The sequence below is a fragment of the Chionomys nivalis genome, chromosome X (assembly GCF_950005125.1).
Source record: "Chionomys nivalis chromosome X, mChiNiv1.1, whole genome shotgun sequence".
Lineage (NCBI taxonomy): Eukaryota > Metazoa > Chordata > Mammalia > Rodentia > Cricetidae > Chionomys > Chionomys nivalis.
The window spans coordinates 72,473,449-72,544,721 of record NC_080112.1 but is presented as its reverse complement, the minus strand read 5'-3'; the positions used below and the strand labels follow the sequence as shown (position 1 = coordinate 72,544,721).

Below are 71,273 nucleotides of genomic sequence, written 5' to 3'. Positions count from 1 at the left end.
AATAAAAGCCGTTCTCGGTTGCTTGAATTACACACAGTGCAAAAGACGCTACTGGATGCTAAATGAAACACATCTGCTCCAAAAGGCACTTAGTGTGACTTATGGATGCCTTGAAAAGCAGACTGATGTTCCTTATTAAAGAGAAATATTAGCTCAAGCACTCTTCTAGACTGAAAGGCACTGGCTTTTTAATTGACCCAGGTTAGGCCACAGGAGGAATGTTACTATTCATTCATTTCATTCATTCATTCATTTCATTCATTCATTCATTCATTCATTCATTCATTCATTCATTCATCTGTTCTACAAACATTTGCACATAATTCTCAGACCTTCCTCGTTTGGCTCCTGAGACGTGAAAGAAAGAAACCAATAAATAGGCACACCTTCCCCGGAACTGCTGAACTGTGGGAACTGCTTCTTAGGTAGTGGCATGACTCTGAAGTCCCCACCTTCATCTCTGGCCACTACATGAACAGGAAGCTGGGTTTTGTAGTAAGCCTGCTCCTAGAGTTGCTACCCTTCGGCTCAAAGAAAGGCTTCAATATTCTAGCTCGTGACTTATTTAATCTATGACTGTGACCACTACTGGTCAGGAGGGATGACAGTCACCTAGCTCCGCAACTTCTGTCTCCTTAGTATTATCCCTGGGGGAAACAACCCATTCTTGAGCTGCAGCAGGCTTTGAAATACATTTGCAAAGTTTGTCTGTCTTCAGCCTTTCCCTCTTAAACATGCCAAGGCATAGAACTGCCTGAATAGGTCTCTTTCATAGAATCAGATCGCATATAGTAATTTAAAAAATGTTCTCCTTACTGCAAAAAAAAAAAAAAAAAACTACTCAAGGGGCTTGCTATGGTAAATAATGCCAGTGGATGAAAATAACCTAAAATTTTAACGTTCTTGCATAAAATTTGAGAATAAGAGAATTGGAAACAATCAGAAAATTGGAGGAAAGACTATCAAAAACTTGAAAAAATGCCTTCTTTAAGAAGGGTTGACTGTGCTTTGACCTCTTCTATTTTTTTTCACTCATAGAGGGTGGGACAGGAGGCAGAGTGAAGGAAAAGGTCAAGCCTATGTCCGCAGAGCAGCTTACCTTTGTTCTCAATCGGTCTTGAACATCACTGCGGTCTGGAACTAAATTGGGACCGCCTTTTCTTTACTTGAATGCAGTTCCAATAACTAAAAGGTATTGAGAAAGTTTGCTAAATGTTTCCAAAAATATATTTTCATCTAAATGGCTATCAGCTAAGCCTTGAGTTAGATAGGAATGAGATACATTAATTTAATCAATGTGACCTCTATCCAAGTTGCCTTGAAACTGAAGTCACAATTTGCTATACAGGGGGGCTTATTCATTATAACCCCTACATACTCTTAAAGTATCTAAACTGTACTTTGCTTGGCAAGCCAATGTTGACATCCACAAATGGAGAAGGAAACAGAAAAAGGAAAGAGTAGGCGGAGCCAGGTTAAAGAGGTCTGGGAGTTCAACTTCTTTTTCTTCTTTAAATTTTCTTTAAAACTAGGTTGGGCCAACAGACACAGCTGAAGTGCTACTGAGGTCAGTTTTTAACTTGTGGGATTGGCCGCACCCGGTAACATCCCTTTGTATGGGTAGGAATGGGGGCTACAATTCTGGAAAGTGCACAGGAAAAAGTAACTAAAAGCCTTCCTTCCACAGTTTCTGCCATCAGTACGACTACCGATTAAACAACCGTAAGAGCACTTTATCATCATCTGCTTTGGTCTCATAAATGAACTTTGTAAACAAATCTAAAGACAGTGGCGTCATCTCCCCAACCAACTGCGAACGAACTCTATACCGAAGCACGTGGAAGACACTTGGACTTGTGGAATGCAGAACTTCTTTGTTTGACTCTTGGGTGTTTTAAGACTAGAAAAATGCTGCTTAGCATGCATGACCACCATAAGGCAATCTAAAATCATCTCTATGTCACAATGAGTCAGGGTGGGTGGATGGGAGGGTGGGAGGGTGGGTGGATGGGTGGATGGGTGGATGGATGGATTGGTGGGCGGGCGGGTGAGGGGAGCTTTATGTCAAATAAAATGTTTTGTTTTGAAAACATTGTGCTTGTATATGACAGCTTCTTCCCTTTAAATTTTGATAGTTGTATTTTATGTATATGAGAGCTTTGCACGTCTAGACATCCAGTGTGGGAGTTATGCCCTTGGAGGCCACAAGAGGGTGCTGTATCCCAAGGAACTGGACTTAAGAGTTGCCACCTTGTGAGTAGTAGGACTATAACCTGGTTTCTCCAGAAGAGCTGAACCATCTTTTCACGACCACCACTCCTGCCCCCCACGTTTTCATGTAGCCAAGTCTAGATAGCCTCCAAGTCCGAAGTAGCCAGAAAAATCTCCCTAGCATTACAGGTTTGCCCCACCAAGCCTGTTTTCCAAGTCAGTTTTTAACTTAATGACCTTGGTTTTAGTCCCCTACACAATGGGTCTCACTGTGTAGCCCCAGATACCTGGCTGGCCTGGAATCCGTGTAAACCATGCTGGCCTCAAATCCACAGAGATCCACCTGCCAGCACCCCAGGCCTGCACCACCAGCCCTAGCCAGTTTTTTTTTTTCTCTTTAATCACCCTGTTTGGTGGGTGATTTGAGGTCCCATTTCTTTAATTGTTCGAGGGAAGAATACTAAAGACAGAAATCCAATAAAATTGAGAAGTAAAACACTATTGAGGCTAAGGAGTAGGTGGGGGGAAGAAAGAATATTGGTAAATTGTGGAAATGGGATGGCCTGCTGCTGGAGGGGGAGGCTGAGTAGAGGAAAGGGTCCTAAATGATGAAGTTGCCTCATACAAGAGGAGGTAAATCCTAAGTTTGTACTGTAAGTAATTTAGAGTTAGACATGACTGTCCCTAGCCATAGCTAACCTGTAGAAGTGCTCCAAGAAAATAGAGCTTTTCATTTCCATCCAATGGGCCAGAGGCAACAATGTTTAACCTGTTCGCCTGGTTCCTAATATTAGGAGCCAATGGAAACACAAACCTTGTCTCCGATCTGATGGGGAAGACAGGTAGACAGGTACTGCAAAGGAGCCTAGCTGAGGAGGGTGCAAAAGTCTGTGGTACCAGTGCAGTGCGGTATCGCTGGTACCACAGCACCATGTTTTGGGGAGGACTGTGGATAGACTTTGCAACTTTGGGCTAGAAAAGCCACTGAGTACTGAGAGCTCAGTAGTCTGTTCTTTTTTTTTTTAATTCCATATTAATTTACTTAGGAATAGTATTTTGTAAGATGAGCATAGCATTTAGAGTCATTGAATTTAAATCAACTATGATGGCAAAAAGTGAAAGTCAAAATATAAAACAATCTGACTTTTCTGACAAATTAATGAGTATCATATGCTTTAACCACTTTGAGATACACAAATATGAACAAACACCATAAATTTCAGAAACTCTTTAAAAAATGTAGTAATGTAATGGGTCTAAATCTGATTTTTTTTTGTAAGAATCCCAGTAGCAAGTCCAATGGTGTTAACAAGAAATTTCCAACATAAAAAAAAAAAATAGTGATACACATCAATGAATGCTTGATTTTAGCATGTAGCTATTTAAGGCCATTTAACCATAATATCATTAGTTTATAAAATACATTTATTAGTTACAAAGAATATTCTTTCAAGAAAACTGATGAATATAGTGGCTAATAGGAACTTGGAAGATAACAATGCCAAGAGCATTGCAGAAGATGGGGGCCTGGCTTGTGACATTTCACAGACAATATTAAAGACTCTGTCAGGGCCGTCTGCTGTTTTGAATTAAGATCCCGTGGTTCTGGTTAGCTGGGGCTGAAGAGTCAACTGTGATTAACCACCAGAACTACTAATCTGGAACCTTTACGTTCTGTTCAGCTGGAGCTAAAATTAGTGGTGATTAAGAAGAGATCAGGGCTGGAGAGATGGCTCAGAGGTTAAGAGCACTGACTGTTCTTCCAGAGGTCCTGAGTTCAATTCCCAGCAACCACATGGTGGCTCACAGCCATCTACAATGAGATCTGGCGCCCTCTTCTGGCATGCAAGCATACATGGAAGGAATGTTGTATACATAATAAATAAATCTTTAAAAAAAAAAAAGAAGAGATCAGTATCACTGAGGTGAAATCTTAGAAGTGTTTCCTGGGAGCACAGGAGCACAAGGAAACTGTTCTAGAGGCGGCCAAGCTGTACCTCATGCTGGCAGCTGGACTTGGTAATGTGTAGGAGTCACCCAGGTGGTACTGGTTTTGAAGGCATGACGGGGTCATAGAGAGCAGCTGAGACTTGGCACTGTGAGAGGCCAGGAAAGGCTATTGGTGGAGGTGCGGGACGGAAGGGGTCATGCAAAGAAGTTGAGGGTTAGTGCCATGAGGAGAGCCTATGGGAAGCTATTGATCAAAGTGTAGCCCACTTGCAGCAGACAGACAATCCCAGCATTTTGGAGATGCCAGTACTATGGGATGATCACCCAGAACAGCAACAGTAGTGGAGTGGAGTCAGCCCGAGCCTATAAGACAAGCTGTGTGTGCTGGAGAGGGTGGAACTGAAGAAGTGACCATAGCTCTTTGCAGGAGTCTAGGAGGTTATGAGTGAATCCCAGATAACTAGACATTGAGTTATTTATACTGTTGGAGTTTGACTTTGCTTGGTTCAAATTGTGACGGTGCCCTGGTTCTTCCCTCTTGAAAAAGGTATTTAATTTTGAATTTCTTAAAGGAGCCCGCCGTTGAAAAGACACTTTTAAAAGGGATTGAATTTTTAAAAAAGAATTTTATTAAGTGTAGTGTTCTGCCTGAATGTCCACCTGCCGGGCAGAAGAGGGCGCCAGATCTCACTACTAAAAGAGATTGGATTTTTTTTAAAGAATTTTATTAAGGGTAGTGTTCTGCCTGCATGTACATCTGCCTGCCAGAAGAGGGCGCGAGATCTCATTACAGATGGTTGTAAGCACCGTGTGGTTGCTGGGAATTGAACTCAGGACCTCTGAAAGAGCAGCCAGTGCTCTTAACCACTGAGCCATCTCTCCAGCCCGAGATTGGATGTTTTAAGAGACTGAAATTTCAATGTGTCTGAGTTCATAAAGACTGGAACTTTTAAAATTATTTATCGCCAGGCAGTGGTGGTGCAAGCCTTTAATCCCAGCACTTGGGAGGCAGAGGCAGGCGGATCTCTGGGAGTTCGAGGCCAGCCTGGTCTACAAGAACTAGTTCCAGGACAGGCTCTACAGCTACAGAGAAACCCTGTCTCAAAAAAAAACAAAAAAAGAAAAAAAAGAAAAAAAATTATTTATGATTTTAATGTGAGATCTTGTGGGGGAAGAAGAAAAGAAGAGTTATAGCTTAATTAGTGGTCAGTTGTACTGGCTGGTTTTGTGTACTAACTTGATATAAGCTAGAATCATCAGAAAGGAAGGAGTCTCAGTTGAGGAAATATCTCAATGAGATCCAGCTATTAGGCATTTTCTCAATTAGTGATCAATGAGAAAGGGCCCAGCCCATGGTGAGTGGTGCCATCCCTAGGTTGGTGGTCCTGGGTTCTATAAGAAACCAGGCTGATCAAGTTGTGGGAAGCAAGCCAGTAAGTAACACTTCTCCATCCATGGCCTCTGCATCAGCTCCTGCCTCCTGGTTCCCTGTTCTATTTGAGTTCCTGTCCTTATTTGCTTCAATAATGAACAGCAAGGTTGAAGTATAAGCCAAATAAACCCTTTCCTCCCCAGCTTGCTTTTTGGTCTCGGCGTTTTGTCACAGCAATAGAAACCCTAATTAATAAAAGATGAAAGAGGGCCGGAGAGATGGCTCAGTGGTTAAGAGCATTGCCTGCTCTTCCAAAGGTCCTGAGTTCAGTTCCCGGCAACGACATGGTGGCTCACAACCATCTGTAATGAGGTCTGGTGCCCTCTTGTGGCTACAGACACACGGACGGACAGACAGAATATTGTATAAATAATAAATAAATATTTAAAAAAAATAAAAGATGAAAAATTGTCTGTTGGGGGAGCTATTCCAGGTGCATGAACTGGCTTTTTGGAGCCTATTCCCTATGGATACCTTGCTCAGCCTTCATATGAGTGGGGAGGGGCTTGGTCCTGTCTCAAGTTGGTAAGCCAGACCTTGTTGACTCCCCAAAGGAAGGCCTTAGACCCTCTGAGGAGTAGATGGGGGGGATGGAAAGTGGGGGAGAAGGGGCGGTGGGAAAAGAGGAGGGAGAGGGAACTGGGGGTTGGTATGTAAAATAAATTTTTTAATTAAAAAAGAAAAAACCCTAATTAAGACAGTGTTACATTAAATCTTTTTTTAATATTTACTTATTTATTATGGACACACTATTCTGTTTGCATATGTCTGTAGGCCAGAAGAGGACACCAGACCTCATTACAGATGGTTGTGAGCCACCATGTGGTTGCTGGGAATCAAACTCGGGTCCTTTGGAAGAGCACGCAATGCTCTTAACCACTGAGCCATCTCTCCAGCCCCCTGTTACGTTAAATCTTAACATCTTTGAAAAAAAGAGGCCATGAGGCCCTATCACTTACTACTGGCAACTAATGGATTGGGGGGTGAGATACCCAAATGTAGACACTGATGATCCCACCAGATTCTGATTGCTCCAAACTCAAGGTCAAATGTCTTTTCTTTTTTCCTTTAAATTTCTTCTTTGGTTAACTTTGCTTGCTTGCTTTATTTATTTATTTATATTTTAGATACGAGTGCTCTGCAGATATACCTACGTGCCAGAAGAGGGCACCAGATCATCATTATAGATGTTTGTGAGCTGCGCTGTGGTTGTTGGGAATTGAACTCAAGCCCTCTTAACCCCTGAGCCTTCTCTCCAGCCCCACATATATGTCTTAAACTGTGAAACACTAAACTAAACAAAAACAAGTAAATGCAAGAGAGATTTTGTAAGGAATAAGGGGATTGACCAGGGTAGGAGGGAAATCAAGGGTAGGGAGAGTAAGCAGAAAGAATTATATATGCCTAAGAAATTGTCAAAGAACAAAAATTTATAATAAAAATCCTAGCCAGGCGGTGGCGGCGCACACCTTTAACCCCAGCACTTGGGAGGCATAAGCAGGCGGAATCGAGGCCAGCCTGGTCTACAAACCGAGTTCCAGGACAGTCAGAGCTGTTGCAGAGTAACCCTGCCTTGAAAAAACTAAAATAAATAAACAAAAATAAAAAATCCTATTCAAAATATCTTCCCCAATTCATGCTCTCCAGTAGCAGAAAATCTATATAAAACCCATAAAGGATTTCAGAGTAATAAAACGTTTGAGTTAATGGTCTCAAAAGAAATAGGATAGAACTCATCATCATTGGATTTTCCAGGAGGTTAAGCGGGAGAAGAATAATTTGAGTACCACTTTGTGTGGTGGTGGGTTCAGACAGAAAATACGGGTTAGAGGCTTTTTCATCAGATACATAACATCTGTGAAAACAAAGTTGAAAGTGGCAAATATTATTAGTGCTAAGAGCTTCACTAAGAACTTTGGTTAAAGAAGAATCATTCATGCTTGGACTGGTGAGGCACACCCTTAATTCCAGGAGTTCAAGATTACTCTGGCCTACATATTGAGTTCCAGGTCAGTCAGGGGTACACAGTGAGACCCTGTCTTAAACAAACAGAAGTACATTCACACTTTTCCTACTGGTGGTGAAATCCAGTATTAAAAGCAGCAACTACTGTCACAGGAAATCTTGCAAATGAAATCAGTATAAGGCTGCGATTAAAAAAAAAAAAGACTCATTTATTATGTATACTACAGTGTTCCATCTGTATGTATGCCTGCAGGCCAGAAGAGGGCGCCAGATCTCAAGAAAGAAGGTTGTTGAAAACCTGTTGGTTCTCACAACCAAATCGGCACTGAAGTCAATGCCTGCCAGTTACTCTGGGTTCTTTTTGTTTGTTTGCTCATTTTTTGAGCAGGATTTCTTTTCATAGGCCTGGCTGTCCTGGAACTTCCTCTGTAGACCAGGCTGACCTTGAATTCACAGAGATCTGACTGCCTCTGCATCCAGAGTGCTGGGTTCATGATGTGTGCCACCACCACCTGGCTACTCTGGATTTTCTATGTATAATCTCTCCAATTAACATCACCTATTTTTTTCTATAATTCCATTTACCTTGGACTTCTCTTTCAGCTTTATTCTAGTTTCTCGGGTTTTCATATTTATTAGTCAATTTACACTTTAACTATACACACTTTTGTTAAATGTCATTTGTGTTTATCACTTCATGAAAAAGAAGTAGCACAAACGATAAACTATTTTGTACATGGAACTAATAGTGTTTTGTTATTTGCTATGAATACTGCCTAGGTTGCCACGTGTGTGGATTTAAATAGAAAGTTCTTATGTTTACTATTTATTGAGAAGTCCACGTGTCCTCTAGCCAAGTTGACGAGGAACTGATTATACAGCCCAGGGTGGTCTTCAATTTGCTGCAATACTCCTGTCTCTGCTTTTACAGTGCTTCCATTGCAAGTGTGAGCCACCACGCCAAACTATAATCACCATTTTAAAGGAGCTCGGAGAGCATGTCCTGTTCTCACAGAGGCCCTAGGTTTGGTTCCTAGCACCGTACATAACTCCAATTTCAGGGAATCCCATGAACCCTCTTCTGACACTGGTAGGCAACAGGCACACACAGTGCACAGACATACACACAAGCAGAACACCCATACAGATAATATCTAAAAATATTTTTAAAAATTAAAGTAGACCTATAGAGTGTAATTCCATGTGGATTTCAATAGAAGGCCCTGCTTCCATTGCCCTGCATACTAAATAGCTGTTGAATGCGCAGAAAAGGCTATCTAATTGCTTCAGGCATGCCTATACCAGTACATGCGAACACATTTCCAACTGTATTTGAGCAATTTAGTTACATCAAACCACTCACCAGACTGTCTGAGATAATTTCTCTACAAGAGTGGAAGAGAGAAACCATTCAAATTTGACCGCATTTGGCCATAAAGTCAATAAATAGCCTTTAATATCAGCATTCTCAATTAGAGGGCAGAGGCAGGCAGATCTTTGTGAGTTTGAGGTCATTTAGTGAGACCTTGTCTCAAAAATCAATCAAACAACAACAAAACTGAAACGAATCCCCCCTAAACACCATCAAAAGCCAAAGTGATCCATTAATTTCCCTCCTTTCTAAACTGGATTGATTCATTCCTTAGCACTATTGTTGGAGACCTTGTCTCAAAAATCAATCAAACAACAACAAAACTGAAACGAATCCCCCCTAAACACCATCAAAAGCCAAAGTGATCATTAATTTCCCTCCTTTCTAAACTGGATTGATTCATTCCTTAGCACTATTGTTGGCTCGTCTGCAGACACTGCATATAGACTCGGAGGGATTTGACATGCCCGTCTCAATAACTGGAGTAGGATTCTGCACTTACAAACCACTGAAATTTTTTTTGTCTTTCCCACCCCCTACCCCAGACCTACTCCCTGCCCCAGCACTCAGATTATTTGTGAATTTCAATTATTTGAGAGATCAGCTCATTGTGTATCCTTTGAAATAAACAGAATGCATTACCAAAATTTTAGGTCTCAACTTCAGGGCCTTTCTTGGTTAGCAGAGAATTAGTTATTAGTTCTCAGTTGCTTCACATGCTGCCAGCAACTTTTCAACTTACCGAATCCATGCTTCGGTTTGGTTAAGAGAGCTCTCACCCCATTCCTTGTTTTTCATGACTAATCCAAAGCCATACAATGAGACAACCCCATTAAATTAGAGGTAGGAACACACTGTTTTCAGTGTGATCACACGGCAGGAAACTTTAACAATATATTCACTAACTAGAGAAGCAAGGACCTTACATGGAAAAGACACTTGTTATGACATAACATTGCTGAATTTAACTCACGGCTGGATCTGGGCTGCATCCTGCACTTCGGCCATCTTTCATTTACCCTATGGCATGGCACATCTTAGTTATCTGCCAGGCATCAAACTCTTGTCCACGCTATCCCAGTCACCTCTGCTCGATCTGGGAGATACTTTAGTTTTATAAACTCTCCTGAGTACGCGGCAGGTGTTTTAGGCACCTGTCGAGGTATGAGGTGGACTTAACTATGTCTTCAGATGCAGGGTGGGAAGTTTTAGCTATCTCTCCAGGTAGCAGATGCTCATTTTAAATTTCTCTCTAGGTACCGGGAAGGATTCTTACCTATGTCTCCAAGTTTTCCAGCAGATATCTTACACCCGAGTCCCAGCACAGAGCAGACATGATAGGTATGTCTCCAAGCTTTCCAGTAGGCATGTTTCCTACACCCCAAGTCCCAGCACAGAGCAGACATGGTAGGTATGTCTCCAAGCTTTCCGGCAGAACTTGTTTACTACACCCCAAGTCTCAGCACAGAGCAGGTATTTCCGGCAGACATATTTACTACAGCAAGTCCCAGCACAAAGCAGGTATTTCCGGCAGACATTTTACTATACCAAGTCCCAGCACAGAGCAGGTATTTCCGGCGGACATCTTCTGAACCCCAAGTCCCAGTAAACAGCAGCCATTTTGGGTATGGATCGAAGTTTTCCTGCAGACATATTACCCCTTACTGGGGGCCCACTGCTTGTTTATTTCCTGGCCGCCCAAACTACAGAAACAATCACACATCATTATCTATTCATTGTAATGCTGTTTGGCCAATAGTTTACAATCTCCCAAGTTCGAGTACAGAGCAGACATGATAGGTATGTCTCCAAGTTTTCTGACAGACATATTCACTACTACACCCCAAATCCCAGCACAGAGCAGGAATTTCCGGCAAACAAATTCACTACTACACCCCAAATCCCAGTACAGAGTCGGCTATCCGGCAGACATATTCACTACTACACCCCAAGACTCAGCACGGAGCAAGTATTTCCGGCAGACATATTTACTGCACCAAGTCCCAGCACAAAGCAGGTATTTCCGGCAGACATTTTCCTGAACCCCAAGTCCCAGCAAACAGCAGCCATTTTGGGTATGGCTCTACGTTTTCCGGCAGACATATTACCCCCTATTGGGGCCCGCTGCTTGTTTGTTTCCTGGCGCATATTACCCCCTACTGGGGCCCGCTGCTTGTTTGTTTCCTGGCCGCCCAAACTACAGAAACAATCTATTCATTGTAATGCTGTTTGGCCAATAGTTTACAATCCCCCAAGTTCGAGTACAGAGCAGACATGATAGGTACCTCTCCAAGTTTTTCTGGCAGAGATATTCACTACTACATCCCAAATCCCAGCACACGGCAGACATGATAGGTATGTCTCCAAGTTTTTCTGGCAGGCATAATTATTACACAAGTCCCAGTACAGAGCAGACATATAACCCGTGCCTCCAAGCTTTCCAGCAGACCTCTTACACCCCAAGCCTGAGTACTGGACCAGCATCTAACATAACCTATGACTCCATGTTTCCCGGTAGACATTTTAGCGTGTCTCCAGGTCTCAAGCTGGTATCTTAACTAGTATCTTTCTTTTCATGCTCTGAGCTGAACCTTAGTTACCTGCCAGGGATTTAAGTCACCTCTACACTATCCCTTAGGCATTTTGTCACCTCTGCTCTATCGGTAGACATATTAACTTCTCAGGGTACAAGACCGGTATTTTATCCATCGCTTCGGGTACAGGGCCGGCATTAACTATGTCTGCAGGTCTCAGGGAAGGCATTTATTTAATGTATCTCTCAGGGCATGGGCATTTCACCTGCCTCTCAGGGTAGCGATCGGGCGTTTTAATTTCCCTCTCCGTTTCCCGTCCAGGCATTTTAACTTTGTCCCCAGGTTCTGGGCAGGCCGTGTAGCCACCTGTACGAGTACCGGCCAAGGTTTTAACTATCTCTCTGGCATATGGGACACGCACTAGCCACCTCTCCATTTCCCAGGTAGATATTTGAACTTTGTTACCAGGTCTTGTGTACAGATAAAATAGTTTAGTAATTGTTTAAGGTCCCAAGAAGACATTTTACCTCCCTCAGCAGGTAGCCATTTCGTTGCTCTCATAGGCGGCTGAGCCATTTTGCCTCTACCTCGCCCGCACCTCACTCACCACTGCGTTCTGACCGTCCTTCTGGCCTCTTCCGTCACGCCCTCGCTGCAGCTGCCGCCCGGGAGTGGGTGTGGGTCCAGCAAGGACTATTGGGTTCGAGAAGCCAAGAAACGTGGTACGTTGGGTTCCAGAAGCAAGAACAACACGGAAAGAGAGGGAAGCAGAGAGCAATTTTGTGGAGCTCAGGAAATGCCCAGAGCGCCAGGAAAGTGGCGATCGGGTCTTGCTGAGACCATGTGGAGCTTGGAGCATCTCTGCTGATCTTGTAGAAAATAAATACCAGGGACCAGGGACCAGGGACCAGGGACAGGAGCAGCAATGACAGGGTTGATATCTGGCGCCAGCTGTCTGTGTGAGGGAGTGCAGGGAGGGACTTAAAGCTCCTGAGGCTGGAGTCCTGCAGAGAGGGCGTGGTCAGCGAGCAGGGAAAGAGGACAGGGGACCCCTGAAAGGGGAGGGGAAAAAGGAGGAGCAGAGTGTGGGGCAGGAAGGAGAGCAAATGGGTCAGTGCTGCTCCAGATGGTTGAGGGGCAAGCAGGTAGCAACTTGCCTGATCATGTGGCCCTGAGCCTGGAGACTGAGAACGCAGGGTGCAGCTCCAACACAGCCTCACTTCTACTATGGCTATCGACCTGCATGTTTTCTTTGTGGCAGAGAACCTGTACCCCACCCATTTCTGTCCCTGACCCCTCGCCTTCTCCTGTCCTTTCTCTTCAGCCATTTCTAACATGGGAAACAGAACTTACCACTAAGTGTGGAGGAAAATTAATGGATGGACATACCTATTTCCCTAGTTGACAGGAGACTTAATCTACTAGTGAAAATTTCCTTAAACTGTGCACCTTCAAATCGCAAGAAAAGACTATAACCGCCAATATCAAAACAAACTGCCTCAAATGTCAATTTTCTTTTAAAATTTTATTTCTTTTATGTGTGTGGATGCTGCAGTTGCTTGTATTTCTGTGCACCACTTGCATGCAGGGACCATGGAGGCCTGATGAGAGCATCAGATCCCCTGGAACTGGAGTTACAGGTGATTGTGAGCAGCTACGTGGGTGTTTGGGTATCTAACCTGGGTCCTCTACAAAAGCAGCCAATGAGTGCTCATAACCACTGTGCTATCTCTATAGCCCCAGTGTGAATTTTCAATGGGCAAAGCTTTGTTGGCATATGATACGAATTTCTTTTTCTTTTTTTTTTTTTTTTTTTTGGTTTTTCGAGACAGGGTTTCTCTGTGGCTTTGGAGCCTGTCCTGGAACTAGCTCTTGTAGACCAGGCTGGTCTCGAACTCACAGAGATCTGCCTGCCTCTGCCTCCCGAGTGCTGGGATTAAAGGCGTGCGCCACCATTGCCCGGCTACGAATTTCATAAAGGGTGAAAATTTTTACCAGGAAATAGAATGTAGAGGGGGTTGGAGAGATGGTTCAGGACTGACCGCTCTTCCGAAGGACCAGGGTTCAATCCCAGCACCAACATGGCAGCTCACAACTGTAATTCCAATATCTGACACCTTCACAGAGACAGACATACATGCAGGCAAAACACCAATGCATATAAAATAAAATAGATAGGACGTAGCATTGTTGAAGCCCATGCAGGGGGAGGGGGTATGCTGAGTGCAAAAGGCAGGTTCTTTAAATAAAATGAATACAGAAGGGGCTGGAGAGATGGCTCAGTGGTTAAGAGCATTGCCTGCTCTTCCAAAGGTCCTGAGTTCAATTCCCAGCAACCACATGGTGGCTCACAACCATCTGTAGTGAGGTCTGGTGGCCTCTTCTGGTCTTCAGGCATATATATAGATGGGATATTGAATATTGTATACACAATAAATAAATAAATATTTTTTTTAAAAAAATGAATACAGAAATCTCCAAGAACATGATATTTTGTCAAAAAGTGTCCTGCACCGTCCAAACAGGTCTGAAATATTAAACTTCACATTCTAGAGTATTGAATAAAAGCTAGAAAGGAGACTGAAACACTTTATTTTTTTTAATGTATCTATTTTGTTTTGTTTTTCAAGACAGGGTTTCTCAGTAGCTATGCAGTCAGTCCTGGAACTGGCTCTGTAGATCAGACTGGCCTCGAACTCACAAAGATCTGCCTGCTTCTGCCTACTGGGGTTTAAGGCGTGCACCACCACAAACCCAGCCACTCTTATGTTCTTTGTACCATCTTTGTACTCAAACAAATGTTGGAAAATGGCTTCTTTCCCAGAAGCCATCAGTTCACAGAAGCAGAAATTCAACAAGCAAGCATGGACACCCACACTAAGCTGCATCCAAGCTAATCACCTACCTTCCCCAACAATATTGAAGTAGCTCCATGTTCTTAGTGAGGCAGGAGGATCTGCTTGGGTTCGAGGACAGCCTGGACTGAGTAAATTTCAGGACAGCTGTATTAGGGTTTCTATTGCTGTGACAAAACACCCTGACCAGAAAGCAAGCTGGGGAGGAAAGGGTTTATTTGGCTTATACTTCAACTTTGCTGCTCATCATGAAGGATGTCAGGACAGGAACGGAAACTAGGGATCCCTAAAACAAGCTAGCCGGTACGACTAGCCATATTGTGAGCTCTGGGTTTGATTGAGAATCTGCCTCAGTGAATAAGGTGGAAAAACAGTCAAGGATGATCCCCGACATCAAGTTTGGGCCTTCGCCAGCATGCACGCCCACATGCATTTGCACCTACGCTTGTGTGTGTGTCCACACACACACAAAATATGCATGTGCAAATGCACACGAGAAAAGAAAAATAGGAAATAACTTTAAAAATTTAAAAACACATAAAAGGCCAGCGACATGGTTCAGCAGGTAAAAGCATTGTCCTGCAAGCCTGGAAAGCTGAGTTCAATCCCTAGAGCTCATATAAATGTCAAAGGAGAGAGCCATCTCCACAAACTGTCATCTGTCCTCCACGAGCACGCCGTGACATGAAAACTCACACAGGCTGCATGTGTGCACAAGCAACAACAATAAGTAAAATGTTAGCCTTTTTTTTTAAAAAATCAAAATTTTACATTTATGTTTGAATCAAAATGTCTGGAAGGATATTAGCAAAATGCCAACAGCTCTGCCATTGAGAAGTGGAATTTAGGAGCATTCTCTCTGTTTTTAGCTATCAAAAATCAAACCCTGGGTTCCATGCATGACAGGCAACCACTCTGCCACTGAGCTAGACCCTCAGGCTACCTTTTCTTTATATTTTTCTGTGGTCTTAGTCTCCCTACAATGAACAGCTGTTTTGTCATTAGAAGACAAAGTTAAGGTTAATGTTCATAAGAAAGAAAAACACACAGAAAGATGACATTTTTATCGGCTTGGCATATATTTCCCCGACAAAACAGGAGGCAACCCAAGAGTGGAGAGTAGGGGGGATGACATGAAGAATGTGAACAAGGCAGGAACGAGCTGTTTAAGAGAGCGAGGTGATTAAGAGCATGCAGGGCCTAGTCGTGAGTGATCCTCATTAACCTTCCCAGTCACGGAAATGTCTGCAACAACTGTAGATCTGCACAGGTTAAAGTGCGGCTATGAATATTTGGATTCCCGCAGGGGTTGGAAGGGAAGCTGGAGCCGTGACTGGGGAGTTGGAGGCATTTGCAAAATAGCCATCGTGATAGTAATTCAGGAATTTAGGTGGGTAAGAAAGCAAGTGAAGACGGAAAGAGAATGGTGTAAGGAGAGAGTGTGTGGGAGGGGTTAAAGAATTGGAGGCTTCACAGGGTGTCAAAGAATTGCAGCGGGGTTGCTTGAGCAAGTGAGCTGGGAAGCTAGGTGAGTTGTAGACGCAGACCCATTTGAATTAGTGATTGCTGAAGCCTAAATTCTGGCAACTTCTGTTGTCTGGCTGCATGAGTAGATTGCAGAGATTGAAGCTCCCTTCTTCCTGGCCCAGCACTGTCATTCGTGCACTTTCACTGTTTGTCTAGAGGGCAAATGCACTGTGCATTGCACAACACTCCAGGCCGTTTCCACTTTGTAACTGACACATAATTATATGCACTTATGAGGTATAATGTAATCATTCAATGCGTAATGACCAAATCAGGGTAATTGGCACTTCCAGCTGCTCAAACAACTGCCATATCTCTTTTGTTTTAGACAGGGCCTCACTCAGGCTAGCCTTAAACTAGCAATCCTCCTGCCATTGTCTCCTGATGCTAAGATGTTAGATGTGTGCCACCATGCCTACAATTCTCTCTCTCTCTCTCTCTCTCTCTCTCTCTCTCTCTCTCTCTCTCTCTCCCCCTCTCTCTCTCCCCCCCCTCCCTCTCTCTCTTCCCTCTCCCTCTCTCGCCCCCTCAGTTTTCAGAGATAGAGATTGAATCACAGGGTATTGGCATGTTAGGCAAGTGTTCTACCACTTGAGCCACTCCTAGACCAATGCCACTATTAATTTGAATTCGTTTTAACAGACACAAAAAAGCATTAAAACATGCATATTAATTGAGTGCCATGTGGTTATATACTACATATGATAAATATAACTATTTGATACTGTAAATAAGTCTCAGATATAGACCCAAAGGGTAATGTAGTTGATAGATTGGTGTCATAGCACGTACAAAGACCTGGGTTTGATTCCTAGAACCACATAGCACATGCCTATAATCCTAGTACTCAGGAAGATGGACGTGAAAGGCTCAGTTCAAAGTCATCCCTAGCTACCCATAAAGCAAGAGCAAGGGCAGCCTGTGTAAAAAATAAGTACTAAAAAGAAAAAGGAACATTGGAAAGAGAGAACAGCAGAAAGAATATATAAGCCAGTTAGCGGGAGAGATGCTGTAAGATACTACTGTCTTCTAGACATGACCCAGAGCAACTATGTTTACCTCAGAAGATCAAGCCAGTAAGGTCAATCTACATTGGCATACACTACCACACCCAGCTAAATCTTAAAAAAAAGAAAAGATAGTACATATACATAACAAAATTTCATTCAGGTGTAAAAGAAAAATGAAATCATTACATCTGCAAGAAAATGGATGCAGCTAGAAATCATGAATTGAGAAAAAGGCAGACTCAGAAAGACAAACATTGCTTGCATGCTGTCTCTCATACACTGAACCTAAAATTATCCTGGAACTAGCTCTTGTAGTCCCGGCTGGCCTTGAACTCAGAGATCCCCTCCACCCCCCACCTCTGCCTCCCTGAGTGCTGGGGTTAAAGGCACCGCCCAACTACTTTTTCTTTTTAGTAAGTGAGGATAAGGATCTTTTCTTGTATTGGTCATTTCTTTTCTGGAAATGGCTTATCTAGTACTCATATTTATCTCTCCATACATAAAGGAAATTATTCAACTTCTGCTGCATTTTTCCCTTTTTATCCTGGAACAACTTTAGTTCCACAAGGCTTCTATTACATATGACCCGTGTTGATGACTTAAATCTGTCACCCTGATCTAGGCTCTAGTTCAAGTTATTGGCTATTTTTACCTATGTGAAACTAAACCCACATGCATATTTAAAAAGTCACCAGACCTGTGACTGAATTTCCTTCTGGCCTCAGTCTTTTGAACTTATGTGACTAAGGCACACTTGCCAAAATCCTGTTTTTTCATCGGTAAAACACAATTATATCCACTTTGTAGGCTTAATAACAAAATGAGATTTATGCAGAACTGGCATAAATACTCCATAAAAGGTAGCATTATCTCCCTGCCCTGGCTTCCCAACTACACTGAAAATTCACCCTAAGTCTTGTGACTCTCTATCCCTTCCTTACACACAGGCACCCCATCCACAAGGGAAGTTCCCAGTTCCCTGGGGTGTACGAAGACATGCACGCATGCATAACTACGTGCATGCTACTTCCAGTTCCACTGCAACCGCAGTCAGGCCAAAGACTCTGTTTTCTCCTAATCTGATTGTTTCCCAGCTCACTGGCAATCACACCCTCCCTTCAGTCTACTTCTCAAGCCCTCAGGTCAAATGTGGTCCTTTGTGCTTCCACACTCGCCGGGCTGGGCGTAGTCCAATGGGTTCCTCACTAGATGGGGAGTTCCTTGAGATCAGAGTCTCACTGTTTGTGTCACCAGCCCCCAGCACAGGGTCTACAATTTTACGTATTTGTTGAGTAAGTGAATAAACGCATACTTTTTATTTAATCTGAGTGGAGTTTTAAGCACTGATCTCCTACTGTTCTATGGCAAGCAGTTCCCTTGCATATATGAACCTTAAGAAAGACCCTCTAGTGCCCACAGCTCCTATGAGCTGTGTTGCCCAGGTAGTGACTGGAGTCTGAGACTGATCCCACTGAAAGATGTGCAGTTGAAGACACTGGTCTGACTGTATAAGCCAGCCAGTGTTGAGACCAGAGTCCACCCCAACCCCAGAGAACATTGTGGCCACTAGAGAAAAAGACAGGACACTTCCTGGAGTCTCTCCAGCCTTAAAGTCAAGCTGTATATCACCTCTAATAAGCAAAGAACAGGACAGTTTTCTCAAAGTTTTCTTTTAATAACATTTTTTCCAAAGCCAGGAAACAACTACAGAGACGATTTCAAAGTAGACAAGTAAACAAAAAGTAAAGGAGAAACAGTATAGACACATCCACTGTTCCACAATAAATAGAGCTCTATTTAGTATTCCCTACTTGTATCACAGGAGAGGCCCAGCTCTCTGTGGGGTCAAGAGTGCTCCCCATGATTGTGTAAAGGGTCTAGACAGCACTCAGGTATGATTAGGTCAAATGGTGTGAACACAGGAAGCGGTGAGATCAAGGTCTACAGTTCGGGTCCTTGGTCTGGGTAGGGTTTGACGATTCTTAACTTCTTCCACACTGTGCTGGATCCCATAGCCAAAGTAGATAGCAAATCCTAGTAAGGAAAGACAACTGTAAGGTTGGGAAATGTAACCTGGAATGGTTTAATAGGTCTCCAACTGGAGATCAAGAGAGAAAGGAGCCGGTGTAGGACGGAAAAGCAGACACCTACCAACCAACATCCAGATCCCAAATCGGGCCCAAGTGCCAGCTGTCATTTGCATCATCAGGTAAACATTCACAAAGATGCTCACCAGTGGGGGCAGAGGCAGACCAGGCACCTGCAAAACAAGATAGATCTTCACATACAACACAAGGGTTCTTACCTAACTGGGGGCAGAGCAGGCCGAGTTCAACCCCTACTCTTCTCCTCATGGCCTGGATCCCAGCGGCTACTCATTTGCCACACATATTATTAGACTCCCCACATCCAGAACTTAAGAAATGGAACCAGAAAGGAGAAACTAGAGAGCATCAGCAACGAGTCTAGCCTAAGTAGTTCTAACACCTACCTTCTTGTGTCCAATTAAAGAATATAAGATACAAGCCCTAATTGTCCCAAGATGGATTGGTGGGGGGAAGAGACATCATTTACCTTAAAGTGAAGTGGGGTGTTGCTCTGTGGCTGTCTCCGGATAACTCCAGCAATTCCAAGAATGAGCCCCAGGATCAGCACAACCACTGTGACCCACACTGGGTCTCCAGAACTAAGTGGAGTTGTCCACCATGTCAGCACCAGGCAAAGAACAGTCAGTAGTAGAGCTTCAAAAGTCAAGTTGAGAGGCATCAGAACCAACTCTTGTGTAATATGCAAAGATGCTAAGGCCTCCATTCCCAGAAGGGTTACCCTCTTGCTTGACCTCTCTCTCACAGAATGCCACCACATAATGTCCACCCTGTCATGCTGGGCTCTCCAAACTTTCCCAAAGAATAAAACCACTGCTTGGGACTGGTGACATGGCTCGGCAGTTAAGAGCACTTGTTGCTCTTCCAGAAGACCTTGGTTTGGTTCCCAGTACAATTTGGCAACTCACAACTGGTTATAAGTCCAGTTCCAGGAGATCAGATTCCTTCTTCTGATCTATGTAGGTACCAGGCATGCACACAGCACACACACACTCATGCAGGCGAAATGCTCAAACACATAAAAGTAAAGAAATAGACAACAAACAAACCAACAAAAGAAAGGGAAAGAAGAACCCACTGCTCACCAAGCACTGAGGAGCAAACATAGACAACTCGGCCAGAAAGGGGGATGGGGATGGAGCTGACTGGACAAAACAGGGTCTGGACAGTCAGCTTCTCTGCTTCAAGTGTCTTCTCCTCCTGCAATTCCACTTCCTCCTCACCATTCTTCATTTCCTGGTCAGGCTGATATCTGTGGCAAAAGCAAGAACCAATTTTAAGAGCGTCTCCTAACAGTTCTCCGTATTTTTTCCAGGTGGCTTCTTTATGGCCATTGAAGGTAGAAGCTTGGGCTGGGGAGATGACTCAGCCTGTAAAGGGGCTGGAGGGATGGCTTGGCAGTTAGTTAAAGGTGTTTACTTCCCCTGCAGAGGACCTAAGTTTAGTCACTCTCATTGGGCAGATCAAGACCACCTATAGCTCTAGCTCCAAGGGATTCAATGTCCTCTTCTGGCCCCCAAGGACCAGATAGACAGACAGACACACACAGAGAATTTATTTTTAAATATTCAAGTGTCTGCCACACAAGCGTGATTATTGGACTTGAATTCAGATAGCCAGGACTCATTTAAAACCCAGGTGTCCTGTAACCCCAGCGCAAGGGGGTTGGAGCTAGGATTCCTGGAATTCCCATTAGTCAACCAACTTTGCCAACCAGTGAGCTCCAGGTTCAAGGAGAGACTCCATCTAAAAAAATACAGTGGAGAGGGCTGTAGAGGGCTGTGGACAGACACCTAACTCTGACTCATACACACACACACACACATACACACACACACACACACACTTACATACACGGGCGTGGGGGTGGGAGAGAAGCTCTTTTGGACAGGACAAGATACCCACATTACTCAAGGAGAGTCAGGATGACAGAAGGCAGAGAAGGAATGAGCACCTCAGCCTTACCCAGAAACACAAACGCAAGTCTTACCTGAGAATGAGAACACAGATGGAAACCAGGGAGTAAGCGAGCAGAGTCCCAATCGACATGAGGTCCACAAGATCAGCGAGCTCGAAGAGGAAGGCCATGAATGCTAAAATGGGCAGGCAGAAAGTGGTGAGAAGGAAGTAAAAGGAGCTGGTGAAACAACAAAAAGGGGTGTTTCTGTTTTGTTACCTGCGATAACACCAGATACCACAGTGGCCACAATGGGGGTGCGTGTGCCACTGTGTACCCTAGCAAGGACACGGAACAGGAGGCCAAGAACCTATAAGATTTACCCTAGGGCCCAGTAGCCCTGAAATGTAACGTTTCTGCTTCCTGGCCTGCAGCTCCTGGTTAATCAAAAGGAACTCACCTGAGGACAACTCTGAGAGCCCTTTCTCACACCCAATATCCATATCCCTTTCAGTGTGCGCCTGGAGGGCTTCAAAGAGACATGGCTACCCACCGCCTGGAAGAGAGGGACTGACCTCGCTGCAGGTTAAAAGTGGGCACTGCCTCGATCCTATGGGATGGAGCGCTGTGGATTCTGAGCCTCTTCCCCTGCAAGAAAACACATGGCACAATGTTCTGAACCAGGGGAGTAGGCTCACTCCCCTACCACCCCCAGTCTGTATGATCACACACTGCATCCAAGGTGAGCCAGGAGGGTGTGACTGACCGGTGGTCGCAATACAGTCAAAACCAACAAAGGCATAGAAACAGGTAGCAGCGCCACGGAGCATCCCTTCCACGCCAAAAGGCATAAAACCTCCAGAGCCCATAGCCTCGCAGCTAGAGTGCAAGAGGAACAGAAACGGTTAGTTTGTTCAGCTAAGCCTGTACCTTTTCTCTAAGGCCCAGCTGCTTGTTGTCTCCCACTCCCATTCTGGATCCCCCCTCCTCCATGAGGGTCCCAGCTTTGTGGCTCTCTAACCTACAAGTGTCATTGGGTCCACCCATGGTCAAGCAATAGTCCTCTTTTGTGAGCCTCCAGTTCTTCGGGTCTCCCATAAGGAAGCCAGAGATGAAGACAAACCCGAGAACCAAGAGGTTGGCCCCTGTGAACACTTTGGTAACCAGGGCTGATTCACTCGCCCCCATGGCCAACAATCCTGTGGAGAGAATTGTTCAGGATCCTGAGAGACTAAATCCTTCCTCCAAGTTTGCTTTTCCTTTTTCCTGCCTCTGTGTGGCAGACTCCTTCCTTCCCAGGCTCCTTCCCTCCCCATCCTTACCACTCCACACCCTCAAGCCCTTCTAGGCCCAACCCTGCCCATCATTCAACCCTGCCCCTTGCCTCACCAGTGAGCAGCAACACAAGGGCCAAAGCAAAGAAATCTGGATATTCTGCGAGAACATGGGGTACATGCAGTGAGATGGTCCCCTTCAGAGTCTCAGAGATGTGGTTCCCAATCAGATTGTCAAAAGCAGAGCTCCAAGCCCGGGCCACACTGGCTGTACCTGGTATAGCAATTGCATTTTGTACTATAATCCCAATACTCAGGAAAATGATGAGGTCAAGTTCCCTCCATCCTACACAGTCTCACACTGATCCCCACCACTATTACCCATCTTACCCTGGGGGGAGGGAGGTGACAGGTCTCTACTAACTTAGCCTGGCCTTGAACTCAACAAATTTAGGACCCTCCCACTTCAGCCTCCTGAGTACTGGAATCACAGGTGCATACCAATACAACCAGCTCCTGCTATTAATTTTTAAAACCAGTATCTTAATGAATGAACACCAAACAAAGGTATACAATTGTTCTTCACCTTCAATCCCCCCTTCATCTCCACATACCCCTACAAATAAAAATATAAAGTAAACATCCAGAAGGATTTCGATACTAGGAAAAATAATCAAAAGTTCGGCTTCACTATTCCACTCAGATTTCTGGATCTATAATCCCTTCGCTACTTGGATAGTCACCCACTCCAACCCCCCCCATCGCACCCCAAGCATCTATCTCACCAATGACGTAGGAGAGGATGAGGTTCCAGCCGGTGGTGAAGGCCCAGAGTTCACCTACAGTGACATAACTGTAGAGATATGCAGAACCAGAGTCGGGGACCCGGGCACCAAACTCAGCATAGCACAGTCCAGCCAACACAGAAGAAAAAGCAGCCACCAAAAAGCAGATTACAATGGATGGCCCTGCTTTATCTTTGGTCACCTCACCAGCCAGGACATACATACCTGCGCCTAATGTGCTGCCCACACCCAGGGCCACTAAGTCGAGGGTGGTTAGGCATCTGGCAAGGCGGGTGTCGCCCATGCCTGGCTCCAACATGCGTCTACGCACCAGGTTTTGACCGAATCTTCTAAGTGCCTGCCACCGCATTCTGGCTGGCATTGAAGAGGGAGGATGCTAGGTTCTGGTGAAAAAACAAGACAAAAGCCCTTCAATGGGTCTCATTATCCCTAAGCTCGGAAAGTGAATTACAAAGCCCACTCCACTACAGGGACAAAGGAGGGTAGGTGTGCGGGGAGCCAGCCACTTTACCTCTAACAGCCGATTCTTCATAGGCAAATAGGAATTACAATAATAACAACAACAACAACGCAAGTAGGGATTACAGTATCTCTGAGGCTGGTGAACTCATTGCAGAAGAGGCAAGTGAAAACCCCTTGTAGCACAGTGGTTGGCCTCTAGTAAGTGCTTGGACACTGTTTCTTCTTTTTCTGGCCAAGAACCTATGGGATTTACCCTAGAGCTCAGTCCAGCAGCCCTGAAATCTAACGTTTCTGCTTCCTGGCCTGCAGCTCCTGGTTAATCAAGAGGAACTCAACTCAGGGCAACTCTGGGAGAGCGCTTTCTCACACTCAATACCCACATCTCTTTCGGTGTGCGCCTGGAGGGCTTCAAAGAGACATGGTTACCCAACGCCTGGAAGAGAGGGACTGACCTCGCTGCAGGTTAAAAGTGGGCACTGCGTCGATCTCATCCCTCCTCACCAAGCCCACAGCGCTCCACCTGAGCCAGCAAAAGTTCTCCCACTTCCTCCTTCCTGTCTTAGGCTGGTGTGTGAGGATCAGCCATAAGGCGGGGCTTCGGTATCTGAAATTGGGAGATGCGCCCCGGCGCGGGGGGGGGGGGGGTACAAAGCCAGCCCTAGATGGCTCACACTCCCTTCTTCACAGACTAGGGGTCCCGCCCGATGGTCCTAAATTCAGCATCTAGATTTTATGGCTCCATCTAGAAACGGTCTGGGGCTGCGCTGGAGCTAAGGAGTCCTGGCCCCTGGGCTAGGGTCTTGCCAGCAACAGGTCACACAGCCCGCTGATGCAACTGCACGCCCTGGTTGCCTGAGAAGCCTAGGTACTTGAGGACCCTCCCCCTCCCCACTCTGACACACGTGTCGGCCCCAAAGGCTTACCAGAGAGCTGTGGCAAGCCCAGAGAGCGGAGATTCTTAGATCTGGTTCGGTGAGGCTGACTTCAGAGTTGGGTTGGGTCTGCAGACATAAACTGCTCAAGCTTCAATGCTGCTACTTAGGATCGTTGCACACCAAGCGCCCCCTATATTCACTAGAAGGAGGAACCAGTAACGTCATGGGATCCTACACATGACACACAACACAATATACGTACCCACGCGCGGGCTAGTGTACGGACACACACACACACACACACACACACACACGAGTTACTTGGCTTTGCAAGCCTGAGATTGCTTCCCAACCAACAACAGCAAGCAGGGCATGGCGGGGAATGAGAAAGGCGGGAGGATAACCTTTCCCCATTTGCCTCTGGTGGTCAGAGGACAATAAGAAGCTTCCTGATCATAGATCCCCTGGGAATTTTCTACTTTTGTGCAGGATTAGTCAGAAACAGTGATTATAGGCAGCACTGGGGAGGGGAACGAATAAAGAGAATTGGGTTTGTGTGAAGGCTGGCGAGGCAAATAGCACCAAGTCTCCATCTCGTTCCTGTTGGCATGAAACCCTTCGGAAGGACGGTGCAGGACTCTGGGCAGCCAGCCATCTGACTGCTGCCCCTCAGCTCTCGGCCTCAACTGTTTCTAATGCAGACAACAAGAGGATGAGTGAAAGATCGCTTGAAACCACCTGTCCACGGATAATTACTCCTATGTAGAGTTCTAGGCCACAACGTATTTGCAGCATCTTTCTACCTGCCTATCAACAATAAATATGAAATCACTACTATTGAGGGAGAGAAACTTTTTAAAATTTGTAGTGATAGGGGTCAATGCTGAGGCTTTATCAATAAGCTGCTACAGCCCCACCCTTTTGGTTCGGTTTTACAGGGACTAACTGAAGTTTGGAGCTTCATAATTATTGTGGAAATCACCCTTCTGATAAACCCGGCCTATTGTTTTAAGGCCCTCTACCTCATTCAAATGCACAAGAGAGAGGAAATGTGAAGCTCAAGCAAGAGGTGGGGCCTTTTAGGTTAGGCTCTGAGTTACTAGGAAACTGTAGGAGACTGAAGTTCATAGGTAGAACTCTTACCGCCTTGGTTGTAAGGGTTGTGAAGGTGTCGTTCCCTTCCACTAAGCCATCTTAGCAACTCAGGATAGCCCAAAACACATGGTCTCCTTTCATGATTCACTAGGAACCTGCCAGTGCTCATCTAGCGGCCAAAGCCTTCTTGAGAGTCTCCTCTCTAGCCCAAGGTCACCAGAAATTTCCTCCTTAGCTCAGGCTAGCCTTAAACTAGTTACACACCTGCAGGCTTCAGCCTCCTAAAATGTTTGGTTACAAAGCTGCCCCACCAACCCCGATTACAAATTCGTTTCCAAAGGAATCGTTCTTTTCAGCTGGGTAAAGCACCTCTTGGGCATTCAATAAAGCAAGCTACAGAGATGGCTCAGTGGTAGAGGGCTTGCCTAGCCAGGATGTGTGAGGCTTCTGTTGGCCACCCGACCCCCACTCACCTCCACACCACAAACAAACAAAAAGGATGCAGTCGCTGAACAGCTGGTGGCTGAACAGCTGGTGGCTGACAACTTGCGGGAGTCTAGTAGTCACTGTCTCCAAGGCAAACACTAGAATGGAACAGGTTTCTTCACTGCATCTAGGGTAAATACCGGAATGAATATTTGGCTTTTTAAAGTGCTTAGGCCTTGCAGAACTGTGGGGAAGCAGTGACTGTTTTCCGTGATTTATAGAATTGTTTTTCTGAGGGAGCCTTACAGCCTTTGCATGACTTTGGTCACGAGACGCTTCTAGCACACCTGGATCTCTTTCTTGGATGATTGGGTACTTGGGGCTGCTTCAGTGGCGTTATGAAGTCAAGTCTTCCTGTCTGTCACAGGGGACTATTCAATGAAAATCTGATGCAGATTCAAAATAATGTATTAGTGTATATGACAACAACGTGGCCGCTTCAACTCAGTGATTGATGACAACGTGAGATTAACTGGCAAACTAATAAATGTTTGGATAGTACAGACTGGAATGCTAAGGAAGGCTTCGTTTGCAAGACATTGAGGGGAAAGAGTTGCAAGGGCTTAAGCTGAACCTTAAGGAATGTGGGATGACTGAGCTGTGGAGCTACAAAGATGCAAGAAGCCGGGGAGAGTAAAGGCCTCTAGCTGGTGTTGGAAAGCCCTACAGGGCTTGGTAATAACAGATGTCCCTCTCCACGATTATCAAGTATCTCAAATGTACAAATAAACAATATTTCTTGAAATCCTTCAGATCCCAATTTGGTTCCCTTGGCAACCAACCCCCATCTGGAAGCTGTTCTGGAACCCCCAGCCAGCAGGCATCATTAGCAATACAAAAGACATTTGGAGATAACAAAAACCACTTTGGAGAATCCAAGGACTTTAGAAACTGGGTACCCAGAAATTAGGCTGAATATCAAACAAATGTGTCCAATTTATTACAAACGATAAAATTACTTACAGAGAGAATATTTACATCAAAAAGTTCGCAGCTTTCTGAGACAGGTTCATGTAGCCCAAACTGGACTCTTGATGGCCCTGCCTCAGTCTTCCAGGTATTAAGATTGCAAGCTTGCACTACTGTGCCCATCAAAATTCATCCTTCCCCTCTCTCTCTCTCTCTCTCTCTCTCTCTCTCTCTCTAGCCACAGAGTTGTGCATCCTTCAGTTTAAGAATGTTTTCACCACCAAAGGAAACCCGAGGCCCATTCCTGGTAACTGCTCATTTCCTCCCAACACTCACTCCAGCTGTTGGCGACCCCAACCCTCTCCACAGAGACTTTAAAGGCAAAGCCTGGGGGGTCCTGGCAGCCACAGCAAGAACTTTAACAAAAGTAAAAGGCACAATTAATAGCAAAAAAACAGAGAAAAGCGATTTCTTCAATGTGCCACATTGGGAAGAGGGTAGTTAAGTCCTGGGAGCACTGGGAGCACCACTCCCCCTCTTCAGAGCACTCACGTGAGGCTGAGGCTTAGAGGTCGAGGTTTAAGCAGTCCCTGTCAAGCTGTGGTCCCGGCTTCAGTTTCTTGTACAAGGTGGGCTGACAAGTGAGATTTCTTCCAGAAAGACAAACTCCCACCGCTGGAGTTTGAGACTCTTGGGGAAATTCCAGTCCTTGGAATCCATTGTCTCCACGGTCTGATAGCCAAAGGGAGGGGCCCAGGTGTCTCTTTAGAATATCTTTCCTGCCTGGACAGTTGCAAACCCTTCAGCCTTGATCACTGATTGGAAGCTATGGAGGTTCAGCTCTGTGGAATGAATACCTGTGGAGGCTTAGAACATGACTAAGGACAGGTGGGGGTACTGTACCATACTTGAACTGGTCACACTGCATATGCTCCACTTTCTGGCTATGTTGCTTCAGACCCTTCTGGTTTCTCCGCATCTACTTTTTGGGGGGTGGAGTACTGGAGAGTGAATCCTTATGCCTACTAACCATGGGATCTACCACTGAGCCACACTCTAGTCTCATTAACCATGGGATCTACCACTGAGCTACACTCTAGTCTCATTAACCATGGGATCTACCACTGAGCTACACTCTAGTCTCACTAACCATGGGATCTACCACTGAGCTACACTCTAGTCTCACTAACCGTGGGTGGGATCTACCACTGAGCTACACTCTAGTCTCACTAACCGTGGGTGGGATCTACCACTGAGCTATACTCTAGTCTCACTAACTGTGGGATCTATCACTGAGCTACACTGTAGTCTCATGCTTCCATTTAAGGGCTCGTGTGATTATATTCAAGACAATCTTCTTTTTTTTTTTTCTAGACAGGGTTTCTCTGTGTTGCTTTGGAGCCTGTCCTGGAACTAGCTCTTGTAGACCAGCCTGGCCTCGAACTCACAGAGATTTGCCTGCTTCTGCCTCCCTAGTGCTGCTAACCTTCTAACAAATGCCACGTTGTCCTTCACCTACTTTTTGTCTTTTTAATTATAGACTCTGCAAGTTTACTGTAGAGAGCCTGCGCAGAGAGCAGGCACGTGATCCCAGGACCTGGCAGGAAGAGACAGAACACCTGGTGTGAGTGAGTGAGCAGGCTAAACCAGCAGTGTCTGAAGAAAAGGCAGAAGGATGCAAGTCACGGGCTAGAACCATGAAAGAAGAGCCCCGAAAGACAGCAGTGAGCAGGCACAGGCACGCTAGTGAAGAGAAATGAGTGTTTCAGGGCAATCTGAAGACACACAGATGGGGGCTTTGGGCTCATATGGTGATAGCTAGAGCACAGCCGATGGTGTTGCTAGACCGTGGCAGGCAAGGTCTTTGCTTTGACATCCTATAGAGTCTACTCCCAAAGAGAAAATGTGGAACCTGACTGACGGCATACACTGTTAATCTTAGTGCTCAGGAGGCAGAGGCAGGAGAATCCCACGTTTGAGGCCAGCCTTGAGGAAGACTTGTTTTTTCTCTTAAAAAAAATTGTGATGTGGGTGCTTTAATTTCAACTTTGTCTCAGGAAAGGAATTTGAATTAGATGGTAATGGAGAGGCCAAATGAAAGGTTCTAGAGTAGCATTCTGAAGTAGTAGAAAGTAGCATCGCTGTTGAATATAATCTCCAGTTTTTCAGCTTAAAAAAGTTGTTTGGGGGCCAAGGATGCAACTTGGTGGTAGAGCATTTAACCCCTCCCCTGACAAGCCCTGTGCATTTCGGTACTTAGTGAAAAGCAGAAGTGTACTCAAAAGAGCCAATTCTGAGTGCTCAACTGACAATTAAAATGTCCCCGGTAATTAAGTAAGTGTAATCAGTTCTGCCACATTGACCACTCCTGGTTCTTTGTTTATTTTAGTACTGGGGATTGAACTCAAGGCTTGATCATACTAGGCCAATGTTCTGTTACTGACCCACACCCTCAGCCTTGTTTTCTTTATTGTGCTGGGAATGAAACCAAAATGTTTAGGCAGGCTAGGCAATTGTTCTAACACTGAAATACATCCCTAGCCTTTTAAAAAAATATTTTGACAGAGAAACCCTGTCTCGAAAAAAAAGGGTTTTTTTGAACCGTGCGTGGTAGCACATACCTTTAATCCCAGCACTAGGGAGGCAGAGGCAGGTGAGTTTGAGGCCAGCTTGGTCTACAGAGTGAGTTCCGACAGCTAGGGGTGTTGCACAGAGAAACCCTTTCTCAAAAGAAAAAAAACACCGAGACACTGGTGTCAAGCTCCCAATCCTCCTGCCGCAGTCTCCCAAGTGTCGAGGGTTGCAGCACGTCCCATCACACTCAGCTCAGCAGAGCGCGCTATTAAAGCGTCCCGAAAGAAGCATCATCCTCTTTTCAGATTTCGTTATTACAATAATGCTGCAAGAATAGAAAACTGGGTATGCAAGACATATTCTTGATCTAGTAGGAATGGCTGGAGTCCAGGAATGATGGTGCACGCCTTCGATCCCAGCACTCAGGAGGCAGAGACAGGCGGATCTCTGCGAATTCGGAGGCCAGCCTGGTCTACAAGCAAGTTCCAGGACAGCTAAGGCTGTTGTTACACAGAGAAACCCTGTCCCAAAACACACACACAGAGAGAGAGAGAGAGAGAGAGAGACAGACAGACAGACAGACAGACAGACAGAGACAGAGAGAGAGAGAGAGAATAGCTGACGCACAGAATAGCTGGATTAATTTTCCTTCTGCATTCTAGAAAAGTCTCTATCTGCTCTTAAGATCAATCCTAGTAAAACACAAAGTCTTTGCTTCCATTATTTCTGTTACTTATGGAGAACACCACCACGATGCTGATTTCAAGCAGAGCGCAGCATCATGGTCTGAACCATTTCCTTTGTATCAGCTCTACCCCAGGGGCAAAAATGAACCCCTCCATTACAGCGAAGAAATACTCTAGGATCCACCTTAAAAACTGGTTAGGAGCACCGGTTGCTCTTCAAGGGGATGAGGGTTTGGTTCCTTACATCCATATGGTGGCTCACAATTATCTGTAACTCCAGTTCCAGGGGATCCAATGTCCCTTTCTAACGTCTGTGAGTACACAGGCACCCATGTGGTGCATAGACATACATGCAGACAAAGTAGACACATAACAAAGACAAACCTTTTTTAAAACTGGGAAGACATTCAGGTTTCCTTGATTAACAACCTGTGTAACGTCCTTGTCCCAGTAATAACTTGTACACCCTAGATACAACTATACACAGAAGACGGCATTTTTTCTTTTCGTATTCTCCCCCTACCTCTCTCTGGGTTTTGGTTTTTAGAGGCAGAGTTTCTCTGTATAGCCCTGTTCCTGGCTGGCTATCCAGGAACTTGCTCTGTAAGTTAGGCTGGCTTCAAACTCAGAGGCGCATTTGCCTCTATCACCCAGGGCTGGGACTAAAGGACTGTGCCATCATGCCTGGCTGACATTCCTTCATTCTTCCCTAATTCTTAAGTAAGTATAGACTTCAGGAAAAAGAGATTCTGGTGAAGAGAAATCCCCACTCTAGGAAACCTATTTATCTTGTACCATTTGTGGATTATACATTCTGGCTCCATTAGTTTCTGCCATCAAGCACAGGTAAAGGATGGAGCCACCATAAAACGCAATGACTATAGTGAAGCTCATGAGTATAACGCTGTCTCTAAGTGAAATATGGTGGTGATATAAGGTGTGCTGGTTTGAATATGAATGATCCCCATTGGCTCATAATTTTGAATGCTTGGTCACTAAGGAGTAGCACTAGGAAGTATGGCCTTGTTGAAGTAGGTTTGACCTTGCAGGAGGAAGTGTGTCATTGGGGGTGGGCTTTGAGGTTTCAAATGTTCAAGCCAGGTTCACTGTCTCTCTCTTCCTGCTGCCTGCCAATCCAGATGTGGAACTCTCAGTTCCTTCTCCAGTGCCATGTCTGCCTATGTGTTACTATGTGTCCCACCATGATGATAATGGACTAAACCTCTGAAATTGTAAGCCAGCCCCAATTAAATGCTTTCCTTTGTAAGACTCGCCGTGGTCATGGTATCTCTCCACAGCAATTGGACACTGACTAAGACAGCTGGGGATGATGCTCCTTAGAGGGGCTTGAACAGGAAGGCTTAAAATAGCACTTTTCTTAGACATCCTTAAGTCTTCTAAAGCATTTCCTGATATGATTGACCTCTGCTTTCATTTTTATTCCTACAATACTCGTCAGACACTATGTGAAAAAGTGAAGTCAGTCTTCAAGGAGCTCACAGCACAGTAGGGGAGACAAAGATGTAAACAGAATAGTCCAATACACTGTGCATTAGCCAGCATTCTCTAAAAGAGCAGAACCAACAGAAAGAATATATGTATGCCTGTGTTTAACATGTATTTATTAAAAGGGGATTCATTCGATTGGCTTGCAGGATGCATTCCAGGTAGTCCAACAATGGCTGTCTCCCACTGGAGAGGCTGAGAATCCGGCAGTTGCATGAGACTAGATGTCTCACAGCCTTCATCTGGTGCTGAAGGACTAACGGATTCCCAGAGAGCTGCTGCTCTTCAGTTTACATTGCAATTTGAAGGAAGCTGGTTCAAATGCTAGTAGAGGAATGCCCCAGCAGCAGGGTAGATGGACTTGCCAGTGAGAGCAAATCTACAAATGGTGCCCAAACGTTTGGCAAGAATTTTCACATAAAGCCTGAGAAAGCTTTTAAAAAAGGATTGTAGACAGACAAGAACAAAGTCAAGCTCAGCTTCTTGGTAACCATTTTTACTAGGGCTCTGCTTGCTGACGGTGAGCAGAGGCTTCTTGAACTCAGCATTGGCAGCAAAAACTGCTTGGTTGTTTTAAAAGGCCCTACCATGAATCCCTTAAATGGTATCTATGAGCATCTGGCAGCATGCTTCTTGGTGGTGGTATGGACCTAGAAACTCTACAGAGTTGTGGCAATAAACGTGACTCCTGTCATACCTCCACCATGAAGCTAGACTCTCAGAAAGCTAAAGAATGGGGCAGAGCCAGCTACCAAAGCTGCAGTTTTATCCTAGTCATACTGCTTAGTAAAGACTCATGTGGTCAGAAAAAGATAAAGATATGCAGTAATGACAGATTCAGATGAAAAAATATCTAAATTTTACAGTGTGTTTAAAGATATATGTAGGCAGCCGGGCCGTGGTGGTGAATGCCTTTAATCCCAGCACTCAGGAGGCAGAGGCAGGTGAGTCCCTTCCAGTGAGTTTGAGGCCAGCCTCGTCTACAAGAGCTAGTTCCAGGACAGACAGCTAGGACTGTTACACAGGGAAACCCTGTCTCGAGAAACCAAATACACACACACACACACACACACACACACACACACACAAGCTTGGGAGAGAAAAGAAAAAGGATAAAGTCCTTTAAAAAAATTGAGCAGCCAGGCACGGTGGTACATGCCTTTAATCCCAGCACTCGGGAGGCAGAGACAGGCGGATCTCTGTGAGTTTGAAGGCCAGCCTGGTCTACAGAGTGAGTTCCAGAATAGCTAGGGCTGTTATACAGAAAAATCCTGTCTCAAAAGAAAAAAAGAAAAAGAACAGAAAAAGCAGAAACTTCCAAAACAACTGCAATATTTTCAATATTTGGCTTTTGCTCTGTTTTTCCATTTGGAAAGTGTCAGGAAATGGAAATAGTGCCTGCCCTGCCATTATACACCGTGGGTGGAATGAAACGGTGGCGGAGATCTCACAGCACTACTCTGATCCAAGGACACAACAATTATAAAAGAACTAAACTACCAATTGGGAGACAACAGTGTGTGGCTGTAGTATAGTAATAAAGATAACAAGAAGAAAATGCCCAAATTAAAGAAAGTGCAGGAAGAGTTGCCCATCCCTGACTTCAAGCAGCTTGAAGAGAGAGGTAGTGTAGTGTAGTGGGTTTCAGCTGAGTGGGAGAAATTTAGTTCCAGCCAAGTCTTACCTTAGAGTTCATTCACTGACAGGCAGGATTTCAGTGAGAGCTAGAGCAGAGCTTGAAGCCTCCAGACCTGCATCAGTTGTCAGGCCAAATAGAGTTCTGGCAGGCCTTATCACAAGCCTCAGGATGGGCCTTGGCCACCTTTTCCTCTACCTGCACCTTCTTGTGCTGCGAGGCTGATGCAATTCATTCTGGCATCAGCCGTGGCAGCTCAAGAACTGCCTCCCTGACTGGTACCCCAAACAGGCAGCACAGCTCTCTTCAGGCCAGTGTCCCGGGCCTCCAGACCCGTCCTAACACGACGTGGGGACCGTGTGCTTCACTAAGATGCATGGCTAATGGTGGCAGGTACATTGCTTTGCTCAGTGCTAGACCAGTTGAGTGCAGAACCAGGCAGATTCAGATAGCCACCATCTCTAAGATTCCCTGTGGATGATGTCCCTGGAATAAATCCCAGGCTTAGTGACAGATATGTGACCTTTTATTCTGGCCAGTTGGCTGTAGCAGTATACTTCAGCAGCAAGGAGCACACAGCAAGCAGTATAGGCTTTACTGGTTGCTGGACTGGCTTCGTCCGACTATGGTCTTACTGCAGTTGTCCAAAGTCGTGTTGCAGGAGCTTATGGCTAGTCCCTCCAAAGAAAAAGATTTTGATTAGAGTCAGACAGAATCCCATAGTGCCTAACCACAGGCTATCATAAAAGTATTAGTAGTAAATATTAAAACTGTATAAAGAACTAAAGAAATTGGGCAACACACTGGGCGGTGGTGGCGCACGCCTTTAATCCCAGCACTTGGGAGGCAGAGACAGGTGGATTTCTGTGAGTTCGAGACCAGCCTGGTCTACAAGAGCTAGTTCCAGGGCAGGCTCCAAAACCACAGAGAAACCCTGTCTCGAAAAACCAAAAAAAAAAAAAAATTGGGCAACACAAGATAGTTCAATTAATATTTATTATGGACAGTAGAAATGAAGAGACATCTTTCAGTGAAGCACAGGTGACCAAAAAAAAAAAAAAGCTGAGAAAACATCCAACATTCTTAGCCCCCCAGGGAAATGCAAAAGAATAGCACAATAATGAAATTATACCTCACCTTAGTCAAAACGGCTATAATCAAAACAACAAAAACCACTAATTGTTCAAGGCCAACCTGGTCTACAAAATGAATTCCAGGACAGCCAGATCTACACAGAGAAACCCTGTCTGAACAAATGAAACAAAAATAATCAAACAAGCCAGGCAGTGGTGGCACACGCCTGTAATCCCAGCACTCGGGAGGCAGAGGCAGGTGGATCTCTGTGAGTTCGAGGCCAGCCTGATCTACAAGAACTAGTTCCAGGACAGGCTCCAAAGCTACAGAGAAATCCTGTCCTGACCAAAAAAAAAAAAAAAACAAAACTGTGTGTGTGTGAATATGATCAAATTACATTATAAGCATTATAAGCATGTATGGGAATAGCTAATAAAATCCCTACTTTGTAAATTAGTATACACTAATTAAAAAGATACAAACAGTAAATATGTAAAATGAATGTTTTGCAATCTATTAATGATAATCTAATAATAAAGTTAGCAAAGGCACTATAGTTAACAATATTACATTATAACTCTTTTAAAAATATTTTATTTTGGGGCTGGAGAGATGGCTCAGCGGTTAAGAGCACTGACTGCTCTTCTCAAGGACCCGGGTTCAATTCTCAGCACCCACATGGCAGCTCACAACTGTCTGAAAATCCAGTTCCAGGGGATCTGACACCTTCACACCAATGCACATAAAATAAAGTTAAATTAGCCATAAAAAAATTTTTAAAAATTTATTTTATTTATTTTTATGCATATAAGTAGCTTGCCTGCATGTATATGTACCTCATATCTGCTTGGTGATCAAGCTAGGAATGGGAGGGAACAGAAGAGGGTACTGGATCCCCTGGTACTGGAGTTATAGATGGTTGTAAGTCACCATGTGGGTGCTGGGAACCGAACCCTGGTTCTCTGTGACAGCCATCAGTGCTTTTTACCAACTCTCCAGCCCCTTCCTCTATTATGCTGTAGAAATTTGCTGAGTAGATCTTATGTGTGTCCTTACTGTGGTAACTAGAGAGATATGCCTCTACGAATGACCTTACCTATAGGAATCAATTCACCATACACACATCGAAGCAGCACAGTATACAGTTGAAATATATACAATTACAATTCTTTAAATAAGTGAATTTGTATGTACTATACCCTTTATTTGACAAATAGTGACTCCTTAGCATATATTAGCACTTTTTTCATTATTGTTGCTCATATTTTCTCCTAACTGAACTTTATTCAAATATTTATTCACATGTAAAAGGTTTGTGTTTTTTGTTTTTTCAAGATAAGGTTTCTCTGTGTAGTCCTGGCTGTCCTTGAACTCAGTGACTACTTGTCTCTGCCTCCTGAGTGCTGAAATTAAAGGCCTCCTTGAAATGTATGTTTTCTTAATGTACAACATACATTCATGGCATCCCAACAACCCTCCAAGTTTTAACTCATTCCAGCATCAACATTAAGGGCTAATTCTAAAGACTCACCTAAATATTGTCTAAATCAGGTAAGGGAGAGGCTCAAGGTATGGTTGATATGGAAACAAATTCTCTGTGAACTGGAGAAGTCATATAAATTATGTGATTAAAATTTACAGTTGTGGTGCACGGCTTTAATCCCAACACTGGGGAGGCAGAGGCAGGTGGATCTCTGTTGAGTTCGAGGCCAGACTGGTCTACAGAGCGAGTTCTAGGACAGCCAGGGCTACACAGAGAAATGCTGTCTCAACAAGCAAACATGTGTGGACGCATATGCCCATTGCTCAGAAAAGCCAAAGACTAGAAGAACAAAGCTGTAAGGGTTATTGAGATTATTCAGTGGGGGAAGAACACTTGCCACATAAACCTGAAGACCAGAGTTTGATGCCATGGTTTCTTTTTTTTTTTTTTTTTTTTTTTTTTTAAAGCTGAGTATGGTACCTTGAATCTGTTATCCCAGCACTCTTACAGCAAGGTGGGAGGTGGAGACAGAGAATCTCCTTGAAGCTCATATGCCCATTAGACTAGAGTGTGTAGCATGGTAGCAACGACAACAAAAACCCTGTCTCCTAAAGAAGGTGAAAGGAGAGAACCAGCTCCTGAAAGATGGCCGGTGGCTGCCCACTCATGCCATGTGCAAAAAAATAATTAAAAAAATTAAAGTTCAGGTGATAGTGGCGCATACCTTTAATTCCAACACTCAGAAGGCAGAAGCAGATGGATCTCTTGTGAGTTTGAGGCCAGTCTACAGAGCAAGTTCCAGGACAGCTAGCTAGGGCTGTTACACAGAGAAACTCTGTCTTCTTAAAAACAAACAAACAAACAAAAAAACAAAACCGAGAGAAAGAGAGAGAGAGAGAGAGAGAGAGAGAGAAGAAAAATCAAACAAATAAATGAAAAACACAACTGTGAGGCCGACAGTAGGTAGACATACCTATTCCAAATGTCAGAAATAGGACAGAAGTCCCAAACATGATAGGGCAATATTTATTCAATTTCTTTCACTTCGTGTGCATGTGTGCACGGGTGTGTGCGTGTGTGTGTCTGTGCTATGTGTTTCACTAGGGATGCTTTCAGAGTCCTGGGTGAGGGTATTGCTTGGAGAATGGATTCTCTACCATTAGATTCCGAGAATTTCTCTCCCTTTACCACCAAGCACCTGCTAACTGCTTATAGACCCTCAGGGAAGGGCGAGGTACTATGAGTCCCTCCCAACAGTAGGCTTTTGTTCGTGTGTTTGTTTGTTTGAAACAGGGTCTCACTTTACAATCCTGACTGGCCTGGAATTCATCCGTAGATCAGGCTGGTCTCTAATTCACAGAGATTCACTTGCCTTTGCTTCTGAGTGATGAGATTAACAGTGTGTGCCACGACACTCAACAGTTTTCTCTAAGAGGGAATCCCAAGGTCCAGATGTCACAGGTGTCCCTCTCTCATCATAAATATATTTAAAAAATTTTACTGTTATTTATGTATGCAGGTGGCTGGTTGTGGAGGATGCCAAAAAGAGGGTGTGAGATCCCCTGGAGCGAGAGTTACAGGCAGCTGTGTGGGTGCTGGGAACTGAGCAGGAGTAAGCAATCCTAACCACCGTGCAGTCTCTAGTCCCACCCCAACAGGGGAAATACTTTTATCTTAAGACTCAAGAACAAAGGTTGCTTTTGAAAACACATGGCATGGAGTTTTAGTTCACAGAGCTTTAGGCATGGCTCACTGGGAACAGCTCCCCCAGCAATTTCTTGCCAGTTGGAACCAGGTACCCGTACCTCTCCCAGGCTGTTGATGAACACTGCTGGCTTGATAGTTCTGGGGTTATATAGGGGAGAGCTACTTCCATAGCTCTTTGGGGGCACTGCTCTAGTTGGGACTTATTCTGTGGGCAAAAGACCACTGGCTCTGGTTATAAGGCCATGGCTTTGCCAAGCACTATGCTGGTAGGGACTTTACAACAGCCTTACTCCAGTTCTCTGCTTGGGTCTGAAGGCTCATGAAGGCGTACTTTGAAATCTAGGTGGAGCTAGCAATGACTCCACAGCTCATGCACATTGTGTGCCTGCAGAGTTGGCACTGCGTAGACACCACCAAGGTTTATCTCTTCTAGTGAGAGGTTGCTACCCACCCAAGCTGCACCTAAGCCCAGATTGTATTAGCTATACTCCTACTGGCCACACTCTAAAGACAAGGGTCTGGCCTCTTGGGTCTGGATACTAAGGTGCTATTGAGAGCCTATTATCTCCTTTGTTATGGGAATGGAGCCCAGAAGGCTACACTCCTTGTAAACAAACATCACCATCTTAGGAACCCTACCTTCCACTATCTCTAACAAGCCTGGTTAGGATACCACTTATACCTTTGAGGTGTTTTGGATGTAGCACTTCCTGAAGTAATTCTACTTTGTGTGGCTTAATGTCCTAAGCTAGTTTAGTAGTAAATCCTTTATAATATCAATTCTATTGCTTTGCTTATTCTACATCATAGGCAACTGTTGAAAGTAGCAGTCCTCAGGTAGATATAATAGAAATAAAGATTGCAAAGTAGGAGAGGGAAGAGTGCTGGGACTAAAGGCGTGCACTACCACCGCCCAGTACCCCACTTTTTTCTTACTTCTAGGAGTCTGAATATTTATATAAGACAGCAAGTACAGTGATTTCCACTTTTGTAGTTAATGAGATGATCTGGAAAAATAATTCTAATTGGTAAGGCAAGAATGATTACAATGTATTCTTAAATTTCTACCTAGCTTCTTAAATATCTTCTTTTTAAAAATAGAACTTTATTATAAAGAACTTGCAAATAAACCAGGCATGGTGGCACATGCCTTTAATTCCAGCACATGGGAGGTAGAGGCAGGCGAGGCCAGCCTGGTTTACAGAGCGAGTTCCAGGACAGTCAGGGCTAGTTTACATAGAAACCCTGTCTCAAAAAACCAACACAATGTGGGGAGAGGGGACAGAAAGAAAAAGAAAAGGAAAAGAAAATGAAGCAATTTGTATGACAAGGAAGGGGCAATGACTTTGAAGCTGTCACACAGAAATACACACAAACTTTTGATTTGACAATGGTTTGCTGTGGAATGTAGCTAACTTTAGATTGTTTGGGGGTGATTTCTCAAGCTGGACAAGGATTTCCATCTTCAAAATCTTCAAGATTCAGTAGATCTTCCCCATTTACATCTGGTCTCAAGTAGTTTCCATTTGTTTTAGCAGTTTGGTATAGATTTGCTTTCAGGTATGTGAGTAGAGATGATACCATTGTCTTTAAAACAAGTTTGGTGTTTTTTTTTTCATTACAACTTCATTATGCATGAGGACAGGTGATGGTAAGGTGTTTTTGATCCTCGTTTAATCAGTTGGATTCATGGCATTATCTGTGGAAGAAAGGCTTTTAGTTCTTTTCTTTTTTTTTTTCAGTAATGTCTCCCTTCTACACATCTTTAAAAGGAACCTACCAAGGATTACCAAGTCTTGCTGATTCTCTTTCTCTCTCCAGTGTTTTGAGACAGGGTTTCTCTGTGTAGCCCTTGTTGTCCTAGAACTCACTATGTAGACCAGGCTGGACTATGCCTCCCAAGTGCTGGGATTAAAGGTGTGCACCACCACTGCCCTGCTGATTCTTTATATTAAAAGCCAGACATCAATATTTCAGTTATTTGAGATGCCTAAGTGAAAATGCATTATGTGGAGCTGGAGAGGGTTGAGCTGGTAAAGATTCTTGCCCTCAAATCTGCCTGTAAACGTGCAAGAGTACACGTGCCAATGCGGAAAATGTTAACCGTTTCAGTGTCTATTACCTTCTTCACATCTCGATGTTGCCTTATTAACCATAGTTTCGGTACTGTGAAAGAGTGAAGGCACTACAGGAACCATAAAATCTCATTCTTGTGGGGCGGTGATGGTGCAAGCCTTCAATCCCAGCACTTGGGAGGCAGAGGCAGAAGGATGTTTGTGAGGCCAGCCTGGTCTACAGAGTGTGTCCCGGGACAGCCAGGGCTACATAGAGATGAACCCTGTCTTGAAAAATAGAGACAACTTTTTCCTTCGTGTAAAGTGTAGCTTCAGCTTTTAAGACAAGTGGATGATAGGGAAGTCACATTGATTTAATTAGCAAATTTCAGTTCTACCTAATGCTAGGCTTAGCTGATAAAAAATTATGTCTCTGTGTGCTACCTACATGAGTGCTAGTGCCTGTAGAGGCCAAGGGAGTTGGGTTCCCTGGGGCTGAGATTAGAGGTGATTGTGAGCAACTCAGTACAGGTGCTGGGGCCCAAACTTGGGCTCTCTGCAAGAACAATATGAACTCTTAACCTCTGAGCCATCTCTCCAGCCTCATGGTTTTAGTTCTCTATAGGAGAGAGCTTTCCTGTCCCCTCCATTCTGTGCAGCAAGAATATGGAGAGTGTGGGCCAGTGGGTCTAGTCTGTATACTGAGAACTCTGAGTTCTGGAAAGCCAGAGTCTACGAGGAGCAGGACTGGGTGGGGGTTGGGGAGTACGATTCTGCTCAGTCCTTCCTTAGCTCCTAAGCCCCTGCTGTGGATTGCCTTTCTGATTATAATGCCTCAGGGATTCTTGTTCCAGGACAGGGATAATGACGCAGCTTAGTAGCTTAGCGAGATCTGAACATATCCGGCAGGACCTTCCAAACTTGCAGTCTTAGCTCTTCCCACAAGCTTTCAGTTCTCTTTCTTTTGATAGCTAGCTACTACCCCCAATCCAATCCCTACCTGTGAAGACATTCATCTGCTCACTGGGGGATCTTGGCTGGACCAGCCTACTGGGGTTTCTCCTTGCCCACGTTGTAGATAGAGCCTTGGACTTGGTTAACACAGGAGAGAGAAGGGATACTTTTCTGGGGATGTCTGAGTGAGAAAAGGTACTATACCACCAGGGACAGTCCCCGAGATGGAGTCCTCCCTTGTGGCCAAGGCACAGTGTGATTCTTGGGAATAGTGACTGCCTGAAGCCCTTCCTTACCCTCAAGGATCCTTGCCTGCCTAGGTCATCCTTGGAATGGGACAGGGTGCCTCCTGGATCCCGAATGCTGGGATTACATCATGTTCTGCTTCTGTGGTACTGAGAAATTGAACCAAGGGCTTCATGCATGCAAGGAAAGTACTTTACCAAGTAGGCTACATCCTGATTATCCCTTGACTATCTATTTATTGTTTAGATAGTGTCTTACTATGTAGCCCTCGGTCTCCTGGAACTTGCTCTATCAACCAGGCTGACCTGTGAAGATACCTGCCTGACTCTCTGAGTACTGGAGTGCTGGGCTTAAAGGCATGCACCAGTACATCTGACTTGCAATGTCTTTAACTTTTTAAAGGCATTTAAAAATTTTTTATGAGTATGAGTGCTTTCCTTGCGTAGCTGTCAGGCTGCAAGGATGCAACATATGACTTCAATAACAATTCAAACGGCAAGAAAGATACCTGGTACACTTCTTTCCACATCTTTTTCACCTTCTGAGTTCAGATCAGTGAGCATCTCCCTGAAATACAGAGAAAGTATAATCGATTGTCAATAGGCTGACACCAGCAATTTGAAGAGACACAAAAGTCATTCAGGTACACACAAAAATATGACCCATTCATATTGGAACTAAAAAAGGTTGTCTTTCTACTAAAAGGAATGGAGATGTGAAATTTACTTTTTTTTTTTTTTTTTTTTTTTTTTTACTTCAGTGTTATGTATAACAGAAAAGGCCAAAGAAAGAACTGGAGGTTTTGATAAAGGTTTCATTAGTGCTACTGTTTTTATTGTTTATCAAATAATAAACAGACCACTGATTTTCCTTAAAAAGGATGGGGGTGGGGAGTTTGAACAATTAGCCATGCAAAAGGCGGGCAGGCTATCTCCCTAACTCCCTAACTCCCTAACTGGCCAGGAAGCCACTCTGTATGTAGATCAGGCTCTCCAGAAGCTCTCCAACAGAAACCTGAATGTGGTGGACGTGCAGGTCACAGGTGGAGTCCCTGGCCTGGTGAGGTGGAGGCAGGGCTGACTGGAGCTCAAGGTCAGCCTTTGTCCCACCAGAGCTTCTGGAGAAGGAGGCAAACCAAAGCCACTATGCAAATCAGGCTGGCCTAGAACACAAAAATATTCCTGCTACTGCCTTCCAGCTGCTGGGATTAAAGGCATGCACTATCTTACCTATTTCTCCATTTAGAGAAAAAAGCAAGCGGGACATCAAACGTGTACCTCTACTAGCACTTGGGAAAAAAACAGTACTAAGAGAACAGAGCACGGAAAGGCGGCTCTAGGACACCTGCTTTAGCGGAAATAGACTTGTGGGCTCTTTTACCCTTTGAACTCTCTGATTTCCTACAAAAATGACAGCCATGCTCACAAATGTAAAATCCTAAATAATTTAAGTCCAAAATCATCTGTGAGAAAAGGTCCACATAAAACGGAAGAGGTGAAAACAATGACCTCCATAAAAGCAGCAACAGCGTGCTGTGTGCAACAGTTATAAGTACAGACTTTATCGTCTTCCTACATATCTTTTCAGCGGGCACCAAGGATAACATTAAGAACAGTTAAAGGAGAGGTGACTCCCTTTATTTCTCTCCCCCCCCCATCCACAGATGTCCCACAACCCAAGGACATTTAAGGTTACATACATATACATGGAGGGGTTTGTTTTTATGTTGCCAATGATAACTTTCACATTATCATCAATATCGCTGTCACTGTGGCTGGTTCCATCATCTTCTTTAGCACTTCCTTACAGAGTGATAAAGACACAGGGGAAAGTCAAAAGGAAGTAGACAGAACTTTTGGCCATCAAAGGAGGATTTCTATCTTAATGTTAATCCTGTAGTTGATAGTCTTAAGTGATGAAAATAATGTTGGGACAAAACTTAGTAAACATTTGTACCTTATAACCTGACCATTGCTCCTCTCTTACATCAAGGTACACATCAGTAGGTGGCTACCTTGAAAACTTTGGAGAAAATGGGCCTTGGGTACAGTGTTTTTGTAATAATAGATTGTTTGCTGGGTGGTGGTGGCGGCGCATGCCTTTAATCCCAGCACTCGGGAGGCAAAGATAAGTGACTCTCTGGGACTCTGCGGCCAGCCTGGTCTACAAGAGCTACTTTCAGGACAGCCAGAGATGTTAAACAGAGAAACCCTGTCTAGAAAAAAAAAAACAATAAATTGCTCACATTAATGAAAGCACCAGATACCCTGAAGAGACCTGAGTTGGTTCTAGAATATTTTTAGTGGTCTTGGTTGCTGACTATAATCCTCGATTTACTTTTATTACTGCTGAGCACTTTTCTTCCTTCAAAATCTCAAAAAGAAATACGAATGTTGTTGCAGTGCCAGCACAGGTGAGGCAGAGGCAGGGCTGAGAGTTCAAGGTCAGTGCTACCAGCCTAACACTCTGGAGGCAAATGCAATTTGTAAGTTTGAGGTCAGCCTGCTCTACCATAGTGAGTTCTGGGGCAGCCAGTGTTCCATAATGAGTCTCTGTCTCAGAAAAAAAAAATGACAGAGTGAGAGAGGTTATATCCACCTAGGCCTCATTCATCTCAGCTCTCTAGGGCTATGGCTCTGGCTTCAGGGTAGACCTGTAGCTGCTACCAAAAAAGAATCATTACTTTGGTAGTCAATCCTTAATATTCATGTATTGTATACTTACAAATTCACCTATTTATTAAAATTTGGTTGTAACAGTTAAAAACAATTCTTTCAGTGCGTTTGGTCATTTCAGATATGCACAGAGAGGTGAAAAATTTGTCACCCAATGTGTAATTTCCTAGCTGAGGTTGCACGTTGACTCCTTCTTACTTCTGCATTATCCCTCTAATATCCCATTTTTTACATCTATGTTCCCTTTGCTGGTATCTGAACACGCAAGACCATGCTGTGCTGTGTCTTATGTTTAAATTTTAAAGTTTGTGTGTGTCTTTGGGAGGGGGGAGTGAGAGAGAAAAAGAGAGAAAGACATGTGTCCGAAGGCAGCTTTCAAGAGTTGGTTCTTACTGGAGACATGGCTCAGCGGTTAAGAGCATAGGCTGCTCTGCCAGAGGACATGGGTTCGATTCCCAGCTCCCACATGGCAGCTCACAACTGTCTGTGACTCCAGCTCCAGGGAATCAAATGCCTGCACAGATGTGAATGCAGGCAAAACACCAGTGAACATAAAATATAAATTCACTTGGGAGGCAGAGGCAGGTGAATCTCTGTGAGTTCGAGACCAGCCTGGTCTACAAGAGCTAGTTCCAGGACAGGCTCCAAAACCACAGAGAAACCCTGTCTCAAAAAACCAAAAAAAAAAAAAAAACAAAACCAAAAAAAAAACAAACAAACAAAAAAAGAGTTGGGCCGGGCGGTGGTGGCGCACGTCTTTAATCCCAGCACTTGGGAGGCAGAGGCAGGCGGATCTCTGTGAGTTCGAGGCCAGCCTGGTCTACAAAGGGAGTTCCAGGACAGGCTCCAAAGCTACAGAGAAACCCTGTCTCTAAAAAAAAAAAAAAAAAAAAAGAGTTGGTTCTCACCTTCTACCTTGTTTGGGACAGGGTAGCTCTTGTTTCTGCCACGCTGCATACTTGAGACTAGCAGGCTTACAAGATGCCAGATGATGCTGTCTCTGCCTCCCATCTCCTCACCATAGACATGCTGGGATTACAGATTCAAGACATCACCTCTGGCTTGTTTTGCTTTGTTTTTGCTTTTCAAGGCAAGGTTTCTGGGCGTAGCCCTGACTGTCCTGGAACTACTCTGTGCACCTGCTAGCCTTGAACTGACAGATATCTCTGCCTGTCTCCGCCTCCTGGGAGTGCTGGAATTAAAGGCATGGGACACCACACCCAACTTCACATCCGGTTTTATAAAACTTTTCACAGACCCACATTTTAGAAAATGATAATAAAGGCTGGGCGGTGGTGGCGCACGCCTTTAATCCCAGCACTCGGGAGGCAGAGGCAGGCGGATCTCTGTGAGTTAGAGACCAGCCTGGTCTACAGAGCTAGTTCCAGGACAGGCTCCAAAACCACAGAGAAACCCTGTCTCAAAAAAACCAAAAAAAAAAAAAAAAGAAAATGATAATAAAAATACACAGCATTCCAGAACTGACTGAAACACACTAGGTAAGGTAGGACTGTCACCCGTTCCTTCTATATACTATGCTCCATTTATCTAGCCAAGAATAAACCTGCTACACGTACAATCACACTTTACAGCTTATTCATGTTGTGCACTAACAAGGAAAATTCTAAGGCTATATACCCAAAACAATGCATAACAATTCTTATGTGTATAACTACTTTTATGCTAAACATACACCTACTTCTATTAAATTTCATATTTTAAAATTGGGAGCATTTTAAAACTGGCAAGACTTTACTTTGGTCTTACCAAATTAGACATATCCTGTCATACTAAATACATTAAAATCACATTTGTTTAAGATACATAACATGTTGAGGGCAAGGGAGATGGCTTAGTGGGTATAAAGGTGCTGGCCATGAAAGCCTGGCAACCCAAGTTTGACCCTCAGAACCCATGAAAAAGAATCAAGACATATGGCGTCAGCAAGATGGTTCAGTAGGGTTAAGGCACATTCCACCAAGCCTGAGCAGCACATGGTGGGAGGAGAGAACTGGCATCTTCAAGTTGTCCTCTGACCGCCACACAAATACCCAAATATAAAAAGATAAAGAAATATATGCAATTTTAAGAAGTTTTTATTGATTTTTTAAAGGTTTTTGAATTACATGTGTGAATACATGGGCGATAGTGCCTTCAGAGGCCGGAGATAAGAACTCCCTCCCTTTGGAGTTGGGTGTTAGAAGAGGTTGTGAGCTGTACAATGTGGGTGCTGGGAATCAGATTCAGGCCTTCTGGAACAGCAGAAGAACTCTTAACCACCGAGCCAACTCTCCGGCCCATATTGCATTCATTTTAGAAAGTCCACTTGACAAATTTCCAAACTGATATGCGTTTAGAGAACTGGAATGGAAAAAGACTCTAAATCAAGTTATACGAAGGACTTGGAATGGCGTGATCCATCTTGGAGAGGATTTAAGCCTAATGTGATAGTGGCAAGAAGGCTTGGGGCTGGTTAAGAACGCTTGTGATTCTTCCAGAGGGCCAAACTTTGATGAGCCGCCACTTAGAGATCCAGCTCCAGGAGTAGCCAATGCCAAACGCCTTTGGTTTCTGTAGATACCTGCACTCACATGCATATATCTGTACACACATGCACATATACACATAATCAAAAATAAAAACAAATCTTTAGAAGTTTGCAGGCTTAGCCAGACAGTGGTGGTGCATGCCTTTAATCCCAGCACTAGGGAGGCAGAGGCAGGTGGATCTCTGTGAGTTCGAGACCAGCCTGGTCTACAAGAACTAGTTCCAGGACAGCTAGGACTTTTACACAGAGAAACCATGTTTTGAAAAACGAAAAACAAAACAAAACAAAAATGTTTGAAGGACTATTTCTGTGGAAGCAGCATTATATTTGTTATAGCAGTGGTTCAAAGGAGCCGAATTAAAATAAATAGGTTAAAGGTTTAGCAAGATAGTTCCCTACTAAGCATAAGTAGAAATCTGCAATTGCAGAGCTACTCACAAATCTAATGGGATTCCCTAGAAGGTACTTTATCCTCCATCAAGAGAAAAATCATGTAATCACATGTTGCAATTCTACAAGCAATTCAAGCACAGTATGATTTACTAGATCAGATGATCTTCCCTGGAATCAAACTCCAGTTTGTAGACACGTGATCATATCTAGCGCCTGCTTTTCAAAAGGGAAAAATCACATGGGTATATTTGTTTTTTCCTATTCTTGCTTCTAAAAATATCTCCACCAGCAGGCAGGGGAAGAACAAGACAAAGAGAATACTCTCTAAGTAGTTTATTTTACTTGTCCAGGCCCTAACAGAAGGATTCTTTTTTTTTTTCCCCCGAGACAGGGTTTCTCTGCGTAACAGCTCTGGCTGTCCTGGAACTCACTTTATAGACCAGGCTGGTCTTGAACTCACAGAGATCTGCCTGCCTCTGCCTCCCGAGTGCTAGGATTAAAGGGATGCACCACCACACCCAGCAACAGAAGGATTTATGGGATAAAAAATATTGAACGTACTTAATTGATTAGTTAAATACATTTGCAGCGAGGCTCAGTTTTCACCAGACATCATTAGCTTAATACCATATCTATTCTAGCATGTTTAGAATCCACCACCATGCCCTTGCCATTTGAGGTGTTTTTCAGGTTCCCACATCTTGGTGTGTTTCTGTCTTCCTTGTCCAACTTACAGCCTGGCGAGTGTTGCTATCATCAATACTGTTGATTTTGTTCTCGTGAAGGATGTCTTGCAAGCACCGAAATGACTCGGTGTAGCTAGAGAAAAGTACCACAATAGTCAACACACTGGAGAGTTTTTCACCTCAACACCAGATTGCACACAATTCAGAAACCCAAGCACTAAAACTAAAGTACAATCTGGTGCTAAAGCCAAATGATTGAATAACTGTGATTGAATTCAGAAAATGCATTGAACAGAATATTGAGGCTGAAGGGGATCACCTAGATCAACTTTTTCATTCAGATTAAGAAACTGAAATAGTGAGATGAATCTGTTGACTATACTTTGTTCTACTTTAATTGGCCCCAAATGTTGTTGCACTTTTAACTGGCTCACTTGTTATTTGTATTTTGCTCTCCACTTTGCTTTTCTTTATGGATTCCCTTTAAAAAGCTTCAGTTTTGGATTTTTATGCATTTTGTTCTTGTTTTGGGTTCAGTCCACATTTACTAGCCTCAGTTTGATTCCCAATATTCCTACCAGAAAGAGATTTGTCAGTGGTCACTAGGTGTTTTAGCTCTGCTGAGATTCTGACCCTAGAGCATCTGCCGTGGAGAATGTGTGCTTCTCTAGGCAGTCTAGAGGTGTGCTTCTGCTCCTGCCCCCTGCTCTCATCATTAAATACACAGGCCCTGAGGCTTAGCTACATCTAAACTGTTTTCTCCTTGAGTTTCTGGGAATTTGGTTATCAGTTCTCTGAGGCGTTGTAGCTCACTCACTAGCCTTAGTAACTGGAATGCACCTGGCCTTGGAGGAACCCCCAGTGAAAACTGAGTACAGAAGAGAACTTGCTACCCACCATATTCATAATGAGGGCTTCAGAACCCCGCGAAAAATAAAAATCTAAAGAAGCTTTGCAGTCTTACTGTAGTAGCACTTTAAAAAAAAAGACACAGCAAGTTACCAGTTTCAGTGACAAAACCAAAGGCTCTTTTCTCTTGGCAAAGAAAGTCTGATACATCCCAGCTAGTGTTCTTGCATGCCCCGTCAAGTGTACATTTCTGTGCTGCTTATCACATCATGTCACAAGGTCGTTTGGGAAGTGTCCTTCTTGACCACTTTAGTTGGAATTAGCTGCCAACCCCAAGATGACAACTGTTGATGCGAGGGAAATGTGGCATAACTTACCCCAGGGATTTGTCCTCCTGAGTTTCCATGTCGTCATCTGTAAATGAAAAATAAAGAAGTAAAGCAAATGGTGGTAGGATGGAGAGGCAGCGGCTTGAGGGCCTCTTGGGCTTGAACATGCAGAATGATATTGCCAAACCTAAACATAAATGAGATTTTATTAACAGCTTATTGAATAGTTGGAGGAGAGGAAGTAATAGGCACCCATTTTGGAATTGGGGCCTGTGGTACATTGGACCCTTTAAACTGCCAAGGATATAAAAGAAGAAAAAAATATTTTAAAAAATTTGTCCTTCACTACATTTTAGTGTTTTAAAATTTGCATTTATGTATATTAAGAAAAATATTTTTATTTATTCTTTTGACTCTGAGTAAACTTGGAAAAATTTTTTGTACCTAAATTGATGGATGTATTGCGCATCCTCAGCACTTTAAGAATCAAGTTAGTTTCTTGAAACAGGTGAAGAAAAATGAGCTGAAAAAGGAGGCTGCAACCGGGCAGTAGTGGTGCATGTCTCTGTGAGTTCGAAGCCAGCCTGGTCTACAAGAGCTAGTTCCAGGACAGGCTCCAAAGCTACAGAGAAACCTTGTCTCGAAAAACAACAACAATAACAACAAAAAAAAAAAAGAAAGAAAGAAAAAGGAGAATTCTGTGCAGAAAGGTACCTGAGCTCATCTGAAGGGCTCCACCCAGAGAAGCACTTTTGTACTTTTGTGAGAGCCAATAAGAATACCTGAGCTGCTGCAGCTCATTCCTATGAAAGCTTAACAGTTTTTTTTTTTAAAGCCCTACATTGGCAAAACATAAAAAAACCAACATATAACAGCAAAGGCAACAAAAATCCCAGGGTGGTTTTAGGGGTGGACTCAGGGCGGAATACTTGCCCAGTGCAGAGGAAGGCATAAGCTTGATTCCCAACACTGTGAATGAAACAAGGGAAAAAAAAGGCAGTGAGGATTAAACATATACAGACCTGAATGCAATAAAACTCGTATTTAGTAAGTTTAAAGTCAAAGCACTTTGAAGATATCTCTACATCTCTCATTGCATATTCTAGAAGGTACAGAAGCAAGAGTGTGTGGATTTTGTGGCAGTTGAGGCTATTATGTCAGAAGGTTAAAACACTCTATTTATTTATTTAGGCATTCTCACTATATAGCCGTAACTGGCCTGGCGCTCTCTGTGTAGACCAGGCTAGCCTCAGACTCAGAGATCAGCCTGCCTCTGCCTCCCACGTACTGGGGTTAAAAGTATGCGCCACCACTTCCAGAGTACTTTCTGTCTTGTTTGGCTGGCTTTGTTTTTCCAGTACAGGGTTTTTCTGTGTTGCCCTGGCTGTCCTGAAACTTGCTGGCCTCAAACTCAGATCCATGCTTGCCTCTGCATCCTGAAAGTTGAGTGCCACCACTACCGCTGGGATCCAGCTCATTGTACTAAGGTGGAAAAGTGAATCCAAAGTATGTTCAATGTCTCAGATTATAGGACTTTTGTTGTTGTGGAATGGGTCCCTCAGTTTGATGGGGAGCAGTATCAGGTGGCTCCCATTCTAGGGGAAAGTAGAGCGGGGACGTTCTAATCTCGGTAAGGATGCTCCTTTCCAACAGTCTCCAACTGCAGTTCCACATGGTTTAGGATGTAATGCTGATTGGTTCATTTGTAAAAGTTTGTGTTGTTCATCATTTTGGCTGCCTCCAGTTAAAGGGACTCCCTGACTTAGTTTGACAGTTTGAGAGGATGGCGTTACTTAGAAACCAGGGGCGAGGTGGTGTGAGGAAACAAACAAACTGGGGAGAGAGGACATGGTTTCCCCTTTGATCCTGGGGAATTTGAAAGAAACTCTGAACTCAGGACCAGAAGGGTCGCTTTCCTCCTTTAGGTTGTGCTAAAAAAGCAGGCTTTTACCGTTGTAAAACCAGCATTCTTCATCTTCAAATTCTGGGGAACCCACTGTGTGGCATTCTGTTTCGGACGTCTGGGGTGTCTTCTCTTCAGCCATGGTTGTGGAATTAGGCTTCTGAGTTTGGGAACAGGATGGGGGGCACCCGTTGGAGGAGCTGGTACTCAAGTCTAGGTGGCTACTATGAGGATCTGAGCCAGAGTTTCAGGCTTTCATTGCAGCCTCTCAAATGTGCTTGTGATATGGTGAAGGGTGGGGCTTGGGTGGGGTCGGGGTAAGGACGCAAGGCCCCAGGCCAGAGACCAGGATGTTGGGAATAGGTAGAACCAGAGACTGTCACACCTCCGTAGTATTCTAAAGTCCTACCTCTCAGTGGAGGTCTTCTAAAACACTGACTTCTAAGTTGCCTTCAGCTAGGGTGGAAGTATTAAAAGCTCAGTGATCTAGTCAGTACCAATCAGGGTGAGGTGGTAGGTCTTATAGGCTTCCTTTTACTGGATCAGGTACCAGAGCTTCCACCTTGCCACCAACTCACCACCAACTTACCACCGTGGGGCTTGCCCTTCCCAATCTGTCCCTTACAGACGGGTTTCCTGGCATTGCTTGTACAGGACAGGAGGATGGGTGGGGTCAGTCAGCAGTGGTGTTGGAAGGGTACGAGCGTGGGTACTGGACCATGGGAGGTGAGGCCCGGAGGCGAGGAGATAGGCTGGCTGCAGGTAGAAGTTTGTGGAGGAGTAGGATGAGAAAAGGTTACATGTTGGTGGTACCCTTTACTCCTATCCTCCAAGGGCATAGAAAAAACTGGCATCTGGGTTCTCCCTCAGCTGGGGAGGAAATGCTAAAAGAATATCTGAGGGCTGGAGAGATGGCTCAGAGGTTAAGAGCACTGACTGCTCTTCCAGAGGTCCTGAGTTCAATTCCCAGCAACCACATGGTGGCTCACAGCCATCTATAATGAGACCTGGCACCCCTTTCTGGCTTGCGGGCACACATGGAAGGAATGTTGTACACATAATAAATAAATAAATATTTTAAAAAAAAAAGAATATCTGAGATTTAGTTAAGGTTGGGGGGGGGCGTGGGATTGGGGGGGAGCAGAGGAGGCACTCTTACACCCTTCCTTTCACGGGTGCCAGGTACTGAAATTGAGTTCCCTACTTTACACAAGTCACAGGACCACTGCGGAGCTTGAGTCTCCTGAACAACCAACCAGCACACAATGTTAGTGGTCCCAGCAGTATGTGAGGAGCATACAAGATAGGCGTGGGTCTCGTGGGTAGTGGGCACGAGGTTGGGATGAGCGCCATACTGGGTAGGGCTGGTGGCAGGAGCTGCGGGGTTGTGTGGGGCAGAGGGTAAGGCAATGGTAGCGATATGTGGAGAAGTGGGTCGGGAACTGGGGAATACCACACTTTAGTAGCACCTACCCCAAACGTGCTTCCCCATGAGAGGGCTTAGAACACACTTGCTACTAGGTTTTCCCTCAACTCGCTTGGAAGTAGCAGGAAAATGTCTGATCTAGCTAATGCTTCGAAGTGGGGTGTCCTGTGTTCTTTCTTTCAGTGAATCAAATATTGAACTCCCCTACCTTACAAAACCAGCAAGACCCCACTGCAGAATTTGACTCGATATTCCAGCCACTCTGTACTGAGCCTCAGATTTCCAAGCAATTGTTTTGGAGGTCTGGAGGTGGGAGGAAATGAAGTTCAGGGTGCAGTGCGGTGCAGTGCGGTGCAGGTGCCGTGTAGGTGCGGTGCGGGTGCAGGTGCGGTGCAGTGCGGCCCAGGTCTGGCCGACTGAAAGGTGAGATGGTGTGCTGGAGGAGGGCAGGGTGACATAAGATGAGACTGTCACACCTCTGAAGCAGGCTAGAGCTTCATCCCCACCCTCCGAGGGTGATGCTAGAGAAGGGCAGCGCAGAGATTTTCCTTCAGCAGCGCTACACGCACTAAAAGTGTCTGCTCTAGACAATATTCTCTTGAGACAAACTCTCAATATGTAGCCCCCGCCTGATCTGGAACTCGCTATGTAGATCAGACTGGCCCCAAACTCACAGAAATTCATCTTCCCACCTTTGGCCTCCCTGAGTATTGTCATTAAAGGGGCACGCTACCACACTACCTTCCAGTTACTATTTTGTGAGGGTCAGTTGCTCCTCAGCTTGTCCTTGTATTGGGTCAGTTAAGGAAAGCCTGACTTTGTTAAGGTGGCTGGATCTCACTGTGGAGCATGACTCTCTTTCCCAGAGACTCATGCAGACTTTTAGATTTCCCAGAACAATTGTGGAGCCCAAAAGGTGGGCTCATGGTCACCTGGCTTCAGGGAGGGGGTGGTGGTATAGGGGAGGTCAGTATGGGGGAGGTTGGGAGTTTAGGGAGAGAGAATGTCACATCTCTGCAGTTTCCTTAGGTCCCACCCTCACTGGAGTACCTAGAAAGTATTGGCTCCTAGATTCTCCCTCAGCTAGAATGGCTGCACAAAGCAAATGTCTGTCCAGGAGAAGAGGGATTGGTCCTTTAGTCTTCTGTCACTGGGTCAGTCGCGTACTAGATTTTACCTTATAAAAGCATGAAGACTTCACTCGGGAGCTTGACTTTCTGTCCAAACTCACAGCACAGACCGTTATTTTCCTGTGTGGTACTAGGAGTGCACAGAAGGTAGGGTGGGGGTAAGTGGGGGGGGGTCAGTTGTGTGTGATGGGACCAGCTGGGGAGAATGTCAGACCTCTAAAGGGATCCTGTTGTTCACATGCATTGGAGGACCCAGAAAACACCAACACTTAGTTCTCCCTCAGCTGGACTGGGAGCTCTAAGGAAACATGGCCTCTTTTTCTTTGTGTGTGTGTAGGTTGGCTTCTATAGTCCTTCTTCCAAACCAAACCAAATAAAATCACTTAACTTAATCTTAACTTATCTTAACATTTGACTTTGAAGTAGTGCTTGAGGAACACAGAAAGTGGGGTTGGGGTGCGGTGGAGGGAGATAGGAGGAATGTGACTGGGAGTGGGGGGGTGAGGGTAGCATCAGGTTCTGGAGTGGTAAGAATAGAAAAAGTCACATCTCTCTCACACCCTGAAGGTTGTTGGTGGTTGGAGAGCCTAGAAAAGACAGGTGCCTAAGTTCTCTCTCAACTAGGTTGGAATTGTGAAGAAAATGTATGGGACCTTCTTAATATGGGGGAGGGTTGCCTCTATGCTCTTCCATTTACTATCGTTTATAACAAACCTCCACACCTTCTAAAGATGCCAAGACTTCACTTTTGACCCTGGCTTTCCTTCCCCATGGACCTGCATAGGCTGTTAGCTCTTCAACAACTCCCCCTAGAGCACAGAAGGTAGGCGACAGGTGGGTGTAGGTTGGATGGTGGGGTGATAAAGAGGGTGCAGGGGGTGGATATGATGAGAGACTCTCACACCATAGTACGCTAAAGGCCCAGAGAATATTCTACTGTCCCATCATCACTGGAAAGCCTTAAAACTGTTGGTGCCTAGTCTCCCCAGCTTGGATGAAAAGCTACAAAAATATCTGTGATCTAGTCCATGTATATCTAAATATATACACATACACACAGATGTTGGTGGGGAGACGCCTGTTCCTTGCTCTTCCTTTCACTGGGCTATGAGAGGGAGGTGATCTATTATATTGCCTTTGGCTCAGGTACTGGGCCTCCTTAAGTTCTAACAGAGATCTTACTGACTCTTCCTCCCAACTGACTGGCCAGATCGTTAGCTTTCCCAGTTAGTGCTGGCCAAGCCCAGAAGGCTTGCTTTGCTCCGGTGGCCTTCTGGCATACAGAATGTGCTCTTAGTGACAGTTTAAAATCAACTCATCCAACCTTAACTGCTGGCTTTCTGAGGTCTTTCCCCAGGGCAGAATTTCCGCAATTCCCCTGGTTCTAGTTTGCTGTCTATTGACAATAAAACACGAAACAATAGCAACTTGGGGAGTGTCTCAGCCTTTCTATCGCTGTGATAAAACACCATGACTAAGAGCAACTTTGGTGAGGAAGGGGCTTATTTCTGCTTACAATTTTCCAGTCACTCTCCCTCACTAAGAGTAGTATTTGACACAAAAAACAGGAGGCTGCTGCCGGCTTGCTCCCTCTGACTAGCTCAACCTGCTTTCTTATGCAACCCTGGATCACCTGGCCAGGGGAAGCCCACAGCCCACAGTGGGCTGGACCCTTCCACCTCAACCATTAATCAAGAAAATGTCCCACAGACTTGTCTATGGCAATCTGATGGAGGCATTTTTCTCAGTTGAGGTTCCCTCTTCCCAGATGCCCTTAACCTGTGTCAAGTTAAAAAGTAGCCACACAGGAGATAAAGGTTTATTTCATCTGTTTAGGGTACTTTCAAACTTCCCTCTGAAAGCTCACAAGGCAGGCCTTCATTTTTAGCATTTCTCTGCATTCTTATCTTCCAAGGTCCTACAGAACAGCTCTTTAAGCAATGGGCACACAACAGCTTTTCTAGCCCAAACTACCACAATCCTTCCCAAAACACGGATAAGTCTGTCACAGCAATTGCCGTACTGGTTGGTATAAGTTTCTGTTCTAGTACACTTTCTGTTACTGTGGTAAATGCTGACCAAAACTAACTTGGGGAGGAAAAAGTTTATTTCACTTTACAGCGCAGCGTAGAGTCTGTCAGAAGGGAAGCCAAGACCGGAGCTCAAGGCTGGAGCCTGGAGGCAGGAGCTGAAGCAGAGTCCATAGAGGAATGTTTCTCACTAGCTTGCTCCCCACGTCTTGACCAGCTTGGTTTGTTTGTCTATTTATTTATTTATTTATTTATTTATTTATTTATTTATTTATTTTATATTTATATTTATATTTTTTGTATAACCCAGGAGGTACCCAGGGGGACACAGCTGGGGACCTCCTACTTGTCCAGGGATAGCATGCACTACCCACAGTGAGCTGGGTCCTCCCACATCAAACATTAATCAAAAAAATGCCCCAGAGATTTGCCTACAGGCCAATTTCATGGGGCATTTTTTCAACCAAGGTCCCCCTTTCCTTGATGGCTCTCCAGTCTGCATCAGGTTGACAAGAAGCTACCCCAGTACATGCCCCCTCCTCAGTCTTTCTTGCTCCCTGAATGCTTTAACAAAGCCTCTAATCCTGACAGGTTGGCCCTGCCTCCCCCCACATAGCCTCTCACTGCCACTGTTTCCTCAGGAAGGGAGCTTCCTGTCCCCAATTCTTTTAGTCTTTTGTTTTTTATGGATATTTTTTGCTTACTTTATTTTGTTTTTGTTAGGCAGGGTTTTATTGTGTACCCCTGGCTGGTTAGGAATTTGTTATGTAGACCAGGCTGGCCTCAGACTCACAGAAATCCACCTCCTGCTTCTGCCTCCTGAGTGCTGGGGTTAAAGGTATGCACCACTATGAGGTGGCTAGGGTTTTTTTTTTTTTTTTCTAGCCCAGCCTTACACGGAGAAACACAATGGGGCCCTTACCTTATTCCAGGACGGGGCAGATTTGAAGTAGAACCAGCCTAAAGTCCCTGAGACAGGTTGTGAAGGGGACACCTGCCAGCACAGTGGGGACTCCTTCCAGACCTCTTCCCTTCACCCCCCCCCCACCCCGCACCCAGTTAGGTGCTAATCACAACCAAACACCTGTGTTCACAGAGAGATCCCTTACTAAGACAGGAAGAAAAGTTAAAAGCTGTTGCTATCTGACTCAGGCAGAAAAACATCAAATGACCTTGCTTAAGAGAAATGTGTTAGAATGGGCCAGGGTGTGGTGGTAAAAGAGATAGAGGATGATAGAGAAGGGGAAGGTGACAAGGGAAAGGGACAGGGATATTTGTCCCAGAGGGACAAAGGACTGTCTCTGGTTAGAGGGGAGATAGACATGGCACATTGGCATGGTTAGAAAGTAAAGGGGGGAAACCCCATGTTAGAATGAGGTGTTTCATTTTAATTGGGCATGTTAATTAGGTCAACCAAAGGGGCTTTTGATTGTTGGACTTTAGTAGTCAGCCTCAGGTGGAGGAAATGGCCAAATGCTACCGACTGAGCATAAGGGAATCCGGTGGCTTACTTTAGGAATGTAATCTAACAGTTTTTAGCAAGGCAGAGGGAATGGGCGAGAAGGGCAAGGCCTGCCAGAGTCACGTGCTCGAGTGGGCTAGTGTCCTTGAGGTTGTAGGCAGGAAGAAAATCCCTTACAGCAGGCAGCAACAGTTAACAAACTTTGTCAAATAAAAGTGAAGAAGTGGAGGTCAAGGAGACACACGTGAAGAAGAGTCCTTGCAGATCAGAGAAGGAACTTGGGAGCCAAACCCCATTTTTCTTCTGGGGCTGGGGGTTTTAAGTGTTTTTGGTGGCCTGAGATGGGAGCCTTTCTCCCAATTTTGGGTTAGCTTAAATAAGAAAGGGGAACCGATAGACCACAGCCTCAGATAAACATGCATTTATGGTGATGTAGACTAGGTCCCCCTCACCTAATTTTGAATTGGTCAACGTAGTCAAAGAAAGGGGAGCTGGTAGGCTCAGAGCATCAGGACTACCTTTGAATATACATTTGACAAGTCTGGACTGGTTAGACAGAAAGGAGCCCCTGCTGGTAGGAGAAACAGCCTACCAAGTCTTTGTCTCAGAATGTGGAGTTCTTAGAGATCTGTGGCCTCTTTCCCAGTCTGTCTTCCTTTCAGGGATGTGTTCAGTTCCTAGTCCCTCAGCTCTGACCAAGCCTCTTGGAACCAGAAGACTACACAATGAGTCCTAAATGCTACACAATGGCTGAGTCTCAAATGCTAAACATTGAGCTACAAGATTGGGGTTTATACTGTACATCATTTGGTTTAGATTAAGTATGACTGACATTTTATGCCCTGACTCTCCTCTCGAATAAGGAATTATATAACTTGTTTGAAAGATACTGAATTTTTTTAAAGTATTAACTTATTTATAAATTTATTATCTTATATTTATAAGGCTTATATTTATTTATTTTTTTAATTGAAAAAATTTCCGCCTCCTCCCTGCTTCCCATTTCCCTCCCCATCCCCCACTCCTCTCCCACAGGGCAGGGAACCCTGACTGCTCTTTGGACTGGAGAGGGAGGGGGATACTGAATTTTTAAAGTGTTGGAATTTGTAAATTTTTGGTTGCTCTGTAGATGAAGCTGGCCACAAACTCAGATCTACCTGGCTCTACCCCCCAAATACTAGGATTAAAGGCATGTGCCACCATGGCTGGCAAGTGTTAGAAATTTTTTGGTTCTTTCTTTCTTTCCTTCTTTTTTAACTTATTCAAAAAATTTTATTGATTTTTCTCTGCTCTCCTCCCTGCCTCTCCCCTCCCCCTCAGTTCTCCCCCAAGGTCCCCATGCTCCCAATTTACTCAGGAGATCTTGTCTTTTTTCTACTTTCTACTATCCATGTAGATTAGATCTATGTAAGTCTCTCTTAGGGTCCTCATTGTTGTCTAGGTTCTCTGGGATTGTGGTTTGCAGGCTGGTTTTCTTTGCTTTATGTTTAAAAACCACTTATGAGTGAGTACATGTGATAATTGTCTTTCTGGGTCTGGGTTACCTCACTCAAAATAATATTTTCTAGCTCCATTCATTTGCTTGCAAAATTCAAGCTGTCATTATTATTATTATTATTATTATTATTTTTGAGACAGGGTTTCTCTATGGTTTTGGAGCCTGTCCTAGAACTAGCTCTTGTAGACCAGGCTGGTCTCGAACTCATAGAGATACGCCTGTCTCTGCCTCCCGAGTGCTGGGATTAAAGGTGTGCGCCACCACCGCCCGGCTGTCATTATTTTTTTCTGCTGTGTAGTACTCCGTTGTGTAAATGTACTATATTTTTCTTATTCATTCTTCAGTCGAGGGGCATTTAGATTGTTTCCAGGTTCTGGCTATGACAAACAATGCTGCTATGAACATAGTTGATCACATGTCCTTGTGGCATGATTGAGCATCCTTTAGATATAAACCCAAAAGTGGTATCACTGGGTCTTGAGGAAGGTTGTTTCCTAATTTTCTGAGAAATCACCACACTGACATCCAAAGGAGCTGTACCAGCTTGCATTCCCACCAGCAATGCAGAAGTGTTCCCTTTTCCCCACAACCTTTCCAACATAAGTTGTCACCAGTGTTTCTTATCTTGGTCATTCTTATAGGTATAAGATGGAATCTCAGAGTTGTTTTGATTTGCATTTCTCTGATGATTAAGTATGTTGAGCATTTCCTTAAGTGTCTTTCAGCCATTTTAGATTTTTCTGTTGAGAGTTCTCTGTTTAGGACTATACTCCATTTTTTTTATTGGATTATTTGATTTTTTTTCTCCTTTCTTTCTTCTTCTTCTTTTTTTTTTTTCGAGACAGGGTTTCTCTGTAGCTTTGGAGCCTGTCCTGGAACTAGCTCTTGTAGACCAGGCTGGCCTCGAACTCACAGAGATCCACCTACCTCTGCCTCCCGAGTGCTGGGATTAAAGGCATGTGCCACCACTGCCTGGCTGGATTATTTGTTCTTTTGATGACTAATTTCTTGAGATCTTTGTATATTTTGGGGATCAGACCTCTGTCTGATGTGGGGTGGTGAAGATCTTTTCCCATTCTGTAGGCTGTCATTTTGTCTTGTTGACTGTGTCCTTTGCTTTACAGAAGCTTTTCAGTTTCAAGAGGTCCCATTAGTTGTTTCTCTCAATGTCTGTGCTACTGGGGGTATGTTTAAGAAGTGGTCTCCTCTGCCAATGCGTTCAAGTGTATTTCCCACTTTCTTTTCTGTGAGGTTCAGTGTGGCTGGCTTTATGTTGAAGTCTTTGATCCATTTGGACTTGAGTTTTGTGCATGGTGATAGATATGGATCTATTTTCATTCTTCTACATGTTGATATCCAGTTATACCAGTACCATTTGTTAAATATGCTTTTTTCCATTTAATATTTTTTTGCTTCTTTTCAAAAATCAGGTGTTTAAAGGTGTGTGAATTGATATCAGGGTCTTCTATTTGGTTCCATTGGTCCTCCTGTCTGTTCTTATGCCAATACCAGGCTGTTTCAGTACTGTAGCTCTGTAGTAGAGTTTGAAGTCAGGAGTTGTGATGCCTCCAGAAGTTCTTTTATTGCACAGGATTATTTTGGCTATCCTGGGTTTTTTGCTTTTCTTTTCTTTCTTTCTTTTTTTTTTCTATATGAAGTTGAGTATTGTTCTTTCAAGGTCTATGAAGAATTTTGGTGGGATTTTAATGCATTGAATCTGTAGATTGCTTTCGGTAAGATTGCCATTTTTACTAAGTTAATTCTATCTACTGAAGAACATGGGATATCTTTCCACTTTCTGGTGTCTTCTTCAATTTCTTTCTTCAAAGATTTAAAGTTCTTGTCTTACAAGTCTTCCACTTGTTTCGTTAGAGTTACTCCAAGATATTTTATGCTATTTATGGTTATTGTGAAGGGTGATGTTTCTCTGATTTCTTTCTCAATCTTTTTATCATCTGTGTACAGGAAGGCTACTGATTTTTTTTTTTGAGTTAATCATGTATCTTGCTACATTACTGAAAGTGTTTATGAGTTGTTTAAGTTCCTTGGTAGAATTTTTGGGATCGCTTATGTAAACTATCATATCATCAGCAAACAGTGAGATTTTGACTTCTTCTTTTATGATTTGTACACCATTGATCTCCTTTTGTTGTTTTATTGCTCTAGCTAGGACCTCAAGAACTATATTGAATAGATATGGAGAGAGTGGACAACCATGTCTTGTTCCTGATTTCAGTGGGATCACTGTGAGTTTCTCTCCATTCGTTTGATGCTGGCTGTTGGCTTGCTGTATATTGCCTGACTCAGGTCTACTCCCTTGAAGGTCCCAAATCCCAAGTTCACGAGGTCTCTGGCTCTGGCCCACTCACTCAGCAGTTGCTCCCCTGTACATGCTATTGTGGAGTTTCCTGTCTCAGGTCTGCTCCAGCCCAGGTTGCTGGCTCAGTCCTTCTCTTTTGGAGTTTGCTGCCTCAGACTTTTTTTTTTTTTTTTTTTTGGTTTTTCAAGACAGGTTTTCCCTCTGTAACAGTTCTAGCTGTCCTGAAACTCAATTTGTAGACCAGACTGTCGTCAAACTCACAGAGATCCACCTGCCTCTGCCTCTTAAGTGCTGGGATTAAAGGTGTGCACCCTGACCCACAAATGTCGCAATTTTTAAAGACTGTGGGAATTTTAAAAAGTTGGACTGTGTTTTATATTATGGTATTAACATGAGACTTTAGAACTGGGCAACAACAGCAATAAAAACCATGAGATCTTGGGACCAAAAGAATGGACGTGTTTGAGCCAGATATGGTCGAGCACACCTTTAATAGTTGCACTTGGGAGGCAGAGGCAGGTGATTATCTGTGATTCTGAGCCCAGCATGGTCTGCATAGCAAATTCCAGGTCAGCCTAGAACAGGAGAGAACCTGTCTCAAAAAAAGAGTTGTGCCGGGTGGTGGTGGCGCATGCCTTTAATCCCAGCACTCGGGAGGCAGAGGCAGGCAGATCTCTGGGAGTTTGAGACCAGCCTGGTCTACAAGAGCTAGTTCCAGGACAGGCTCCAAAACCACAGAGAAACCCTGTCTCGAAAAACCAAAATAAATAAATAAATAAATAAAAATAAAAAAAGAGTTGTGTTTGCATGTCAAGTTGACAAGGAATGGAGTGTCCTAGTCATCTTTAACTGTCAACTTGACACAGTCAACTAAGAAGGGTTTCTCAATAGAGGGCTTGAACAGATAAGATTTGTCTGTGGATGTGTCTATGGGAGGTTTTCTTGATCATTAACTGATGCAGGATAGCACAGCCCATTGTGGCCTGCTCCAGCCATGGGCAGCTGGTCCTAGACTATATAAGAAAGCAAATTAACCATGAGCCTGAGAGTGTGCTACTAAGAAACATCCCTTTATGGTTTCTCCTTTAAGTTCCTGCTTGAATTCTTGCTCTGATGTCCCTTAATGACTCAAAATTGTAAGCTAAATAAAGCCTTTCTTCCTCCAAGTTGCTTGTTTGTCACAACAACAGAATGAAACCAGACACTTGATGTTTTTATGGCCATAGATCCATTTAGTGTTTGATAAGTTCCCTGGCACCATGCACAAAAATCCCCGAGACTCAGCTATACTCCAATGCTGGGCAGAATGGAACTTTCTGGGCTCACCTAGGAAGACACTCAGGAGGGTTGGTCATCCAGTGTCTTGAGCCCCATCATGTTTCCTGTAATTTGCTGGACAAGTCTCAGACACAGTGAGAGAACTACTTCTCCAAAGCAGCACATTCTGGAACCAAAACACATTAAGAATGGACTCATCTATTTTATATATTGGTGATTACTGTTTCCATTAAAATGTACTTCAAGAAATACAAGGAGCCGGGCGGTGGTGGCGCACGCCTTTAATCCCAGCACTCGGGAGGCAGAGGCAGGTGGATCTCTGTGAGTTCGAGGCCAGCCTGGTCTACAAGAGCTAGTTCCAGGACGGGCACCAAAGCTACAGAGAAACCCTGTCTCGAAAAACCAAAAAAAAAAAAAAAAAAAAAAAAAAAAGAAATACAAGGAAACCATAGAATTAAAAATAAGTGTTTGTACTAGTGCTTATTTTATTTATATTGCTATGATAAAACAACATGACCGTTGGGCAATGGTGGTGCACATCTTTTTAATCCCAGCACGGCACACTGGAGGCAAAAGCAGGTGGATCTCTGTGAGTTTGAGATCAGCCTGTTCTACAGAGCAGTTCTGGAACTGCCAGGGCTATTGGACAGAGAAACCCTGACTTGAAAAACTTGAAAAACCAAAACCAAATCAAGCCAAACCAAACCAAAACTCAAAACAAAAATAACAACAAAAAACAAACACCAAAACACCAAAAAAATCCCCAAACAACCCACCATGACCAAAGCAATTTGGAAAGAAGGGTTCTTTGGCTTACAAGTCCTGATACATTCCTCAAGAAGGGAAGTCAGAGCAGGAACCTGGAAGCAGAAACACACACATGTATATATTTTAAGTTAAGAAACATTTCAAATATATATATTTGAAATTTTTATTATAAAGGAATATCACACCTCTTTGGTACATATTGATCCACCAGTAAACTGTAACTTTCTTCTATCTACATGATCTCATTGTCTTAGGAACTGGGGCATTACTCAGTTAGGCCCAGCAAAGCATTTGTGGACATTAAGCTTGACTATATCTGATTCATGTCCATCTATCCATCAGTGCTTGGGGCCAATATTTTGGGCCAAAGTGTACTCCAGGGTGGTCATGGCCCTATGACCTACAGTGTACTTCTTCCCTCATCTACAGTGGGTTAGGAGGCAAAGAAGGGGATTGCCCAGAGACTGAAGGTGGCAGGTGACTTTTCAAAACCCATTAGGGTTTAGCTACTCTATTACCAGAGAATACTCTTACTCAGCCCCAGAGTACCAGGCTCTGGGACTGTCAGCTAGAGTCAGGGGAGTCAGGGTCACCTCTTGTGCTCATTTGTCTTAGTATATTTAATGTCAGAACAGAAACTTGTGGTCAGAGAGAATGCTCATGAGTTTTTCCCTTTTTTCTTTTTCTTTTTTTTGACAATGTAGATTATTTCAAGTCTGAGTTAGCAGATCTCTAGACATAATGCAGTTTTGTTCCTCCCTCCATACTCCCTCTGGCCTTTCCCCAACCCAGGAACCCTGCAGATTCCTCTTGGTTCTCCTCATACCCATATGCCATTGCTCTCCTGACTAGATGCCATCAGGGGACTTTCAATCAGGTTGGGCCTCTTTTTAAGGGTGGGCTGCTACTATGCCATCAGGAATCTGTTTCTTTTCTCATCTTGTTTCTAGTCAACACTAAAACAGAGAGAAAAATTGGTCAATTCATGGATAGGAGACAGAGCGAGGGGAGAGAGAGAGAGAGAGAGACAGAGACAGAGAGAGAGAGACAGAGAGAGAGAATTAGAGTCTGATCACCATAAAAGATGGCATCAAGGTAGAAGGATGCCCTGGATGAGTGACTAAATGGATGTAACCAGCTGGTGGAGGTGGTGCACACCTTTTATCCCAGCACTTGGGAGGCAGAGGCAGGCAGATCTCTGTGAGTTCGAGGACAACCTGGTCTACAAGAGCTAGTTCCAGGACAGTCAGGGCTGTCACACCCTGTCTTGGGGAAAAAAAAACCTAAATGGATGAAACCAAGTTCTGTTACTCTTTAATGCTTGCTGGAATGTTCAGTTGGATGGTGTTCACATGGACATTGGGCAGGGTAAAACCACTGAGCTTGATGATGTAATGATGTGTTCAATTTGTCTTCTTTGTAGTTTTGACTGCTTGCAAAAGTGTGTTCATGACTTCCTAATATGGAAGGGGGAGATTTCATGGAGGCCCCAACTGCAGATGAAAGATGAAAGATTACAGGCAAGTAAGGAAGTCCGAGAGCAGAAGTAGTCTTTCCCAGGAAAGAGCACACCCAATTCATTATCCAGTACCAAGTGGTTAGCCCTAAAATCTTATTCATACAAGTGACATTATATGAAGTAAGCAAGTTATATTTATATATTTAGGAAGTTATTATTATTATTATTATTATTATTATTGTGTTTTTTTGAGACAGGGTTTCTCTGTGTAACGCTGGGTGTCCTGGAACTTACTCTGTAGACCAGACTGGCCTTGAATTTAGAGATTCAGGTGGCTGCCTCTGCATCCTGACTGATGGGATTAAAGGCATATGCCATCACACCTGGCTTATGAATGAATATATATATATATGTGTGTGTGTGTGTGTGCATGGTTGTAACAATAATCCAAGAAAAATCAAGCAAATAGAAAAGGGGAAAATGATGTAATTATATTTTAATTTCAAAAAATAAAAATAAAAGAGCTGGGCGGTGGTGGTGCACGCCTTTAATTCCAGCACTTGGGAGGCAGAGGCAGGCGGATAGGTCACATCGATAAACACCAAAAGACACAGGTAAAGGCCATTGTTTGGGGAGGGGTGGGTGTGCGGTAGGCTCATACTGGAGCAGGTCTTCAGAGGAGGGCTGTTTTCAGCAGCCTGATAGGCACTGGCATCTGATGTTCTGGGCTGTACAGGGGGAAAAGATCTTACAGTTCCAATGGAAGGAATATAATTAAGGCTGGAATGCTTGTAAAAAATGATGGTGAAGCCGGGCGGTGGTGGCGCACGCCTTTAATCCCAGCACTTGGGAGGCAGAGGCAGGCGGATCTCTGTGAGTTCGAGACCAGCCTGGTCTACAGAGCTAGTTCCAGGACAGGCTCCAAAGCCACAGAGAAACCCTGTCTCGAAAGACCAAAAAAAAAAAAAAAAAAAAAAATGATGGTGAGCACCAGGCAGTGGTGGTGAGTGCCTTTAATCCCAGCATTCAGGAGGCAGAGACAGGTGAATCTCTTAGTACGAGGCCAGCCTGGTCTACAGAGAGAGTTCTAGGACAACCAAGGCTGCACAGAGAAACCCTGTCTCTGGGGGGTGGGGGGATGATAGTGATAAATGTGTGCAAAAGATCTTGGTGCAAAATTTTATTTTCATGGTGAAAGCTGAATATATATATATATATATATATATATATATATATATATTCCCAACAAACAGTAACATCCAAAATTCAAAGTTCTGATTTTGTTCAATTTAAAATGATGGAGAAAAAGCCATTTTAAAACTAAGCTGTTGCTTTGCATGGTGGCACACGCCTTTATCCAAGCACTAAGGAGTCAGGCAGGTGAATCCCTGTAAATTGGAAGCCAACCTGGCAGAGTTTCAGGACAGCCAGAGATACATAATGAGACCCTGTCTTATACCCACATAAACCGCTCCCCACCCAAAGTCAAGCTGTTGGTACCCACTCTGCCTGCTTATAAATAATAAGGTGAGGTTCTGGGTCCTTAAGAACCAGTATCTACAAAACCCCAGCAATGAGAAAGAGAAGCCTAGCCAAAGAGCTGTTTATAATTGAACTGCTGGGAAGGGAACATCTAGTTTCTCCACTGTGTATAGCAACAATACTCCAGGGCAAACCCCAAGTCCATAAAATGGACTTCATGGTTTTGCATATTTTGTTTTTGATATTTTTGTCCTGTTTATTTCCTTTCTTTCATCTCTCTCCTTCCTTCCTCCCTCCCTCCCTTTCTCCCTCCCTCCCTCCCTCTTTCTTTTTTTCTTTCTTTCTTTCTTTCTTTCTTTCTTCCTTCCTTCCTTCCTTCCTTCCTTCCTTCCTTCCTTCCTTCCTTCCTTCCTTCCTTCCTTCTTCTTTCTTTCTTTCTTTCTTTCTTTCTTTCTTTCTTTCTTTCTTTCTTTCTTTCTTTCTTTCTTTCTTTCTTTCCTTCCTTCGTGTTTTTTCAAGACAGGGTTTCTCTGTATAGCCTTGCCTGTCCTAGAATTAGCTCTGAGGAGGAGGCTGACTTTGAACTCACAAAAATCTGTCTGCCTCTTCCTTCCAAGTGCTGGAATTAAAGGCATGTACCACCACTGCCCGGCATCTTTTTTTCTTTTTAAGTTTGTCTGTTTTGATTTTCACTTTTTGTTGTTTTTCTTGTCTTTTGGGGGGGCATGAGGTTCAGTGGCTAGCAAGGTGGAGAGGATCTGGAGGCTTGGGGAAGAAGAAATTATGACCAAAATGTATGAAAAACATTTTAATAAAAATTAAAAAATGAAACAAAAAATCAAGTCTTATCAGATTGAGTTTTATGGTACAGGTCTTTAATCCCAGCATTTGGGAATCAGAAGTTTCGGGATCTGTGAGTTTCAGGCCAGGCAGGTTTACATAGTGACTACCAGGCCAGCTACTCATGAGACCCTGATTCAGATAAACAAATAAAATTAAATCAAGTATTCTACTTTATTTACGTTAAGAGTCTAACCTATTAAAGTAAATTTTTTTTTTTTTGGTTTTTCGAGACAGGGTTTCTCTGTGGTTTTGGAGCCTGTCCTGGAACTAGCTCTTGTAGACCAGGGTGGTCTCGAACTCACAGAGATCCGCCTGCCTCTGCCTCCCAAGTGCTGGGATTAAAGCCGTGCGCCACCACTGCCCGGCTAAAGTAAAATTTTGAAATTGTTTCAAACTACAAAAATTTCAGATAAACAGTCCAATTTCAAAACTGATAATTGATGGGGGCTGGAGAGATGGCTCAGAGGTTAGGAGCACTGCCTGTTCTTCCAAAGGTCCTGAGTTCAATTCCCAGCAACCACATGGTGGCTCACAACCATCTGTAATGAGATCTGGTGCAGAATACAGTATAATAAATAAATAAATTAATTAATTAAAAAAAAAAACCTGACCATTGAGTCAGGCGGTGGTGGCGCACGCCTTTAATCCCAGCACTCGGGAGGCAGAGGCAGGCGGATCTCTGTGAGTTCGAGACCATCCTGGTCTACAAGAGCTAGTTCCAGAACAGGCTCCAAAACCACAGAGAAACCCTGTCTCGGAAAAAAAAAAACAAAAAAAAAAAAAAACAAAAAAAAACAAAAAAAACCTGACAATTGACGGCTTAGTAAGGAAAAGGCACTTGCTTCTATGTTTGACAGACAGTCTTTTTTTTTTTTTTTTTTTTGGTTTTTCGAGACAGGGTTTCTCTGTAGCTTTGGTGCCTGTCCTGGAACTAGCTCTTGTAGACCAGGCTGGCCTCGAACTCACAGAGATCCGCCTGCCTCTGCCTCCCGAGGAGGACTCACAGTTGGGAAGGGATGAGGAGGTGGGTCTAGAAGGAGCTGGGAGAGGAGTAGGCGGTTGTATGATCAAAGAACACTATATGAAATTCTCAAGTAATTGATGAAAACATTTCATTAAAAAAGATTAGTGGTTGAGCCGGCTGTGGTAGCACATGTCTTTAATCCCAGAATTTGGGAGGCAGAGGTTGTGAGTTTGAGGCCAGCCTGGTCTACATAGTGAGTTCCAGGACAGCCAGAGCTGTTGCACAGAGAAACCCTGTTTTGAAAAACAAAACAAGGCTGGCCGGTGGTGGCACATGCCATTAATCCCAGCACTCAGGAGGCAGAGGCTGGTGGATCTCTGTGAGGTCGAAGCCAGCCTGGACTACAAAGCGAGTCCAGGGCAGTCAGGGTACACAGAGAAACCCGCCCTATCTCGAAAAAGCAAGAAAAGAAAGATTAGTGGTCATTGAATTTGTTTTAGCATTGGGTAATTTGATTGACCTCTTTCGGCCTCCCTGGTTATCCAATGTGAGCTCGAAATTTCAGCCCAGCTCAAACGCTCTAAATACTATTCTAAGGACAGTCCAGGATGTGACTGCTTTGTGACTGTCAGAGCTTCACGCCCAGAAAGTGGGAAGGATAAAGAAAGAATGGACCTCTTCAGCGCACGAAGAGGATGAAGTCAGTTTTAAACAAAGTAAGCAATTAGGAAGCTCACTTTCCTTCTCAAGAATGAGTTCTGGGAAGCCGGGCGTTGGTGGCGCACGCCTTTAATCCCAGCACTCGGGAGGCAGAGGCAGGCGGATCTCTGTGAGTTCGAGACCAGCCTGGTCTACAAAGGGAGTTCCAGGACAGGCTCCAAAACCACAGAGAAACCCTGTCTCGAAAAACCAAAAAAAAAAAGAATGAGTTCTGGGGGCTGGAGAGATGGCTCAGAGGTTAAGAGCATTGCCTGCTCTTCCAAAGGTCCTGAGTTCAATTCCCAGCAACCACATGGTGGCTCACAACCATCTGTAATGGGGTTTGGTGTCCACTTCTGGCCTTCAGCCATACACACAGACAGAATATTGTATACATAATAAATAAATATTAAAAAAAAAGAATGAGTTTTGTATCTTTAAGTTAGAGTACATGCTGGGCGGTGGTGGTGCACACCTTTAATCTCAGGACTCTGCGGGCAGAGGCAGGTGGATCTCTGTGAATTCGAGGCCAGCCTGGTTTACAAGAGCTAGTTCCAGGACAGGCTCCAAAGCTACAGAGAAACCCTGTCTCGAAAAACCAAAAAACCAAAAACGAAAACAACAAAAAAAGTAGATTACATTATGTCTGCTTTACTAATACAGCCCAGGTGTGAGAGGATTTGACGCAAAGCAGAAAGCTGTGGAAATGTTAAAAACTCTCTGTATATGTAAAATGTTATTGGGCTGAGATCTAAGGAACAGAAGGAAGTGTAAGGAAACGGAATGACAAAGCATTTCCTCAGCGTGTTGTGTGGAAGCACCTCCTAACTCGGCAGAGTAGCGTTTGTTACAGGCCACACCTGGACATCCAGCTTGTCTTTGGGGAGTCTCTAACTTTAATTAAGCCATTCTTAATCCAATTGCTAATGATTTTATTTGATTAAAATCTACTCTGTTGCCGGGCGGTGGTGGCGCACGCCTTTAATCCCAGCACTCGGGAGGCAGAGGCAGGCGGATCTCTGTGAGTTCGAGGCCAGCCTGGTCTGCAGAGCGAGTTCCAGGACAGGCTCCAAAGCCACAGAGAAACCCTGTCTTGAAAAATAAAACAAAACAAAATTACAGAGCATGCAAGCTGTAAATTTCGACAGCTGCTGGGATGGAGAGGAAGCCCTGGGTTTTGAGTTAGGGTCCAAGCAAGAGGGCATGTTCAGTAATGAAGGTTGACAAGTAGCTGTGAAATGGTCTCCAAGTGCAAGTGGATTAACTATATTAAAAAGGATTATTGTTTCATGTGTATGTGAGTGCTTGTGTGAATTTATGAGCACCACATACTTTCGGTGCCTATGGAGGCCAGAGAGCATCGGATCCCTGGAGCTAGACTTACTGATAGTTGCAAGCCGCTTGCTGTGGGCAAGGTCTTGTTCTTTGTAAGAACAGTAAGCCCTTTTAAACACTGAGCAATCCCTCCAGCTCTGGGTTAACTCCTAAGGATGAAGACAATAGTATGCCATTTTCTAATCTTGGGAGCCGACCAGAAAGTCAGTCTCCACCTAGAGGCAGAGTCGGAGCTAGGATTCCATCCTTTCCACCTGGAGGAAGTTTAGCTTTCCCATAAAGGGTCTTTACAGAGCCCTGGAATCTCCACCTTCTTGAAAGGGAATTGAAGACCTAAGAATAGTAATTGTAAATTGTAAGGGGGCAGGGAATTGGAGTTCAGGTGAAAAAACAGATCAATCCAGAAAGGCCCATCCTCATAGCCGCAAGGCTACCAATCCCTGTCTATCTACCTAACAACAGTGTTAAACTTTGATAGAGAAACAGAAGCCAGCAGATATGCATATTAATCTGACCACGAGCTAAGCTCTTAGAACTGTGGAAAATCTCTTCCTGCAAAGCAAGTTTCTCTTTTGTGCTAGGTCTTTCACCTTTTCCTCTACCAGTATGGGATTCCTGGGCAAGTTTTAGCTGTTAGGGCTCCATTATTTTAGGGTTCTTATCTTATTGTGAGATGGAGATAAGCCATTGGAATTCATTCATGGCAAATAATTCTTCCAGGCTTTTTTTTTTTTTTTTTGGTTTTTCGAGACAGGGTTTCTTTGTGGTTTTGGAGCCTGTCCTGGAACTAGCTCTTGTAGACCAGGCTGGTCTCGAACTCACAGAGATCCGCCTGCCTCTGCCTCCCAAGTGCTGGGATTAAAGGCGTGCGCCACCACCGCCCGGCCTTCCAGGCTTTTTGAATGCATTTGCTTCTATTGTGTTATAGTACATTGCGTACATTCTTTTCTTTCTTTCTTTCTTTCTTTCTTTCTTTTTTTTTTTTTTAGACAGAGTTTCTCTGTTACGGAACTCTGTAGACCAGGGTAGCCTCAAACTCAGAGATCCACCTGTCCCCCAGTGCTGGGATTAAGGCCTGTGCCACCACTTCCTGGCTTTTCAACTTGCTATTTTCATATGACAGCAATCATTGTTAATGACTGCCATTGACAGAGCTAGACCTGTTATTAATTTTTATGTAGTGTGTGTGCTCGTTTGTGCTTTGAGAATCCGTGTTTGTGGGAGTCAATGGAAGCTGGATCTCCTGGAACTGGAGTTACAGCTGCCATGTGAGTGCTAGGAAACCCAGATCCTTTGCAAGGGCAGCAGGTGGGCCATCCCTCTAGCTCCCCTTGATATTTAAAAAGATATTTTTGTGTGAATGTGTGTGTACCTGAGTATGTGTATGCACATCATAGGTATACAGAAGCCCATGGGGAGGGGTCAGACGATGTGTCAGATTTCCTTAGAACTGAAGACAGTGACTCACCATGTGGGTGTGGGAACCGAACCCAGATCATTTGCAGGAGTAGTAAGTGCTCTTAACTGCTGAGCCATCTCTCTAACCCTTGCTTTACTATTTTTGATGAAATTTGCAAAAGGCATGCTTGTACAACTGGATGTTTTGCAGATGAGTACAATTCATGTAGGAGATGCTAGGAACCTGTGAGGAGTCAAAACTGGCTAAGTAGCTTCACATTTCCACACTCCTTGAGTAAACACTTATATTTAGTAAGGTCATTTAAAAACAACTTTTTACTTAGCCACATGCAAACACTGGGTACAACGAAGGCTCCCAAATACGATAAATGGCATAAATTACTCATAAATTACTTATAGAATCAGACACAATTCTAACCAATGGGATTTTGCAATATGCAAAATACTGTCATTTAAAGGAAGCTTCAAGTAATGATCTTTACAAAGATTTATATAATATTATTAGTTTCATTACTAAACCCAGCTGGTCTGGAACCTGCTAGTGTGGAATTTATTATGTAGATCATGCTGGCTTTGAGTTTATCATAACCTTCTTGCTTCCGGCTCCCAAGTGCTGGGATTAGAGGTCTGAGACACCATGTCTGGTTTGTTGAATTTAGGTGTTAGATTGCTACCAACGGGGTCGCAAGGAACTTTCTTTGTTTTGTTTTGTTTTTTTGTTCAGTTTTCCAAGGCAGGGTTTCTGTGCAGTTCTGCAGTTCCTTCTATAGGGCTGGCCCTGAACTCAGAGACCCGCCTGCCTTTGCCTCCTGAGTGCTGGGACTAAAATGTGCACCACCAACCACCCTGTGGAAGGAACTTTCTAAAGTGAACATGTTTGACCTTAACTATGGTGATAGCTTCATAAGGTGTAAACTTATGTAACGTTAATATAAATTAACTTTATTATACAACATGATTAAATGTGACCTGGAAGTAAGCCAAATAAACCCTTTCCTATTAAAAAAGAAAAGTGGAAAAAGTTCTTTTAATTACATTTAGGTATTAATTTTTATTCATTTATTTATATTCTTTCTCTGGGGGGGGGCATGT

The 71,273-nt window shown here is 44.1% G+C and overlaps 2 protein-coding genes across 2 annotated transcripts; both read right to left on the bottom strand.

Moving 5' to 3' along the window:
* Positions 1-18,759: 18,759 nt before the first annotated feature.
* On the bottom strand, positions 18,760-23,287 carry LOC130868475 (cationic amino acid transporter 3-like). Its single transcript, XM_057760685.1, has 11 exons — positions 22,918-23,287; positions 22,248-22,406; positions 21,880-22,057; positions 21,625-21,737; positions 21,472-21,506; positions 21,138-21,228; positions 20,952-21,054; positions 20,047-20,213; positions 19,431-19,597; positions 19,008-19,116; positions 18,760-18,890 (listed from the first exon to the last, which is right to left on the bottom strand). The coding sequence occupies exons 1-11, from the start codon at positions 23,285-23,287 to the stop codon at positions 18,760-18,762; spliced, it is 1,623 nt and encodes a 540-aa protein (XP_057616668.1).
* Positions 23,288-33,761: 10,474 nt separating this feature from the next.
* Positions 33,762-50,210, bottom strand: LOC130868474 (testis-specific protein TSX-like). Its single transcript, XM_057760684.1, has 4 exons — positions 50,117-50,210; positions 48,214-48,352; positions 47,036-47,120; positions 33,762-33,845 (listed from the first exon to the last, which is right to left on the bottom strand). Exons 1-4 carry the CDS (start codon positions 50,208-50,210, stop codon positions 33,762-33,764), a joined length of 402 nt encoding a protein of 133 aa, XP_057616667.1.
* Between the last annotated feature and the right edge of the window lie 21,063 nt (positions 50,211-71,273).

What these genes read in the sequence shown, in the direction of transcription:
- LOC130868475 (XM_057760685.1), bottom strand. Translation starts at nt 23,287, where the DNA reads ATGCGGTGGCAGGCACTTAGAAGATTCGGTCAAAACCTGGTGCGTAGA. An exon ending in GGACCCAATGACACTTGTAG is followed by an intron (nt 21,738 to 21,879) that starts GTTAGAGAGCCA and finishes CTTGCACTCTAG; the next exon opens with CTGCGAGGCTATGGGCTCTG. An exon ending in TGACTGTATTGCGACCACCG is followed by an intron (nt 21,507 to 21,624) that starts GTCAGTCACACC and finishes GTTTTCTTGCAG; the next exon opens with GGGAAGAGGCTCAGAATCCA.
- LOC130868474 (XM_057760684.1), bottom strand. Translation starts at nt 50,210, where the DNA reads ATGGCTGAAGAGAAGACACCCCAGACGTCCGAAACAGAATGCCACACA. An exon ending in AGAATGCTGGTTTTACAACG is followed by an intron (nt 48,353 to 50,116) that starts GTAAAAGCCTGC and finishes ATTTATGTTTAG; the next exon opens with GTTTGGCAATATCATTCTGC. An exon ending in ATAGCAACACTCGCCAGGCT is followed by an intron (nt 33,846 to 47,035) that starts GTAAGTTGGACA and finishes TTTTCTTTGGAG; the next exon opens with GGACTAGCCATAAGCTCCTG.